Below are 71384 nucleotides of genomic sequence, written 5' to 3' on the forward strand. Positions count from 1 at the left end.
GCAAGGAATGGGTGTGTGAAAACCTTGAAAACACAGTCATTCAGGATGCAATTACAGGTAATGGCTGCATGACTCTCTGATACAGATGTATTTTGATGTTTTACAGGTGGGGAAAAGAGCTAGCCTGACATGTTTAATGATTCCTTTAAATTTTCCTGACATCAGAGCTGGATGTCTACAACATATTTTCCAGTGTCTGGATACTAGTGCCAAACGTATGTTCATGTAGCGCATGAGTCTTAGTTACTCCTCACTGATGATCAATCCATATGTAATATAATCCTTCATTCCTTTTAATGAGCTCTGTTACTGGCGGTCATGTCTGGAAGTTTTTACTGGAGCATTTGTGCATTAAACGGGGTGTGTCAAGCCAAAGGAAAACTCCCAAAATCCAAATATAAACCACATTTTTCTTGGTGAAAACATCCTTTTTCCCCTCAGTCACCATGCTTCCCAGTTTCATAACAACAACCAAAGCTGTGTGACAATTAAACATATGAAGCCATGTCAAGACCTCATTACTTCATTAATGGAGGAGTGTGTGAGCACATGAGATGGGTGTTAGGGAAATGAAGCCAGTCTAAAAACATCTGGAATCCAAACACTGTCTGACTCAAACTAAGTTATGAGAACAGCAAAGGAACATTTTGTTCTTCGATACAAAACCTACTGTGTCATCGTTGAAAATTAGCTGGTTAGACTTCTACATGTTAGTTTTGTGGGCTTTATTTGCACAAAAATGCACTAAATGTAGCTTTAAAATTTAATGTGAGTAAAAAAAGAACCAGAGAGGTGAAAAAGTCCAAACAGCATCTATTTCACTTTACTTTAAAGTAAAGGTTTTCAAACTCTGTTCGGAAGCTGGATTAAGAGGAAGCTATATAAGCAGGCTGTTCACCATAAATATGTAAGTACTGAGGTAATGAGAGGAGTCAGCTGCTCAGATTATGAACAGGGAGCGTGATTATTCAGAGCGTGATTATTCAGAAGTTATGAAAAGATCTCCATGAACGTTTTGGCAAACGTGGGGATTTGCCCAACTTAGAAGTAACTTTTGAGTTGGAAGGATTATTGGTCATGGTAAGATTTGACACAAATTTAAATACAAACTTAGAGAGATGGTTTTGATTTTCCCTAAAATATGCCAAACTCATTTGCATCCAGATATCCTGGTTTCAGGACTAAATTCCTGTATGGTGGGCAGGGAATTTTCAGCATTGATGAAGGGATGCAGTCTCAGATTGTTGTTGTTTTAGTTTCGGTGCATTTAGACTTTGATTGTTCTAAAGGTTTGATGCATTTCCAGTATTTGTGTAGCTCAGACTCAAGGTAGTTAGCAATAGGCCACCTCAACGCAGGATCCCACAGTGATTAATCACTTCAGCAAGAGCAGGGATATTCAATTGAAATTTTAAGGAGGTCCACTGAGAAAATTTCCTCAAACAAGGGCCCACAACATCATAAAGTCCCACACTCTAAGTAAATGCAATATATTTTGAATTATGCTTACAGTTGTACCAATTCCAGTATATAGTCAGAAACTGTCAAACAAAAGAATACAATTCAACAGTATTTCAACAATCTTTATTATTATTTTATTCTAATAATAATATAATACTAAAAAGTTATTTGCTAATTTCAAGCATAATAAGGTTTCCATTCAATAATGAAAAAGAGCTTTTGATAAAGTTGTCTTCAAATAAACTGATTTAAAAATAATGAAAGGTGTAGTTTGAGTCCCCCTTCTCTTTTTTCTTCTTAGCTACATTCTACATGTAAATCATCTCTGCTTTACCACTTCTACTCTCAGTTTCCTGTTCTGAGTCACATGTACTCAGGGAGTTGTGTTTTTCCCGTGCTCTGACTAAATGATTTGATTTGCTGAGCAGCATCATGTGATAATTGACTACCGTAAAGGAAAAAGCTCCTCATTGTAATACACTTACTATAAATGGAAAAAAAAGTTGCCCAGAGTAAAATAACAGTGGATTTTGATGGGCACATGAAGAACGGCATCTGTGTCCGTGGTCCACCCACTGGTAAGGCCTTAGGCTCGTGGTGTAATTGTGCAGACTTAGAGTGTGACATACTATGACTATGCATAGATAATTGCAATACTTCATATAGTTTATATGCTAAGAAAACAGGTAATAAGTTTTATTAAAGTAAATGAATAAATAAATACATTTATTGAGGTATTTAAACTTTCATTAAGAAGGTTAATAAGTGCTAAATTTTCACAAAAAGTAGAATTGCATTTGTGTACTTAATGCAACATGAACTTGTACATGAATTTTCCTCTGACTGTACTCATTGGTTTGTGTGGTTTCCCTCCCCACCCAGCAATGAAACCAGATCAATTATGGCCATCTTTGCAGAGGCATCGCCTTCAAGACAGCAAGTTTTCACCTGCCTCCTCTTGTGTAGAGCAGAGCACCCAGTGGAGTGCCTGTTCCCAGAGCTGTGGGGCGGGTGTCTCCACACGGGTTTCTAACCAGAATCCTGCATGCAAACTGCAAATAGAAACTCGCCTGTGTAAGGTGCGACCTTGCCCCACTTTCCAGCCAGCCCCAAGGAAGCCCATGGTGAGTGCTAACAAAAACCACATCCTGTAAATGTGTACATTTACACGTACTCTCAGGTTTTACCTTTGATTGCAGTTTCACATATTGCTTCTTTCAAAACTGTAACGAGAAAGTTCACTGGGTCACACAAAGTATGTTAAGTTTTCAGAGACATGTCTTCATTTTTAACACAATATCACAAAAGGTAAAAAGACATTTTAAGGCAACTATGAAAACAATGATAAGAACCTGTCTAGTGAAGCGAGATCGATCAACTGCAGATCAGACAACAAACGACGGAGGCTCCAGAAAAGTGCAATCAAACGATGAGTTTATTAACACCGGAGAACAACCATCAGCATATGGCCTGTTTTGCTCTGACAAAAATACACTGGGTTCTGGTTTTATAGCATAGAGGATCACACCCCCACATACACGTCAAATACAGATCAAAAATACATTGTGTACAGTCATTGTTTACAGACAAGGGTACATCTTGTACATCTCTAATAACTATAAACAGACATATAACTTCTCTTTTTGATAACACCTTCCTTTTAAGGTAATAACTTCAAGCTTCAGGGCCTCTAAGGGCTAATAATTGACCCTCGTCCTCAATCACTAAGTAGACAGAATTACAGCAAGTCTCAAATAAGAAGCAGAAGACACTTGGGCCTTCGCTCAGGCCTGCTACTAGATTTATGTGTATTGTAAGCATGCATGCAATTAACCTGCTATGTTCTCATCTTCCCTCAACATGTATCACCTGGACACTCTCACCAGTGAAGCTTAAAACCCTCTTGGATAGAACATCAACTCTAAACAAGCACAGATATGCAATGTGTATAAACTGATCATAACTACACCAGTAAATAGAAAGGTCAATGTGATGACAAACATATTCAATGCAATATGAACCCTGTAAACAATATTACTGATAAAATAATACTGTAGAACATGTTATTAATGCATTTATCATAAGGCAGATTATATGATAGCAATAAAGGAATCTCTAAATCCCAACACTAGTTAGACACCCCAACGAAGCAGTGACAGAACAATTCCACTTTTTGTTTCGTTTCTGCAGTCTGCCTTTTGACACACAACGATACTGAAACAGATTTCATCAATCAGATGGGGGAGGGGTTCCTCTAAACGCAGACTACATTAAAAAAATTAAACATTTCAGCGTTAAAAGTACTAAAAGTGACTTTATAAAGTAGTTCCCACTAGTCACTGAAAAACTGTGGGTCCCACTTTCATGCAGCAGAGTGGAGTCGGCCTTCCTGTAAATCTGCAGTCAATGTTTATACTCGTTAACTAAGTGAACTACAACCTTTCACTGACCTGTTTTTAACCACTGTTTTTACCATCAATTATTTTTAGAGGCTTTGAGGCTCTAGAGATTTTTTAGAGGCTTGGTAGGCCTATGTCACTGATGTGCAGATAAAATATAAAAAGAAAGTCATATTGTCATGAAGGTTACCCAAACATCTTGAATCTTTAGCCTTACTGAATCATTACACTGATTACCTGCTTTTTCCTCTTCTCACTGTTGTTTCAGTGGGGACAGAAAGGAAAGTGCAAGGCCAGCTACACGTCACCGGGACCCATTCGGCTAGTTCACCAGGGCTGCTACAGCACTCATGCTTATCGAGTCCGTTACTGCGGTCAGTGCACTGACTCGCGATGCTGCACACCTTACCAAACCAGCACTGCTGAGGTGACCTTCCGATGTCCCACTGGCAGACTGCTGCAACGAGCTGTAATGATGATCCAGTCATGCGCCTGTCATAATAACTGCCCCTATGCACCTTTTACAAATCCTGCTCTGTGGGGATATAGACCCTGATCAGTGTGTAAGAGCACGGACTCACTAAAAATATAGACTTCAGTGACTGTTTCAAGGGCTGCACAAAAAAAGTATCCCCAGGTGGATTGACGTAAACAACGAATGGACACTGAAAGAGAATATTATCATTTTAGAAAACTGTGACTGATTTTGGATGAATATGCCTGCACTTATTTACAGCTTACAACTTCTGGAAAGCATCATTCTGCCAGTTTGTGACTTCATCCGAGAGTCAAAGGAAAGCAAGTAGAAGTGTACAAGAAAGGCAGAAAAGAAACATAAATGTAGGAGAGATAGGGACTGTAATATACATGTATAACTCACAAAGTAAGTTCTAGAAATACTTTTACAAATAACTTTCAGATGTGCACTGATTTGGTTTCTTTTTTCCTCCCAGAATTGTTCAGTACAGTGATTCCCAATAATGTTTCACCTTGGATATGAAAAGTAATTTTTAAAAATGAAAACATCTTGACTTTTCTCAAATCTTTAGGCTGAAGTTAAACACTACGTAGATATACTATTATTCAGTTTTGGGTAAATGGGTCAAATTAAACTTACAACTTGAAGACAGTTGACCATGATGTCAACTGGTCATAAAGATACTTTAAAAGACTGATTTTTTATTTCTAACTTGTAACTTATGTCTATAAATTCAACTTTCAGTGATGTAGAAATATGTATTTGTTAAAGACATAACCCAAAGAACGATTACAACTTTTGTAATGACAATTTCTAGATATTCTCTGACGTGAGCAATGCAGCTTTTAACTTTTGAAAGTTTTGTATGTGTGTGTGTGTGTGTGACATAATGGGATGACATTGCACTTTCATGTATTAGCCTGATGTAAATAACTGTAAAAAGATGTCTCATGTACAGTGATTTTTTTAAAGTGTGCCCTGTATTTTTACTCCCACTGGATTTTGTGCTTTTTTTTTTGTTTATTTTTTTTTTTTGTATAAATAGTTACATTGTTCAAACTGTAGCTTTTATTTCTGTCACTTCATCTGTCATGACTTTCTGCTGCTGATAAGCTGTTAAAACTTGCTTGTAGCACACCAAAATACACACTGATATCAACAAGAAAATGATTTTGCAGATTTGTGGATAAATTTAACTTTTAATAACTCTTATTATGATACTGGCTTAATGTGTTACATTCCTTTATTGTTCCTTTAAAGATTTTTTTTCAGTCTCACTTAAAAATACATTCTGACATCTTGTATGCTTAGAAATCTACAGTGGTGGATATAAGATGTTGTGGGTTCATGAGCAGCATGAGCTGAACATAAAGATACATTTTGAAATGAAAAAAGTGAATGTGATCTCTATTAAAAGTCCAATTATATATATTAATTTGTGGTCTGTGGAGCAGGAGGTACAGTGTTAGTATCTGAAACTAATATTGTATTTGGTTTTGGCATCACTAAGCAAAACAATCTATGGACATGTTTGGCTCAGTATAACTTATAATAGAAAACATGAACCAAACATGAAAATGAAACACTGAAGATGTTTTATTACACTGCTAGAAATCTAAAATTGAGAAAAGGGTTAAAACTTAAAAAAAAGAAAAAGAATGTTAAACTGGATCATTTTGACGTGCTGCAAAATAACTTAAAAACTGAAAGATTTCAGACTTTATTACATTACAGTTATTACAGTGAATTATTCTTTCTTTGACAGCAAGAGCCTCCGTAATGTAGTGCCAAATCAAACGTGTGGTGACGCCTTGTAAACAAGAACGTGACAAAAGTATAATTTTAAAAAGCATGGTAACTTTCTGGTCCACACTTCCTAACAACTGGTGGCTGTAATGTACCATGGAGTACATGTGGACCCTGCACTGTGGGGCCCAAATAGATCACCCACTGGACCCTTGATACTGGCTTCAAATGTGGGAATGCATGCTATACTGCGGTTACACTGTGGACCTCTCTCTGCTTAGTAGGTCTGCCCACAGTGCTACCACACAGGTCCCAAAGGCGATGGGGGAGCACTGTGCTGCTGGGGGAACCCACTACCATTGGGGTAAGGCTGCAACAGTATTAATATGGGCAGTATGTGTTAGAGTAATATCCATGCGAATGATTTTCTGGTTTGTTAATGTAAGTTTTGAAATCTCTTTTACAAGCTAATTGTGTTGTTGTTTTCTGTTCCATAGCAGGCTCATTGTTGCTAAACAGGCAGGACAGAACCACACTGTAGAACAGGCATAAGATAAATGTTGAAAACCCACAGATTCAGACTGTGGAACCATAGGCTAGAAAACTAGAGCTGAACTTATTTCATTTTTCACTTCTCATATGGCTTTGTCAGGATGAGAGCAAACAAAAGAGTGTTTAAACTTGTGAATACTGTTGCTTCTGCACAGCATGGTTACATTTTCCTGTTTCAGTGAAAGAAGTTACAGCCCACAGATGCAACTCAGGAAGTGTATAAATGTGTGTGTGCTTTGAGCTGTGCAGTGACGGCTCTCACTCATCGAGGAGGAGGAATTGTACCGACTGCTATCAAGGACACAATGAACAACTCTTCTTGCATCAGCTTTGACTTTACAGGAAAATTCCTGCCACCTGTCTACATTTTAGTTTTCATCACTGGCATGGTGGCTAACGGACTGGGATTGAGGTCAGTGCTGCAGAAATGGGAGAAACTGGGGAATGTCTCTGTCTTTGTTTTCAGCCTTGGACTTGCAGACATTTTGTATTTGCTCACACTCCCTTTTCTGATGGTGTACTACTTCAAGGATGATCAATGGATCTTTGGAGAAGCCTTTTGCAAGACAACAAGATTCTTCTTCAACCTGAATTTATACGGCAGCATTGGATTCCTCACCTGTATAAGTGTGTACAGGTACTTGGCTATTGTCCATCCAATGAGGATGATGGGGAGAATAACTGTGACTCATTCTGTGGCTATCTCAGTCATGGTCTGGCTGTTGGTGAGTGCTCAAAGTCTTCCAGACATGTTCTTCCCCAAATCACCCACAAACAATACTAAGAGGTGCTTTGATACAACCTCTGATGAATACGTTGGAGATTACCTGAAATACAGCTTGGGATGGACACTCACTGGTTTTTGCATCCCCCTGTTCATCACCCTCAGCTGCTATGGACATATGATTGCTGTTCTCTGCCGCAATGATAACATTGATGAAGTACTGAAACAAAGAAGCTTAAAGTTGTTATTCATCTTGATTCTTCTGTTCTCTGTTTGTTACATCCCCTATCATATATTAAAAAATCTCAACCTCTTGTCAAGACTAAGCGTAATCAAGGGGACATGTCATAAATGGTCTAATGGAGTCTATATTGGTCATCAGATAAGCCGTGGCCTTGTGTGTCTGAACAGTGCGCTCAATCCTCTAGTTTACCTGCATGTAAGTGAAGATATTTGTTCTCAGCTCAGACAGCTACTCCAACAAGCTCGCCAAGCTATCAGTAGTCTGTACAGCTCTAACCAAACTTCAGTCACGGATACTTGAAATGTGCCGATGAACATGATGAGTACGCATCATCTGAGACTTGTGTAAGAAACACAAAACATGGTACTTTTTACTTTCTGGAAAATGCTTGAAAGACGAGTCATTGCATTTGTGATGTAGTAGCATGGTGCCGTGCATGGGAGGTTTGCAGCTGGAATGTGTGAAAAAAAACAGGATATGATACTGCATGCTTTACTGCTGATAGAAGGTTAATGTTAACAGCATGTCACATGTATGTACACATGCTGAAAGTAAAGGTCAGTTTTGATTATGCTGTATTTATTGTATATCTATACTTTGAGCATTTGAATTCAAGCCTCCTCGTTCTTGTTCTGCTGTCTAACTATAATTAAAGATTTTGTCTTTCAAATTTCCCTTATTTTTGATAGTAAGGGCATAGTGGATGCTTTTTTTTTGTCTTTTTATTTATTTTTCAGTAACATAAACAGCTTTGTCTAGATCTCATTTTTGTTTTTAATGTACTAACCCTAAACAACACATTTCCAGCAATTGAAGATAAATGTTCCAAATATTTGAGGAAAATCAGCTTTACAAATATTTTTAAAGGTGGTAAATCAATTCAAGAATACAATTCAAGATTGCAAGAATACACAGGATGAGTTTTTGTGAAACAGTGAACCGTAATGTAGACGATTATGATATCCTCTGTAAATGCCACAGGATATCTCATGTAGAATTATTCTAACACCTACATTTAATTTCCTCTCTAAGAAGTGAACGGACAGTTTTTCCGCTGTCACCATGCGAGTATATGTTAGGCAGATGTTCGTTTACCACACATAGCCAAGTAAATGCACTCCTAATAAAGGTTTAAAGCCTCTGAGGTTGTTATCAGAAGCACTACTGACATTATACTTTGTCATTAAAGTCGAGATATTCGCAAATGTATTGTAATGTATGGTCATTTGCTTTAAAATAGCAGCATCATGTTTGGAATAAAGAAAATGCTACATTCCAGCAAAGGAACCTCATCAAACATCAGTGGTAAGTAAAAGTGGCAGAATTATGTCTTTCTCAGTCAAAAAGACTCACTATTGATAAAACTATGGCTTTTAGACAAATTTATTAAGGAGATATGGCAACTGAGGCACATAGGAGCATGTAACACCCTGTATAAAAGTGAGTTTAGCATATGAAATGCAGATGCATATTATTATTTATCAGTAAACACTTTGGTTGACAGCAGAGCTACGTTTGTGGTAGTTTTGCACACAATAGTAGCTGCATTTTAAACCATTTATGACCAAAAACATCATTCAACATGAGTCCTAAATATGTCATTGCCTGTGAGTCTTGATGGGTTATTTTGTGATTTCTATTAATGAAATAATGAAATGACATTCTGACTGTTATTGAAAGTTATCAATTTGCTTTTAATTATTATTCGACAGCTTTAGTTTTAATTACTATTGTAGGTTGAGTTTTACTATTCTTTTTATTAATGTTCTTCCTTTTTGAGTTGTGTTAGAATTATTATTCTACTTTGAATTCATTCATATTTTTGTTTTCATGTAGTCTCCATAGTTTTTCTTGTCACTTGGTTTAGCTGTTGTCTCTGTGTTTTTCTACTGTTGCCTGTATTCCCCTGTTGTGTTCATTCCTGTTTTACTTTTGTAGTCATTTATCTCTTGTGTTTGCTGTTTTTGTTGTTGTTTTTCAGTCCATGCAATGGGCATTATTAGCAGATATCAGCCTCATAGATACGGGCCAGTAGGGACCATCTCCACCAGCTAGTTTGTTCTGAAGGTTGTTATCATCCATCCAGATGGAGGATCACTAACAGGATGATGGGAAGACTCCAGAATGAACACTCGCTGGAATCTGGTGGATACGGAAGTGTTTACAGGTAAGACCATTTAACTGGACAGTACTTATAGAGTGACTATAAAAAGAGTCAGCAGTGTCAATAGTGTTAATGTGGTTGTGCAGAGTAATAGAGCAAATGCTAATATAATAGCTTTGGGATGCTTATACAGAAAAGCATCTGGACTTCTTTAATTTGCTTGAAGATGTTTCACCTCTCATCCGAGAAGCTTCTTCAGTTCTAGGGTCAAATGGTGGAGAGTCCCAGAGTCCCAGTCCAGCATTTGACCCTAGAACTGAAGAAGCCTCTCGGATGAGAGGTGAAACATCTTCAAGCAAATTAAAGAAGTCCAGATGTTTTTTTTCCCAAGCTCCTTAGACCTTGATGATGGAGAGCCTTCACAGACAGCTTTGAGATGCATTTGTAGATAAAAGGTATGTCCCAATTCATAGGCTGCATCATTCGGAGGCCGTGTTTGAAGGCCAATTACGTCACAGCCAGGCGACGAAGGCTGTCCCATTTCAAAGATTCCGACAAATGTGGCCGACAAATGCGTCCTTCATTTCCCTGAATTTGAAGGATGGGTCGAGTGTATCCTTCATGGCCCAACCTATCCCAGAATTCATAGCGCGGCCCAGCAAATTCCAGTCTCCAAAAATAGCGGCAGCTACTTAGTTTCAGCATTACTCTTATTACTGTTTCTGGGTCACAAAATACACTTTTAACATATTTTCAGGCGAGAATGTAGCTGTGTAAACTTCAAATATCTTCTCGATTTATTAAGACATCACATATTTGCAAAAGTGCTTGAACGTTTTCTGAGACGTCTGTTACCGATGGGAGTTATTAAAGTTTGCAGAGGTGAGCAGCAACATATAATGCAACCACCTTTAGTAGGGAGAGCTCCACCAGCTCGATAGCTGGTTATAGTTATAGTTTTCACACAGCTGAATAAATGTCAAACAGAAAACTGAATTAACAGAAGTTTGCTACAGAAGTTTACTAAACTTACTAAACTCCACCGAGACAGCTGGTGATGCAAATCTGAAGGCTAAACTGTCCCATTTCACAGCCTCGCACTTCCAGCCTTCTTGGTCTTCGAAGGACCCGGCCCTCCGACCTATGAATTGGGACATACCTATTATTACGTGTTTTACCATCTTTATGGTGGTAGCTTAACATTACAGTGTAAACGTTACCTTATATTGTAGTAAAGGAGTTACTGTTTAAACAATGTTAGGACAGAAATATTAACCTCTGTCATGACTAGTTAAGTTACTAGTTAATAAAGTTACCAGTAAAATGATTAATCACTGCCACAGATTCACAGTAAATTTCCCAATTAGCTTCAATGCATCAATAATAAATATGTGCTAGTTCCTGTGCTTCATTTAAACTGTGTGATACTCATGCTGACCCAGGGTCAGTGTAAAGTACAATCCTAGCTGTCTGAATTAAGTCTGGCTCCTTCAATCCTGCATGAGAAAGCATGAGGATGCAGGTTTATTGAGCCTCTTTCCTGCTGGCACACCTGAGAGTCAGCTAGAAACCTACAGTAATGTTTACATCATGCAAAGACTGCCAGACTCTGTAATACTGTAAATGATCAGTGACTTAAGTTAACTCTAAACTTTAAACAGGACCTCTCTATCTGTGTGTGTTTCCTTATAATCAGGATTTCAGTCAAGTTGCATTGAATGTGGGACTTTTCTCTGCTGAAAACAGGTTGAAGATGTCAAGGAGAGTTTTGAAAATGCAAATTTAGCATCATGGTTGATGGTGGTGTGTAAATCCTCTAGTTACCTTCTACACTATGCTTTTGTGACTAATTTATGTTTGTGGTTGTTTAACACAGATTTCAGAAGAGCAAAGAGAAGTACTGTTGCTTCATCTTTAATCCTTTAATGCAGAACTGGATTGGAAATCAAAAGGTCCTCAAAAGCTTTTTCTCCTCCCTGACATTTTCCAGGACAGTATCTGGCAGTTTCATCATCCACAGACGTTTCAGTTATCAGTGTGGGACTGCTGAGTCACTGATTTCATTCATGGGGGAACTCCAGTAAGTAAGAATTCTAAAAATGGGAACCCAGACAGACAAATGCAGAATTGTGACATAAATGTCAATGTGTTAGCTGACATAGGAGGACAGCTACATATACTGTATATGGGGCGCCGTTTGTAAAGTGAAACATGCTGAAATTAACGGCAACATTTTTCCACATTTAGCTCAAAACCTTACAAAAACATGTTTTTTTTCAAGTCATTTTTTTTACAACATTTAGTAAAATATTTGTAACTTTTTATGTTTAAAACACAATTTTAAAACCCCTTGATAATTTAGATCCCAAATTTCTGAGAGAAATAACTGAATTAAAAAAACATGGCAGACCTCAGGTCAGATTTGATTGATAGAGATATATGCATACTTGATGATATTTATGTATCCCAGATAATTGTTTTTTATCTTGTCATGGCCTCTCCGTGAATCGCTACCTTATCGTGGTGGAGGGGTTTGTGTGTCCCAGGGATCCCAGGGGCTATGTTGTCTGGGGGCTTTTGCCCCCTGGTAGGGTCTCCCATGGCAAATTGGTCCTGGGTGAGGGACCAGACAAAGAGCGATTCAGAAGACCCTTATGAAGAGAATATCGAGGGAACAGTTTACCCTGCCCGGGATAGGGTTACCGGGGCCCCGCCCTGGAGCCAGGCGAGCGTCTGGTGGCCGGGCCTTAGTCCAGGCACAGCCCGAAGAGGAGACATGGGCCCATCCTCCCGGAGGCCCACCACCCGCAGGAGGCGCCATAGGGGTCGGGTGCGTTGTGTGCTGGGCGGCGGCCAGGAGCGGAGGCCCTGGCGGACTGATCCCCAGCTGCCAAGACTGGCAATAGGGACATGGAATGTCACCTCTCTGGTGGGGAAGGAGCCTGAGCCTGAGAAGTACCGACTAGATATAGTCGGGCTCACCTCTACGCATGGCTTGGGCTCTGGAACCAGTCTCCTGGAGAGGGGCTGGACTCTGTCTCAGTCTGGAGTTGCCCCTGGTGAGAGACGGCGGGCTGGGGTGGGTATTCTAATATCCCCTCGGCTTGCTGCCGGTATGTTGGGGTTTTTCCCGGTGGATGAGAGGGTTTGTTCCCTGCGCCTTAGGGTTGGGGAACGGGTCCTGACTGTCATCTGTGCTTATGCGCCGAGTGGCAGTTCAGAGTACCCAGCCTTCTTAGAGTCCCTGGGGGGGGGGGTGCTGGAAGGTGCCCCATCTGGAGACTCTGTTGTCCTGCTGGGAGACTTCAATGCTCACGTGGGTATCAACAGCGAGACCTGGAGTGGCGTGATTGGGAGGAACGGCCTCCCTGATCTGAATCCGAGCGGTGTTTTGTTATTGGACTTCTGTGCAAATCACAGTTTGGCCATAACGAACACCTTGTTCGAACATAAGAGTGCCCATAAGTGCACGTGGCACCAGGATGCTCTAGGCCGCAGGTCGATGATCGATTTTGTAATCGTATCACCAGACCTGCGACCATATGTTCTGAACACTCGGGTAAAGAGAGGGGCTGAGCTGTCAACTGATCACCACCTGGTGGTGAGTTGGATCAGGTGGCGGGGGAGGACGCTGGACAGACCCGGTGCACCTAAACGTGTAGTGAGGGTGTGCTGGGAACGTCTAGCAGAGGCCCCAGTCCATGAGATCTTCAACGCACACCTCCGGCAGAGCTTCAACAGCATTCCGAGGGAGACTGGGGACATTGAGTCCGAATGGACCATGTTCAGCGTCTCCATCGCCGGGCTGCTGCAGTGAGCTGCAGCCGCAAGGTGGTTGGTGCCTGCCGTGGTGGTAACCCCGAACCAAATGGTGGACACCAGAGGTGAAGGGAGCCACCAGGCTGAAGAAGGAGTCCCATCGGGCTTGGTTAGCCTGTGGGACTCGGAGGCAGCCGACAGGTATCGACAGGCCAAGCGGAATGCGGCTCGGGCAGTGGCTGAAGCAAAAACTTCGGGTGTGGGAGGAGTTCGGAGAGGCCATGGAAAAAGGCTTTCGGACTGCCTCAAGAGATTCTGGCAAACCGTCAGGCGTCTCAGGAGGGGAAAGCGGTGCTCTACCTGCACTGTGTATAGTGCTGGCGGAGCGCTGCTGACGTCGACTGAGAAAATTGTCAGGCGGTGGAAGGAATACTGAGACCTCCTTAATCCCACTGACACGCCTTCCGAGGAGGAAGCAGAGTCTGGGGATGAGGGAATGACCCGCCAATTTCTGGGGGCGAGGTCACTGAGGCAGTTAAACAACTCCTTGGTGGCAGAGCCCCTGGTGTTGATGAGGTCCACCCCGAGTTCCTGAAGGCTCTGGACGTTGTAGGGCTGTCCTGGTTGACACGCCTCTACAATGTTGCGTGGAGATTAGGGGCAGTACCCCTGGACTGGCAGACCGGGGTGGTGGTCCCCATCTTTGAGAAGGGAGACCGGAGGGTGTGTTCCAACTACAGGGGATCACACTCCTCAGCCTCCTGGGAAAGTCTATGCCAGGGTGCTGGAAAGGAGAGTTCGTCCGCTAGTCGCACCTCGGATACAGGAGGAACAATGCGGTTTTCGTCCTGGTCGCGGAACACTGGACCAGCTCTTTATCCTCTCAAGGATACTTGAGGGTGCATGGGAGTTTGCCCAACCAGTCTACATGTGTTTTGTGGACTTGGAGAAGGCATTCGACCGTGTCCCTCGGGTGTCCTGTGGGAGGTGTTGCGGAGTATGGGGTGTCTGGCCCATTGCTACGGGCCATTCGATCCCTATACAACCGTTGCAAGAGTTTGGTTCGCATTGCCGGCAATAAGTCGGACTCGTTCCCGGTGGGTCATGGGCTCCGCCAGGGCTGCCCTTTGTCACCGGTTCTGTTCATAATTTTTATGGACAGGATTTCTAGGCGCAGCCAAGTGGCGGAGGGCTTTCGTTTCGGTGGCCTCAGAATCTCATCTCTGCTTTTTGCGGATGATGTGGTTCTGTTGGCTTCATCAGGTGACGGCCTCCAGCTCGCACTGGAACGGTTCGCAGCCGAGTGTGAAGCAGCGGGAATGAGGATCAGCACCTCCAAATCTGAGGCCATGGTTCTCAGCCGGAAAAGGGTGGAGTGCCCACTCCGGGTCGGGGATGAGTTCCTGCCCCAAGTGGAGGAGTTCAAGTATCTCGGGGTCTTGTTCGCGAGTGATGGGAGAAGGGAGCCGGAGATCGACAGACGGATTGGTGCTGCGGCTGCAGTGATGCGGATGCTGCACCGGTCCGTCGTGGTGAAGAGGGAGCTGAGTGTAAAAGCGAAGCTCTCAATTTACCGGTCGATCTACGTCCCTACCTCTCACCTATGGCCACGAGCTGTGGGTAGTGACCGAAAAGAACGAGATCGCGGATACAAGCGGCAGAAATGAGCTTCCTCCGAAGGGTGGCTGGCCTCTCCCTTAGAGATAGGGTGAGAAGCTCGGCCATCCGGGAGGGGCTCAGAGTAGAGCCGCTGCTCCTCCACATCGAAAGGAGCCAGTTGAGGTGGTTCGGCATCTGACAAGGATGCCTCCTGGGCGCCTCCTGGGTGAGGTGTTCGGGCATGTCCCACCGGGAGGAGGCCCAGGGCAGACCCAGGACACGCTGGAGAGATTATATCTCGGCTGGCCTGGGAATGCCTTGGTGTTCCCCCGGATGAGCTGGAGGAGGTGGCTGGGGAGAGGGAGGTCTGGGCTTCTCTGCTTAGGCTGCTGCCCCCACGACCCGGCCTCGGATAAAGCGGATGAAGATGGATGGATCTTGTCATGGGAGGCCGAACCCTTCCTCTGAAGATAACTGCAGCCCAAGATAACTAGTGGGGGTATTTGCATACTCATAACCAGTGGGGTAATAAGAGCAAGCCAAAAACTGGCAGCCTGCACAGCCACAGATGTGCTAGAAGCTAGAAGAGCTAAAAGCTCTACTTATCAAGAAATTCTTGGAGGAACTTGCTAAGCCTAACAGGGGACAGGTGCCCAAATGACATGATATAACCCCACATACACCTGAACCATAATGTGAACCAAGTCATTTAGTTAAAGACAGCATGGGATCAAATGCATCTAACCAGCCACTAGTTCCCACACTGGAGTTCCCTGACACTGAGTGGTTTTTTTTTTTGTTTGTTTGTTGTTTTAAAATTTATTTTTATTCGATCTTTATTTAACCAGGTAAAAATCTCATTGAGATTAAAAATCTCATTTCCAAGAGAGACCTGGCATCATGGCAGCAAAAGTCAAGAATACTGTCACTTCCATTTTGATGGCAAGAAGAAGAATGCTTCAAAGAAGTTGCGTTCATGGTCTCAGTGAACAGTGTGCCGATCATGGTCACACACTGCATGTGGTTTTAAAATTAATGTCTGTCCACCACAACAACCAATAACTGATCACAAACTTTGAAATATGTATTGTTGTTGGGAGATGTTGTTAGTGCATGCTAGTGTTTGTTTTTAGAAATTGTTCAGTTCTGTTTTCTATTTTGATGATCACCTACACCCCACAATACTGTTTTCAAAGTGTTGTTTTCAGTTCCTTTCTTTCAACATCTATGAAGTGCCTGTTCATTTTTTATTCAAATTAGTTTGACATAAATGTTAGTGATTCCTTTATGATCTTTTAATGCTTACACTAAACTGTACAGGTCTACATTAGAGACATTTCTGTTACCTATTTCTGAGACTGGGCTGCTTGACTACAATTTGGAAGTGGATGCAAAATCACATGGAGTAGTTTCTTTTTTAATATGATGGACTGAACACAGGAGGTATCCACTTTTGGCAATGCAAAGATTGTTCTGATCCCATTTCTATCTGTATCTACTGTTTCAAGATTTAACTGTCACGGCGGGGTGCGCCGATAAGTTTAGTTTACAGGACCCAGAAGCAGACACTGAAAGGCGGAGTTGCTGGCTGAACAGAAGACGATCCTTTATTTGGATGTTGGCACATGAGAAAAACATGAAGCTATGAAAACTAAGAAAACTGTGAACACTCAGAAAACTAAAGGACTAAGAAACTCAGTGAAAACACTGAGACAAAACTATGAACACTGAGTAAACTATGACGAAACACTGTGGGAATGCAAACAGACAACCTGACCCCAAAACACAGAAAACAGAGGACTTAAATACACACATGAGGTGATCAGGGGAAGTCGAGACACATGAGGAAACAGCTGACAAGGATGAACATAACGATGCACAGGAAATGTAAACTCAAACACCATGACATGAAAACTGGACTTTCAAAATAAACAGAAAAACATGACAAGACAGGCATGACAGCATCAACCAGAAACATGACACAATAAACAACAATGGGAACATTAACACATGGGAACACCACTGACACACATGAACCTAATAACCAGGCAGGGGAAGGGAACCTAAATACAATGAACAAAGAACATACTGGACTCTTACAACATAACACAGGAAACATGATGAGGCAGACCAAACAACATGGGCTTGACACATGAGACATGAAACACAAATGGCAGGTGAGACCAAAGCCCAGGGAAAGGGGAAATGTGGGGATCAATAACAAAACTAAGGCTGAACCACTTAGGGGTTTTACAGGAGCTAGATGAGCTTAACCCAAACGATAAATGACAAAACATGAAGCCTCAAGTTCTAACTAATAATGCAAGAACAAGAACTTAACATATCCCCATACTAAAAACAGAAATACTCAATATATAATGAACTCAAAATGCTGGGTCACAGACCCAGCCATGACATTAACTGAATTTTGCTCAACTATAATTTTCAGGATATGTATGTATTCCAGTTCACATAGAGCGCAGGAATGAAACAGACTTATCAAATGTTCTTTGATTGGGTACACAATATGAAGTTAATAATTTTCTTACAAATAAAACTATAATGACAAACATGAACAGCTGTGCTTATTTTTGAGACACGAATGTTTGCAAACAACTTTATTTTTCAAATGTGTTAATATTTAGACGGTGTACATTCGTAGGCTGAACTGTAATGGTGAACCTGAGGTGACGGCCAACAGAAAGTAAATAACAGAAAGAAAGGAAAAACAAAACAAAATCTTTACCCTGTGCTGTGTGAAGGCTGTGCACACAATCACCTCATTCACTGTTGTAAACAGTCACTGCTAGCTAACATGACTGACCCTGTCTCTGTGGTTACATCATATCATATATATTTAAGATAAGATCAGATAGCTCTTTATTGTCATTGCACAGTCATACATAGTAGAATAGTACAATCAAATTGGAAAACTGTCCCACGTCGGCACTACATACAACACAACACGACACGACACAGTAACTTAACTTAGTAATAAAATGAAGAATAAATGTATGTATATTGCACACTGTTATTATTGCACATTAGTTTTTATTGCACCTTGCTTTTTATAAATATAAGTATTATTATTGTCATTGTTTTTACCCCCCCAAACAAGTCCAGGGAGGTAGCCAATCAGGTCCGCTGTTTGCATTGATTAGGGCTATTGCCCTGTTGTAAAGCTATCCTTGAGTCTGTTTGTCCAGGACCTCAGCATCCTGAAACTCCTGCCAGATGGCAGCAGCTTAAACACCCAGTGTCCTGGGTGTGTACAGTCCCGTAGGATACTGCCTGCCCTCTTGAGACAGCAAGTGCTGTACAGGTCCTTCGGGGAGGGAAGAAGATGTCCAATGATTTTTTGGGCCATATTAATGACCTTCTGTGTGCCATGGTGCAGGTGGAGAACCATACAGAGATACAGCATGTCAGCACACTTTCAAGGGAGCAGCAGTAGAAGACGATCAGCAGCTCCTTCTTCAGGTCCATTTTTCTGAGGATTCTCAGAAAGTGGAGACGCTGTTGGGCCTTCTTTAAAACCGCAGAGGTGTTTCAGCTCCGTTGGAGGTCTGTGCCTATGTGCACACCCAGGAACTTGAAACTGGAGACCCTTTCCACACACTCCCCATTGATGCTGACAGGCTGCAGCCCAGACTTCCTCTTTCTAAAGTTGACTACCAGTTCTTTTGTCTTGGTGGTATTGAGGTCCAAGTTGCTATCTACACACCAATCTGACAGCTTCTGAACTTCAGTTCTGTACGCCGTCTCATCTCCCCAAGAGATAAGCCCCACCACGGTGGTATCATCTGCAAACTTAATGACTGCGTTGTCTGGGTGGGAACTAACACAGTCATGTGTGTACACAGTGTACAGTTGGGGACTCAGTACACAACCTTGAGGAGAGCCGGTGTTAAGGCTGAGGGCTGAGGAAAGATGAGGCCCCACTCCAACCCCCTGTACACAGTCTGACATACTCTGATCCAGCAGCAGGTGGTAGAAGGAAGCCGGATATCCAGCAGTTTAACTATTAGCCTGTCCGGGACTATTGTATTGAAAGCAGAGCTAAAGTCAACAAAGAGCAGCCTGGCTCTTAGCCATGTAAACAGCTTTCAAAGATATGACCATAGCTCTCTGCAGCTGTAACAGATTCACTGTTTGCTAATCATGTCATATTTTTGATAGTTATGAGGAAAGACAATGTTTTTAAGGTCATGCTAGGTGGTTACTATTGTGGTTGCTGTGGACAAGGGTGGACGGTGCGTCCGATTCCTGTTGTTAGCTGTCTGCCGTAGGAGAGCTGCGTTCCATTTAGAAGTGGTGACAGTGTGCTGTAACTCGAATTCGTCCAATTTGTCCTTTAAGAAAAGGCCTTTTATAGCTGCGTTATCATGACATGCACACACAGGGACATAAAGCACTTTGCCTCACCATGATAATGCAACTTTACTAAAACCTTTAAAGTATCTGATTTAAAATAGAAAAATGAAGCAACCAGAGGTTTAATGATAACGACTCAGGGGTCTGTAGTTCACATTTTACAGTCTCTTTGACTATTTGTACATTCATATAATTCACTGAAGTGGATTTTAGAATGCAATTTGCATTTAGACTGTTACTGTCACAAACTGGAAACCTGAGGGAAGTTTGGATCCAAGAGCAGACTGAATTGCATGTATTTACAAGGTTTATATACAGGAGTAATCAACTTAAACTAGCTTGGATATTAACAGAAACTATGAACAGCTGCCATGGCAAACCAGGGGACTGAGAAATGTTCGGGCACGGGGAACACAAGGAGGAATATGCGGGTCAGATGGATCAAGGCTCCAGGGGGTCCAGAGGGGAGAGATAGCCACAGTTTACATGACGGGCAGGGCGAGGCGAATGGTGAGTCTGAAATCCTGAGTGTGCAGATAGACCGGAGAACTGGGTGGAAATGAGACCAGCGCTGCTGATAAGCACAGCAGGAGATGGATCTGGAGAGAACGAACTGGTGGAGAGTGGCAGGCAGTGGTGGAAAGCTGTTTGTGCTTTCCTTTTCTTTTATAAAAGAAAAGGAAAGCACAAACAGGGAAAAAGCAAAATTAAAAAAAAGATTAACATTATGAGGCCATTTCTTCCAAACTGACAAAAGAAATAATCGTTATACTCTCACAGCAAAGGATCAGGCTCACTATTTATAACATTGTGGGCCATTAATGTATGTTAGATTGTGAGTTGTTTAGTATGCTTCTGTACAGGTCATAGTTATATTTGAGTATAATTAATATGCAAAAAACACTAAAACGTTGAATTTGACAGCATTATTAAGTGGATACTTTTCTTCCAGTTTTCTATCATAATTAGAAAACTTAGACTTTGCAATTAAGTGAAAATCTCATAATGTGCCAGTTCGATTCTTCATAGCTCCTGCTTTGAAGTACTGAACTTTAAAATTTACTTCATGAAAGATAATAATTCACAGTGCAAACTGTCTGAATAATTCTGACTTTATTATCACTGTATTAATCTGAATCTTTCTCAGATGTGCTGTGAATAAATGCAGCAGCAACTTACCGTGGGAAAGCGTAATTAAAATGAAAACACATGTGACACATGTGACACATTCTCAGATTAAGAGGACACACATGGAGGATGCATAGAGACTGTATTAAAGTCACAGTTCTGAATCTTTAGTCAAAAACAGGCATTGGTTACAAACAGGAAGACAAGCAGTCCATTAAATAGTCTACAGGGTCAAACATATTCAAACAGCAGTAAAAGAAAACATAACTGGACACTGAAAAACTTAACAAAGTGATGTGGGCGGGGACAAAGGGAAGCAGCTGAATATATTCACTGAAACATCATCAATTAAAAAAGAGAAAAGCTGGTAAAGGCAGCATGCAAACTGAGCAGAATACAGAAAGATCAGAGATTATAAATAAATCAGGAAATGACTTCAAACTTACTGAGAGCAAGGCCTCTTACAAATCTGTCTCATACAAAAATATGTTGTAAAGATACAATATGGTAAGTGTTCATGGTAATTCAAAAGCTGGCTCTACCTGAACCACTTAAATATTTTATAAAGTCATTAATAATTAGAAAGCATCTCAACATTCTGGTCGTGGATTTTTACAGTCTTGGTCGCACTTGCTGTCATCTTAATAATCATCATGATCAATACATGACATGGCGAGGTGCTGGGGTAGGCGGAGCTTGCTCTGGTGATGTTGCCATGACAGACAGGAGCAGCATCTGGCACGTGTTGGTGAAAAATCCCAGTACACTGGTGTAGTTTCCTTTACAGCTGTTTGACATCTGACACTTTAACAGTAAGGGGAACAGGAAGAAACAGTGTTAGGTCAGGTGACCCACATAGTTTCTAAAATAACTGACAGGAAGTAACCAGGTAATAGTTACTGTAGTTGGGTTACTAAACTTAGCAGCAGCAGAAGTACACAGATGAACAAGGATCAGATGCTGAATGTTACATGAACATGCTAATGTTTTGTGGTCACTGAATGCTGCTCTATTCTTTTGTTGCTTGTCCTTTATTGAAGTTGGCTGGTTGGGCAGTCCAATGGTCCAATGGCTGCCCATCTGAGGAACAGTTTGAAAACACACATGGTATGCTTTGTTTGTATTATGGTCAAAGTTGGATGTTAATTTGTGTCCTTTAATAATGTTCCTGTATTTAAAAGTACTATAATTTAAGACTAAAATGGCTCAGATAGTCTCTCTCTAAGAGTATCTCCTGTGAAAGTGGAAACAAGTTTATCCACTGGTCCGCGTCAGTTTACCTGGATGTTTTCTTTGAAGCTGGCTGATGACACCTCTCTTCCTCACTCCAGTTCCAGTTTGCGGACCAGTTGGCCTCTGAGGTCACAGTGATCATCTGTAACAGGAGACTGAAGTTCAAATCAGTTTCTTCTGTCTTTTTTCTTCATGTTCAGAAAAACACTCCTAAAATAACCAAGCAGATAAATATTATTAAAGATTTACACACTTCATTAGACAACAGTGAAAACATCTCCCTTTAATTCCATTTCTTATGGAAATGTCCCAGTAAATCACAGTAAAATGTAGAGCACATACTATGTACAAATGGTCTTACCTGTAAAGACTTCCGTATCCACTGGATTCCAGCGAGAGTGGATTTTTCCCATGAAGGTACATTACACATTACATGTGGGCCCTGCAATGAGGGGCCCAAATTGATCACCCACTGTGCCCTTGATACTGACTTCAAATGTGGGGCATGCATACTATACTTTGGGTACTGTGGAACCCGCTTTGCTTAAGCCCCTTTTTTATATTGTACCTACTCAGGTCGACTTGCCATGGATTGACACGACTCGACTCAGATCAATTGATTTTCCATTGCAACCCAATACAACCTTATTTGTGTGCTTGTCTTTAAAGCAATGCCTCTGTGCGTCATGCGATGTAATTAATATGTGACACATGTCAACAAAAAAAAGGTGGACATTGAAGTGAATATATACCTGATGCTCGGTCTGTAGCTTTTCGTCACACTTGGGAGAACACTGTGTTGTTTTAAGTAGCTATTTCCTTTGTTGTCGAGTTTCAAAAATGTCAGTTTTGATTTTCGACAATGAGTCGCTCTTATGGCTCTTATGGCTCATCGAATTACACTAGTGACAAGCCAATTGGTAGCATGCAGTCTGACGACTTACATCTTAGTACCTGTTTATCTGGTACCAGGTTCTCTCCTACCTGGTACCAGGTACTATGACCTAATGGAAAACCCATTAGTCGATCCGAGTGGGTACTGATGAAAAACATTAGCAAACAAACATGCTGTCGCTTCTGCACAGCATGGTTACATTTTCCTGTTTTTCAGTGAAAGAAGTGAGTTAGTCATCTCACAGCCCACAGATGCAACTCAGGAAGTGTATAAATGTGTGTGTGCTTTGAGCTGTGCAGTGACGGCTCTCACTCATCGAGGAGGAGGAATTGTACCGACTGCTATCAAGGACACAATGAGCAACTCTTCTTGCATCAGCTTTGACTTTACAGGAAAATTCCTGCCACCTGTCTACATTTTAGTTTTCATCACTGGCATGGTGGCTAACGGACTGGGATTGAGGTCAGTGCTGCAGAAATGGGAGAAACTGGGGAATGTCTCTGTCTTTGTTTTCAACCTTGGACTTGCAGACATTTTGTATTTGCTCACACTCCCTTTTCTGATGGTGTACTACTTCAAGGATGATCAATGGATCTTTGGAGAAGCCTTTTGCAAGACAACAAGATTCTTCTTCAACCTGAATTTATACGGCAGCATTGGATTCCTCACCTGTATAAGTGTGTACAGGTACTTGGCTATTGTCCATCCAATGAGGATGATGGGGAGAATAACTGTGACTCATTCTGTTTCTATCTCAGTCATGGTCTGGCTGTTGGTGAGTGTTCAAAGTCTTCCAGACATGTTCTTCCCCAAATCACCCACAAACAATACTAAGAGGTGCTTTGATACAACCTCTAACGAGTATGTTAAAGATTACCTGAAATACAGCTTGGGACGGACACTCACTGGTTTTTGCATCCCCCTGTTCATCACCTTCAGCTGCTATGGACATATGATTGCTGTTCTCTGCCGCAATGATAACATTGATGAAGTACTGAAACAAAGAAGCTTAAAGTTGTTATTCATCTTGATTCTTCTGTTCTCTGTTTGTTACATCCCCTATCATATATTAAAAAATCTCAACCTCTTGTCAAGACTAAGCGTAATCAAGGGGACATGTCATAAATGGTCTAATGGAGTCTATATTGGTCATCAGATAGGCCGCGGCCTTGTGTGTCTGAACAGTGCGCTCAATCCTCTAGTTTACCTGCATGTAAGTGAAGATATTTGTTCTCAGCTCAGACAGCTACTCCAACAAGCTCGCCAAGCTATCAGTAGTCTGTACAGCTCTAACCAAACTTCAGTCATGGATACTTGAAATGTGCCGATGAACATGATGAGTACGCATCATCTGAGACTCATCTGAGACTTGTGTAAGAAACACAAAACATGGTACTTTTTACTTAAAAGCTAAAATAATACTTAAAAAATACTTAAAAGACGAGTCATTGCATTTGTGATGTAGTAGCATGGTGCCGTGCATGGGAGGTTTGCAGCTGGAATGTGTGAAAAAAAAAACAGGATATGATACTGCATGCTTTACTGCTGATAGAAGGTTAATGTTAACAGCATGTCACATGTATGTACACATGCTGAAAGTAAAGGTCAGTTTTGATAATGCTGTATTTATTGTATATCTATACTTCAAGCATTTGAATTCAAGCCTCCTCGTTCTTGTTCTGCTGTCTAACTATAATTAAAGACTTTTCTTTCAGATTTCCCTTATTTTTGATAGTAAGGGCATAGTGGATGTTTTTTTAAAGTCTGTCTTTTAAAAGTAAAATAAACTGCTTTGTCTAGACCTCATTTATGTTTTTAATGTACTTCCCTTAAAGCCCAACACATTTTCAGCAATTGAAGATAAATGTTCCAAATATTTGAGGAAAATCAGCTTTGCAAATATTTTTAAAGGTGGTAAATCAATTCAAGAATACAATTCAAGATTGCAAGAATACACAGGATGAGTTTTTGTGAAACAGTGAACCGTAATGTAGACGATTATGATATTCTCTGTAAATGCCACAGGATATCTCATGTAGAATTATTCTAACACCTACATTTAATTTCCTCTCTAAGAAGTAAAGGCGCAGTTTTTCCACTCTCACCATACGTTTAAATGTTACACAGATGTTCATTTACCACAGATAGCAAAGTAAATGCACTCCTAATAAAGGTTTAAAGCCTCTGAGGTTTTATCAGAAGCAATACTACTTTAAAGTTGAGATATTCACAAATGTATTATAATTAGCAGGTAATTTGCTTTAAATTAGCAGCATCATGTTTGGAATAAAGAAAATGTTACATTCCAGCAAAGGAACCTCATCAACCATCAGTGGTAAGAAAAATTGGTAGGATTTTGTTTTTCTCAGTCAAAAAGACTCACTATTGATAAAACTACGGCTTTTAGTCAAAATTTTATGGAGATCTGTCATCTGAGGCAAATAAGGGCACAGAAAGAATAATCAGTAAATAAATGAATCAATTTATATGGGTTCTTTTTATTTAGAAGTGTTTATTTATCATTCACACCTCGTTAATAATAACATGTAGGAGAGATTTAAATCTGGTTTTCGCTCATGTCACAGTACAGAAACTTCTTTACTTAAAGTGACTAATGATCTTCTAATCGGAGCTGACTCTGGTCTTCTCAACATTCTCATCCTTTTGGATTTGAGCTCAGCCTTCAACACTATCTTTCACTCTGTCCTTCTAGGCAGACTGTCGTCTCTTGGCATCTCTGACACACCCCTAGCTTGGTTCCAATCATATCTCCTTGACTGCTCCCAGTTTATTCAACTTAAATCATTTAGCTCTAGTCTATTCCCAGTCACTTGTGGTGTACCCCAAGGTTCAGTGTTAGGCTCCCTCTTGGTACCATTTTCCGCAAATTTGATCTTCACTTTCACTGTTTTGCTGATGACATCCAGTTATATCTCTCCTCCAGGCCTGATTCCTCCCTCCCACCTTCTTCCCTTATAGAAGGCCTATCTGAATTAAAATCCTGGCTCAACTCTAATTTTCTAAAGCTTAATGAGGAAAAAAACTGAAATCCTTCCTATTGGCACTAAATCCAACCTTTTGAAGGCAAATCATTTCTCTCTCACTATTGATAACTCCACAGTTTTCCCTTCACCTCAGGTTAAGAGCCTTGGTGTCATCCTTGGGTCCAGAGTCAGCTGAGGGCTGTAATTTAACCTCTGGTGAGGCCCTAGAGCAGGGGTCGGCAACCCGCAGCTCCGGAGCCGCATGTGGCTCTTTAGTCCTTATTTTGCAGCTCCGGGTGGTTTGGGAAAATAGAAGAAGTATTTCGCTGAAGTGCATTTTATTTGTGTTTAGTTCTTTTTTTTTTAACTTGTAGTTCTAAATTGGAAGATTATTGTGATTTTGAAATATAAAAATAAAATTATATCTTATTATTTTTTTCATCGCTCAAAATAAGCGTCACACTCGCGGAAGCCGGTGTACCCGCAGAAACGCCGTGCATTTATCGAGACTTTCAACCCCAGATAGGCCAATTATGGATCTTCGGATCCACATTATGTCGGCAGCTGTTCTCCACCGTGAACTATGTTACAAACAAACACTGCTCATGCCTCACAGATGACAGCTTACAGTCCTGCGTAAAGATGAAAGCCCCGATTTGCAGACGCTGTGCGCAGAGGTTCGGGACCAGAAGTCCCATTGTAAACATATCACGGCAGACCCGACGATGTTTCCATGAACATGCTTTTCAGCATCTCTTTATTGACCACTTTTCACACACGGTTGCTGTACGCATAAAGCCGGCTGTAGCTTTTCAGCTCACAGCCCGACAACACAACAGCAGAGAGAGCACAGGCTTTAAGGCGGCGAGGCGCGATTGCGGGTGCCGCTCAGGTCCGCTCCGACTCCCATGCAGCGGCACTGCAGACCACGCCCCGCCACACACATTAACAAGGTAAAATAGATATTTAGGCAGAATTTTGCAAATATCTATTTTTTTTTTTAGCGGCATAGTGCTTTTTTCCCAATTACTTTTTAAAAGTCAGGTCAAGGCTCCAAAAGCCCAAAGGTGATATAAGGGTGGCGGCTCACAACAGTTTTTGTTTGCTACATGGATCATTTTAGTTCAGCTGGGTGTCTTTCCTTTTGTTATATTTCTTTAAGAGTTCAAAATGTGTTAATTACATAAATAAAATGTAATTTTCTCTGTAGCACTTCATGGATTTTATAAGCAACACACCTTAGTTGCTCTGTGGATTCTTTTAAAAAGCAGTTAAAAACCTTTCTGTTCAAACAAGCCTTTTGTTGATCTACGTATTTTATATTCTTTACACTATTTACATTTGATCTTTTACATTGTGTATAATGTCTATTGATTGTATTGTTTATTTTAATATTTGTGTACAGCGCTTTTTGACTGCCTGTCTGTGAAAAGCGCTTAATAAATAAACTTTATTTACTTACTTTAGATGTTCGCACAAAGCACAAAGGTAAAAAACAATATATACAGTGTTATCTTCATTTTAGATTTCAAAAAGTATTTGCGGTGCCCAGTGTTTTCTTTTGCATGGAAACCGGGTCCAAGTGGCTCTTTGGGTGTTAAAGTTTGCAGACCCCTGCCCTAGAGCAAGTAACAGTCTCTAAACTAGCCAGCTGTTGAGGAACGATTACATTTTTAACGTGTTTGTCTCTCTGCAAAAAATACATACTAGAAAAAGAGTCCAAAATGGGAGGCACAGACACAGCCTCCTGTACAGAGGGAGTCGGTGAAGACGGAGATTGCATAGATGACGGGGCTAGCGGGGATACCGGAGGCTGAGCTGAATGCTGCTGGGCAGCTAAACGAGCTTGCGGCTGGGCAGCTAAATGAGGTAAAGACTGCTGAGCAGGAGAATGAACAGGCAACAAACAGTTCTCCTTGTTATCTGCTGCACAAAACAAAGCCCCTGAATAAACTGTCCCACAGTCCAAAACAGAAAAAGGGTCCTTCTCACTCACCACAGCCAGCAGTTCTGAAGTCCCAATATCCGGCTGTGGGGTGACGTGCCGGTGGCGCGATCGTCCCTTCCTCCCTGCGGACGGCTCCGACGGGCTGGGCAAAACCACATCCGGCGAGCCGGGCAAAACCTCCAGCAGGGGAAGCTGATGCGACTGTTCCGGGATGGCCGTAGTCCACTGCTGCTGGATAAAGTCTGTGGACTCGCGAGCATGCACCACCTCCCGGGCTTTATGCAGGTTGCAAATTAAGACCGAAACTCCCTTGAGCTGGTAGAGGTAGGGATTTCCTTCCAGGATCGCCTCGATGGCTTTTAACCCCACCACTTTCGCCCTAGTGTTGGTGGTGTGGGTTACCCAGTCCATCAGGCGTTGGATGCGTGCGAGGTCGCTCTCCCCAGACAAAGCTGCTGGATCCATCTTGTGGTCGCGTCGTACTGTCACGGCTGGGGCGGCAGTCGTGTAGTTGAATGAATGAGGATCCAAGATGCAGACACTGGCTGGGGTGCGAGTGAGTGTTTATTTACAGAAGTGACACAGTGACAAAAACAGGAAGAGCAGAGCGGGGAGTTAACAAACCTAAACTGGAAAATACTAATACAAAAGGAGGACATGGAGCGAGGAGCAGAGAGACACGGAGAAACACGGAATAACCTTAAATACACGGCAGATACACAGAGAAACACAGACGACGCGACGAGGAGCACAGGCAGACACGCAGTATAAATACACACACCAGGTAATTAGGAAATGGCAGACAGGCGGGGACACAGCTGGAACTAATGGACAAAACGAGACACAAACCTACAAAGTAAAACAGGAAAGTCACAGATTGTTTTACACAACCAACTGGGGACACAAACAGAACACAGAGGAGAGACACAGGTAGGGATGATAGAAACACACAACTCAAACCCTAAGAACAAATACAAAATCAGAATAAACTAGAGATATGATAATAATAAACTTAAAGCGCTGGGTCACCGACCCAGGACCATGACAAAACCCAACATAAGCAAAGAGTCCATATGCAAAAACCACCACCACCACCGCAACAACAAAATCCCCCACAAGACATAAATGACTACAAAAATAACAGGAAATAACACAACAGGGGAATATAGGCAACAGTAGAAAAACACAGAGACAACAGCTAAACCAAGTGACAAGAAAAACTATGGAGACTACATGAAAACAAAAACATGAATGAATTCAAAGTAGAATAATAATTCTAACACAACTCAAAATGGAAGAACATTAATAAAAAGAATAGCAAATAATAATTAAAAGCAAACTGAAAACTTTCAATAACAATCAGAAATCACAAAATAACCCATCAAGACTCACAGGCAATGACATATTTACTTATGTTAAATGATTTTTTTAGGTCATAAATGGTTTAATAGAATAGAATAGAATAGAATAGAATAGAATAGAATAGAATAGAATAGAATAGAATAGAATAGAACAGTTCTGCAGCACTATATACATATGAACAGTATTAACAGAGAGAAAAAAAATATATAAAATATAAAATGTACAAATATACAAGCCGGTTTTAAAAAAGTAATATGTATTAAATAGTGTTGTGTATATACAGTTGGGTTATTGCACATAGAATTTGGTATTGCACAGTGGTGGTTCATAGAGGAAATGGGAAGAAAAAAACTGGTGGTGTTACCGGTGCATGTGTGAGTTCAGGGTGGTTATGGCTTTGGGGAAGAAACTGTTTTTGAGTCTGTGGGTTTTTGTGCTGATGCACCTGTAGCGCTTCCCCAAGGGAAGCAGGCTGAACATGTTGAAGCCAGGGTGGGAGCTGTCCTTGATGATGTTTGCTGCTCTGCTGAGGCAGCGGGAGGAATAAATGTCCATCAGGGAGGGGAGAGGGCAGCCGATGATCTTTTGTGCTGTCTTGACCACACTCTGAAACCTTGCTCTATCCACCTTAGTGCAGCTGCCGTACCATACTGTGATGCAGTAGGTTAGCAGGCTCTCAATGGACGAGCGGTAGAAGGTCAGCCGCAGGGTTCAGCTTGTACTTCCTGAGGACCCTCAGGAAGTGCAGCCGCTGTTGGGCCGTCTTGACGACCGCTGAGATGTTGTCTGTCCAGGAGATGTCAGCAGAGATGAGGACACCAAGGAACCGGACGGTGTGGACCCTCTCCACACACTCCCCGTTGATGTAAAGGGGGGCTAAGTCAGTGCTGTGTCTCCTGAAGTCGACAATGAGCTCTTTGGTTTTCTTAGTGTTCAGTGTCAGGTTATTTTCTGAACACCAGGCTGCCAACTTCAGGACTTCCCCTCTGTAGGCTACCTCGTCTCCCTTTGAGATGAGTCCGACTACCGTGGTGTCATCAGCAAACTTGATGATGAGATTGTTGTTGTGGGTCGAACTGCAGTCATGGGTGTAGAGAGAATACAGGAGGTGGCTCAGCACACAGCCCTGTGGGGAGCCGGTGCTCAGTGTGCGAGTGGAGGAGAGATGAGGGCCGAGTCTTACAGTCTGGGGCCGGTTTGTGAGAAAGTCCTTTATCCAGGCACATGTGAGAGGAGGGAGGCCAAGAGTGACCAGTTTGGTGATGAGGATGTCCGGGATGATTGTATTAAAGGCTGAGCTGTAGTCCACGAAGAGCCTTTGGACGTAGCTCTGCCGCTGCTCTAGGTGACTCAGCACAGCGTGGAGGGCTGTGGCGATGGCGTCTTCTGTGGATCTGTTTGCGCGGTATGCAAACTGGTGGGGATCGAATTCTGGGGGGAGGTAATCCTTGATGTGCTGAAGGACTAGTCTTTCAAAGCATTTCATGATTAGCGTGAGGGCCACAGGGCGGTAATCATTCAGGCTGGTGATGGGAGACTTCTTCGGCACTGGGATGATTGTGGCTGATTTTAGACAGGATGGGATGGCTGCCTGATCCAGTGAGAGGTTGAAGAGTCTGGTGAAGATGAGGGTGAGCTGGTGGGCACATGCTCTTAGTACCTTGCCAGGTACTCCGTCTGGACCGGCCGCCTTCCTGGGGTTCACTGCTAGGAGCACACGTCTGACATCGTGCTGCGTTACAGTGAGTGAAGCCGTGCAGGAACCAGGATGAGGATGAGGATGGGAGCAGGGCTGAGGCAGATGAATGCTGCTGTTGTGGTGTTTCAAAGCGGGTGAAGAAGCTGTTTATTTCCTCTGCCAGCTGCACACTCAGGTTTTCTGTTTTCACAGTGCTGCCTCTGTGGTTTATGATGTCTTGCATTCCCTGCCACACCTCCCGTGTGTTGTTGCTGGACAGGTGTGACTCAATGTTTCTTTTGTGGTCTGACTTAGCTTTTTTAATCCCCCTTTTCAGGTCAGCTCGAGCAGCCCTGTACAGAGCTCTGTCACCTGACCTGAAGGCGGCATCGCGGGCTTTGAGGAGTGAGCGGACCTCGCTGGTCATCCAGGGTTTTTGGTTTGAGAAAACCCAAATGCTTTTGTCCACAGTCACATTTGCAGTACAGAACTTAATGTAATCCAGTACTGATCCTGTGAAAGTTTCTAGGTCCTGGTGTTCAAGTATGTCCCAGTCTGTCTGTGTGAAGCACAAAATGCAGCTACTATCGTGTACAAAACAACCACGAACGGAGGTTATTAGATGCCCATCTGTTTAGATCACAAAGCTCTGCTGTCAACCAAAGTGTTTACTGACAAATAACAATATGCATCTGCATTTCATATGCTAAACTCACTTTCACACAGGGTGTTACATGCAATAAAAATAACCTTGTAATCCAAGTTACGTGAACATTCAATGTCTAGGACTTGAAAATGCGATCTTTTCTGAAAGTGTTAGTTTAAAAAATGGCTATATTTTGAATGACACAAACAATAATAATACAATAACAAACTTGCTTTTGTGTGGTGCATTTCAAGTGATAGAAAGGTAAACAGTATTTGTGCGCTAGCAAGCAAACAGACACAGTTTCACAAGCATGTATACACAAGGTGTTGCTCAATTACTAGGAATCTCTTTCCAGCTTCTCGGTGCTGGGTTGCAAGCAGGGACATGACTGATCACTCTCTGAACTTCTTTCACTTGCCTCATTTGTAATTCTGCCACAGAGGAGTGAGGTTGTACAGACACGCAATGCCTAATAATTGTACTCCTGTTGAATATGACTTTGAACACAAAATTCTACCTTCCATTTACACCGTGGTATTCATTATTGGTCTGGGAGCTAATGGATGGGGGATGAAGTCGATCTTGCAGAAACAGAAGAAAGTTGGAAACAATGTGTTTCTTTTAAACATTGGACTTGCCAATTTTTTGTTCCTTCCAACACTACCATTTTTGTCAGCGTACTATTTTATGAACAGTAATTGGATCTTTGGAGATGCCTTCTGCAAGATCACAAGATTCTGCTTCAACTTGAATTTATACGGCAGCATTGGATTCCTCACCTGTATAAGTGTGGACAGGTATCTGGCTATTGTCCATCCACTGAAAGCGATGGGAATGATCACTGTCCGTAACTCTGTAGCTATTTCAGTCGTGGTTTGGTTGTTGGTGAGTGTTCAAAGTCTTCCAGACATGCTCTACCTCAAAACATCTGCAAGCAACACCACCAATACAAGTGAAACTGCAAAATGCTACCATACCACCTCTACAAAGTATGTCGAGGATTACTTAATATACAGTCTTGGACAGACACTCACTGGGTTTTGCATCCCGTTCTTTATCTTACTCGGCTGCTATGGACATGTGATTTTGGTTCTCTGCCAAAGTAATACCATTGACAAGGAAGTAAAACAAAGAAGCTTAAAGTTGTTATTCATTTTGATTCTTCTCTTCTCAGTTTGTTACATCCCATATCATATTTTTAGGAACCTCAACCTTTATGCAAGAGGATTATTAAAAAAGGAGAAATGCCCTTCATGGAATAATGGAGTCTTCAGTGCTCATCAGATAAGTCGTGGTCTTGTGTGTCTGAATAGTATTTTGAACCCCCTGGTTTACCTCCATATCATGGATATTTCTACTCATTTCAATCAGCTTCTCCGGCGATCTTGTCATATGTTTAATCGTCTGACTGTATCAAGATATGGCAGTGTGCAGGTGACACAGTCTACACAAGACTAGTTCATTGTTGACTTTGATCTCATCATTTACTGCTGTGTGTAAGGGCTACACTGTTCATTTACTGTCCTTATTTTTTCTATTTATTACTTTCTTTTTTATACTTATATTCTATTAGGGCTACATATATATTTTTATTTCTGTGTTTGCCAGGATCATGTTGCACTATGTGGAAAATGTTTTAAATAAACTATGGATTCAGAGGAAACAGCTCCATGTGTCTGTGTTATGACAGGTCTGTGAAAGGAAGCTAATGTCAACAGAGAATGACTAAAGCTGTGACTGAGCAAAGATCAGCAGCCAGTTGCTAATGACATTAGATTTTTGATGTAAATATACTCTTATCCACATTATTCAAATCCATCACAACAGCAGCACTTGTACACTGTAAGATCAGGGCAGAGCACTGGCAGATTATTATCATGATTTAGTTTTTAGTGCAATCATTAACAAGTTGTGGTTAATAGTTAAAACACCCACAAGCAGCCCTGGGTCATTGGTGTATGAGTGTGTGTATACAGATGAAAAGACCTTAAGAGCATAAACTGCTTTGTGGATGGGTTAATGTTAATGTTTTGCAAAAAGACCGCATGAGTCCACACAGTGGGTTCTAGTGAAAGAAAATAACATAAACCATATGAAACACATTTTTTCTTTAAAACAGATACAAAACAAAATATTTTGACAGTATATTTAATTTATTCTCTAACAAAACTTTGCTTTTCTGTTCTGATATTGCATGCACATGTTGCACAGCAGCAATGCAAATGCAGTTCTAATAAATGTTTAAAGATGTCAACTGAAAAATTGCTCAGAACTCTTTGTAATAAATCACTTTGATATTTTTCCTGACTAATCAACTTAATCACCATATGTGTATATATATATATATATATATATATATATATATATATATATATATATATATATATATATATATATATATATATATATATATATATATATATATATATATATATATATATGTATGAATTACAGTGTTGGTCAACTTACTTGAAAAAGTAATCAGTTACTAATTACTGATTACTTCCCCCAAAAAGATAATCCCGTTACTTTTCTGATTACTTATTTTTTAAAAGTAATTAATTACTTAGTTACTTTTTAAAAACACAATTTACACCCTGAATAGGTGATAAAGCGATAGATCTTTCAGCCCAGTTCTACTTTTCTGCATAATCCATCATACAAAATGTAATCAAATGGAAAAATCTCTTTTTAAAACTTGTTTTATTAGTTTTAATCTTTTAACTTTATGCATCAAGCAAAAATTAAATTATATGCAACATTCTCTGACTGGAAGAAATTTGTTTAACATTTAAACCTATTTTCTGCACATTCCAGCACATAAAATAAAATATGTTTTTGTGTTTACACTCACTCTTTCAAATAGATGCAAGTAAAACACAGCAGAAAATAAATAAAGTCAAAGACTAGCGGTCCTGTTGCTCTATTTTCACCTGTAAAGCAGGACTGGGGTAGGCAGAGGTTTACCCTGGTGCAGGTGTGCTGCAGCGGTCAGTTGAAGACTCCGCGAGTTTCTCTGTGAATTTCCCATTACAGTCGTAGCGCACTCGGTACTTGCTTGGAAGTTTAGGGGGGGGGGTTCGCTGTAAAAAGAAGTTTTCTTCCCACGCACAACGGACACTAATGTTTTTGTCACTTTTTATGGGATCAAACTCAAAATAAGGTCAGTACTTCCACGCTTTAAACGCTGCATGCTCATACTCTCTCCCGCACTCCATATATTATCCATTGTTGATCTGCAGACAGCTGTTGTCACAAACGTCGCACTCGCTTACGTCACTGTCATAAGACATTCTCGCAAAAAACTCACGGTTTTAGTAACGCAGTAACGCAGCGTTCCTACGGGAAAGTAACGGTAATCTAATTACCGTTTTTGCCATGGTAATCCCTTACATTACTCGTTACTTGAAAAAAGTAATCGGATGAATTATTTTATAATGTTATGACTATATAATATACTCAAAAAATATAAAGGTGTAAGTCTGTTCAAACACATTTTTAGAAATATGTTGTCCTCACAGAGGAGACACAATAAATGTGGTGTTATAGATTATGATGACTGTAGATTAAATACAATATAGAATATTTCAATAAGCACAGATCATTCGAAAGAATGAACATGATTTTGACTCCAATGGCGCATCCCGGCAGAATGGAACCCCAGTTTTGAAAGGGATTAGAGCAGGGCCCCCAGGAGCCTAGACACTGGTGGTGGAGATGAAGGTGGCATGAATGGAGCTTGAGAGATGAGAGGTAGAGATTGGGAGGAGGTGGTTTGCACAAAGGCGTCTGTGAAAGAGAAAGAGATTTGCAGGTAGATCTAAAGTATGTGCCATGAATGCTGATTGGCTTGGAGAAGGCAGGGAGAAGATGATTGGACTAGACCAGTGATAACACAAACAGCTTGACAGCGTGGGAAAGTCTGATAAGCTTAGAATTAGGGGGCAGCACCTGGGAGCGGACAGATGTGTGGCCATAGATCTTTCTTATTGAACTTGGGCATAAGCTTCATTTAAAAACCTTAAGCATTACTGATCTACTATCATCTATTACTAATTCAGAATAAGCAACATTGACTCATATGAAACTAATAGTTAAATGGTTAAAAACAGTTCATCATTTTTTATTATGCTAAATATTTTGACAAATATAAAAGTGATAATTTAGAGTTTTTCAGGCATGAAAGAGTACAGCAAAAAACACAAGGTTGTCAGGATGAAGAAGAAAAGCGAGGCCAGTGAAAAAAAAATGAAACCTAATAATTTTTTATCTGGTCACTACTTCATAACAGCTAAAGTCACTGAAGTAGTCAGTTTTCACCTTTTCTATTGCACACTCCCTCCAACCTCTCCACCACCTGTTTACTGTGGTTTCCCACACATGCCAGCTGATACACCTACAATCAGGCTACCTCCTCCCCCCTCTTCTTTACCATATAATTTAATCTTGTTCTGTGGAAGAGACCTAAGCTTCCCGTGAACATCTAGTAATACTTGTTCTTCTTGTTGACATTGACTATCCTGCAAATGCATTTGCAACACCTGGTGAATTTTAGGAATCCATGCCTGCCCAGTCTTGCATGCCACCACCAGACAGGCCTGAAATATTATATTTCTGTATTTCTTTGTTTTGGTTTGAGTGTCTTTGTGTACCTTTAGGACTTGTGTGAAAATGTCAGATGTTCATTTTCTGATTTATTGAAAAATATATAAACCCCCCCCAAACAAAACGCTGCATGCTTTCACATTCCAAACAAGGCCCCAAGGCAAGATTAAAATTGCATTGCAGGTGTTGCATTTACTTTAGATGTCAGTTTTATGCTTCAGTGTGCAGGGTTTCAAGCTTGAACATGACGTCTAAATTGTAGAAAAAAATAGGGCGTGTTTTCTTTCACTTTTATGACATATAACTTCCCATGAAGGGGGGAGGTTGTGCAGACTTTTGTTTTAGAAGCACAATGAATATTAGTTCCTGTACTTCAGTCAACTTTGGCTTCCATGAACACAAAATTCTACCTGCCATTTATGCCTTTGTTATCATTGTTGGTCTGGGAGGAAATGGATTGGGACTAAAGTCTCTGCTGCAGAAAAAGAAGAAACTTCGACACATTAATCTGTTCCTTCTGAACCTTGGAGTCGCTAATTTTTTGTTCCTGCTAACACTCCCATTTTTGTCAGCGTACTACTTTATGGACAGTAATTGGATCTTTGGAGAAGCCTTCTGCAAGATCACAAGATTCTGCTTCAACCTGAATTTATACGGCAGCATTGGATTCCTCACCTGTATAAGTGTGTACAGGTACCTGGCTATTGTCCATCCAATGAAAGTGATGGGACGGATAACTGTGACTCACTCTGTGGCTATCTCAGTTTTGGTTTGGCTGTTGGTGAGTGCTCAAAGTCTTCCAGACATCTTCTTCTCCAAAAACTCACCAAATGAAACTGAAAAATGCTACCATACCACCTCTGACGAATATGTGGAGGATTATCTGAAATACAGTGTGGGTTGGACATTGACTGGGTTTGTTATACCACTCCTTATTTTACTTGGCTGCTATGGACACGTGACTCTTGTTCTCTGTCATGCAAATACCATTAAGGAGGTGGTGAAAAAACGAGTGTTAAAGTTGTTATTCATCTTGAGCCTTCTCTTCTCGGTTTGTTACATCCCCTATCATATTTTCAAGAACCTCAGCCTTTATTCAAGAGTTTTGTCAAAACAGGGGAAATGTCCAGATTGGAATGAGGGAGTCTTTGGGGCTCACCAGATAAGTCGTGGAATTGTGTGTTTGAACAGTGTTTTGACTCCCCTGGTTTACCTCCATGTAAAGGATTTCCCTACTCGATTCCAACAGCTGCTCCAGCGAACTCGTCAGATCTTTAATTGGCCAAAATCAAGGAGTGGCAGAATCCCTGTGACACAGTCTGATAAAGTTTAACAAGTTTGCCATATGTTAAAAATCCTAAAATGTTTTAAATAACCATTGCATTTAAATAAGCCAGCCCTACACGCATGCATCTTTGTTGTAAATGTAATCGCACTGTATATAATTTCACTGGTTTTGACTAAGTCAACATTAGCAGCCACTTAATAACAATATTTTATTTCTGATGCAAATATCTTGTGATCCTTGAAATGAACTACTGTGGCATGATTACAGCACCCCCTGCCAAATGCAATAAATAAATAAAATTGGGATACATAAGTAAAGATCCTTTAATTTCCATGTAAAGCATCACGGTAAAATGATGTTACATAGACACCAGTGGCTAGAAGTGGTACATTTTCAAAATAATCTATCAGCCAGTACCTATGACAAACTATCACAACGACAACATTCTTTATAATGTCACGTCATAAAAACAGTTAAGGATCTTCACTTCTCATCTCAAGCTGTGTTTGAAGTATAAAGCTGCACCCACACCCCTTGGCTTATTATGAGAGGCCACCAAGACCCTCATAACACTAGAGTTAAACAGTAATGTCATTGTCCTACCTTTGTGGCAAAATATGCTGATATGATAATAACTTGTACTTTATGTAGTGTCTAAATTATAATAGATATATGTTTATTGTATTTTGCATAGCATTTTTTTTCTTTTCTTTCCTAAACAAAAAAAATGCTGTAAACAAAGAATGCTTTCAAACATGGAAGTGTTAATCATTTATTTTCATCAATCAACAAAATGCAGTGAATGAACAATAGAGAACTCTAAAACAAATCAATATTTGGTCTGACCACCCTTTGCCTTCAAAACAGCATATACCTCTAGGTACACTTGCAGACAGTCTTTGAAGGAACTCGACTGGTAGGTTGTTCCAATCATCTTGGAGAACTAACCACAGATCTTCTGTGGATGTAGGCTTCCTCACATCCTTCTGTCTCTTCATGTAATCCCAGACACACTCGATGATGTTGAGATCAGGGCTCTGTGGGGGCCATACCATCATTCCCAGTACATCTCTGACTTGCTCACTGTCTACAGCTCAGTCAGACCTCTCAAGGATCAGATTCAGATGTTTTACATGTTCCCACAAATAGATCTCAGTCTTCTAAGAGTGCTTTCAGTCATTGTGGTTTTGTTCTTTGGAACCAGCTGCCCGCTGACATAAGATTTGTGTGTTTATTCAAAAACAAACTTAAACCCTTTTTATTCACACAGGCCTATCTATACATTATTGGTGATGTGTTTTGATGTTGTTTTATTTTTGTTTTGTTTTTCTGTTTTCATTGCTGTAAGGAAGTGTAAAGTCACACATGTTTGTCTTTATTTTCTGTGTTAAGCACACTGAGTTTTATTTATTTAACATATCATAAAATGCTGTTACTTTGTTACTTAAACAACAAAAGACAAAAAAAAAGTTATCCACAATGATGGATTTTATATTTTTATGTAGTGTTTTTAAAAAGATAAAATAATTAACAGTCTTTGTAAACAAGCAAGAAATTAGATGCATGGGATGTGTTGAAGAAAAAAAAAATGACTTCAGGTCTTTTTTCCTTTTGTTTGGTGTGGTGGTGTGTTTATCAAAATATACCAATATAAGGTGGGTTTACAGACACAGAGAATGGGTATGAGTAGGTAAACCAGACCAGATCCATCTCCACAAATGTGATTTCTATCAGAAGGTTAGGGTAACAGAGAGTAGTGGAAGGGCTGCTAATTACATACAAAGAACAAAAAGGTAAAAGTTAAAAGGGTTTTGTCACTGATCGTGGGGTACATGGGCATAATTTCCAGAGGGCTTAGGGGGGTTATGACCCCCATAAACTATGAATTATCTTGCATAAATAGGCTGTTGATTTTCTTTACTCATTTCAGTTACTACCAGAAAAATAGTTGCATGTTTAATCATCTGGGAATTTACCCAGATTTATTTATTTATTTAGACAGAGATCTGACTCTCCCAGTGTTCAGCACAAAGATACACCCATGATGGAGTAACAGGCTACAATAACGGGAATAAAGACAAGGTTTACAGAAAGCAAATGGCCACAGGAACAGGAGGCCACATTCCTAAAGTTCAGACCTATCAAACAAAATCAGACAGTTACGGGATGACGCAAAGATGTTTATCTCAGATCTGAAACCTGAAACTCTTCACGCAACAACACATACATTTGTTGTTCCTTCACTTCTTTCCCTTTTTATTCTGCTACAAAGGAGAGAGGTTGTGTGGACAACATGTCAGGAATAGCAACGCTTAAAACGTCCTTCTTTCATTCAGACTATGAACATATAACTCTGCCTGCTGTTTACATCTTTGTTTTTATCATTGGTCTGGGAGCTAATGGATGGGCGGTGAGGTCCTTGCTGCAGAAATGGAAAATTCTTGGACACATTAATGTGTTTCTTCTGAACCTTGAAATTGCCAATTTTTTGTTCCTGCCAACTCTCCCATTTTTGTCAGCTTACTATTTTATGAGGAATAAATGGATCTTTGGAGATGCCTTCTGCAAAGTCACGAGGTTCTGCTTCAACTTGAATTTATACGGCAGCATTGGATTTCTTACCTGTATAAGTGTGTACAGGTACCTGGCTATTGTCCATCCAATGAGGGTGATGGGACGAATAACCGTCACTCTCTCTGTAGCTATCTCAGTCGTGGTTTGGCTGTTGGTGAGCGTTCAAAGTCTTCCAGATATGTTCTACCCAAAAACCTCCGCAAACAACACTGATACAAATGGAACTGAAAAATGTCACCATACCACCTCTACAAAGTATGTCGAGAATTACCTGAAATACAGTGTGGGTTGGACATTGACTGGGTTTGTTATGCCACTCCTTATCTTACTTGGCTGCTATGGACATGTGACTCTTGTTCTCTGCCGCAAAAATACCATTAATAAGGTGGTGAAACAAAGAAGCTTAAGGTTGTTGTTCATTTTGATTTTGCTCTTCTCGGTTTGTTACATCCCCTATCATATTTTTAAGAACCTCAGCCTTTATTCACGAGTTTTGATAAAACACAGGATGCGTCCAAAATGGGATAAGGGAGTCTTTTGTGCTCATCAGATCAGTCGTGGTCTTGTGTGTCTGAATAGTGTTTTGAACCCCCTGGTTTACCTCCATGTCATGGATATTCCTGCTCAGCTCCAACAGCTGCTTCAGCGGTTTCGTCAGACATTTACTCGTTTGTTTGTGTCAAACTATGTCAGCGTGCCCGTGGCACAAACTGCAAACACAGCAATATCTTAACAGTAAATAATGACTTTGCATGCAAAAGTAACAGACTATGTTAAAGACTGCTTTATGTACTACAATGTGCTTCATTCCCTTAATTATCACTCGCTTTTTCTGGATAACAGTTTTGGCACAAGTGGTTAGACAAATGTGTATATATACGTTTATCTATGTTTTTGTTTCCTATTCTATTGCCTTGTATTCTGTGAATGACTAAAAGCTGGTGGAATGCATTTACTCTTTTGGTTTAAAACTCATTCTCCTTATCTTGTATGCAAGATGTCAATGTTATTCCTTGTTATTGCTCTGTATTAGCTTCACTAGCTATTAGTGTTTAGCTAATGATGTTATAGATCTGAAATAAATGTAATTCAAGCCTTGAAGCTTGCATTATTCAAACCCCTTACAACAACAACTTTCACTTTAATGATAGATCAGGACAGAACACTGGCAGATTAGTATAATTTATTTCTTATTTAGTGCTATTACCGTATTTTTCGCAGTATAAGGCCCACTTAAAAACCTTTAATTTTTTTTTTAAATCAACAGTGCACCTGTATGAATTCTGGTTGTGCTTACTGCCCTCGATCCAATTTTATGTGGTACACGGCGCTCTGTTTTCAAGAACCTCAGCCTTTATTGAAGAGTTTTGTCAAAATGGAGGACGAGTCCAGATTGGGATGAGGGAATATTTGGTGCTCATCAGATAAGTTGTGGTCTTGTGTGTCTGATTGTGTTTTTGACTCCCCTGGTTTACCTCCATGTAAAGGATTTCCCTGCTCAGCTCAGGCAGCTGGTCCGGCAGTTTTGTCCGATGTTTAGTTGTCTGAGTTTAAAGACTGCATTATGTATTTCATTTTATATCATTCTTTTAACTATTATTGTCTTTTTTTGAATAACACTTTTGACAAAAAGGTCTACATACATACTTTTATACACACACTTCACACTCAAGCTATTGCTGACACAGAGTCCAGATGTATATGCAATGTATTTTGTAGTGGCAACCTCTGCTTTGTTTTCCTTTTTGTTATTGGTCAGTTTAAAATCTTGGACACTTCAGAATTGTTGTGAAAAATATTGGCAGCATACATCGTCAGATTTAAAACGATCTTCACTGACCTTATTTGCCATAGCTGGTATAAAGGGCTGTTGCTTCATTTGTCCTTTTGTTCATGTTGTAATAACATCCAAACTTCCAGTTTGTACTACGTAATCATAGTTCTTGTTAACCTTTAAGTTCCTGTCAAAGATTTAACTTGTTTTTGTTCTGTCATGTGCCAGCTTGTAGCTCTGTGTTCTGTGGAAAACCTTTGGAATTTCTGTCTGCCATATTAGCCACTGTGAAATTTAGGTGGATTCCTCTGATGCACATTACATGGCCATCATGAATAAACTTTTCAAGATTTACCAGTTATTATCTACTGCATCTAAACTTTGTGATAATAATTAGCATAGCTCATTACTGGGGACTGCTAAAGAGGTATCATGTTATCCTATAAAATAGCCCAGTTCTAAAAAAAATTATTATGATAAAGATCATTTGAATTTTTTTTTTAAATGTACCTGTGCTTAAAGCTAAATCTGTCTATAGGGTGTATTGAAAACACTATAAAATATGCTGCTTGTAAATAAGTTGAATTCATATTGGTAATCTTATCTTTAGATCTAAAGGACACCTCAAACTTTAGTCTTATTCATGGCTATTATTAGTTGTCTTCTAACAACCAGAAGTCTGTATGATGTTTTTTTTTTTTATATAGTGCCTAACAAGCCTTGTGCAGTCAAGCTTAACAGTTACTACACGACTGAAACACAAACTTAATGTCCTTTAATAAAAATGATGCACATATACACAGGTCCCTCTGAGGCTACGTCCACACGTACCCGGGTATTTTTGAAAACGCAGATTTTTCTATGCGTTTGCACCTTTCGTCCACACGTAAACGGCGTTTTTGGTCACTGAAAACGGAGATTTCTAAAAACGCCTGCCAGGGTGGATATTTTCGAAAACTCCATTTTTGCATTTACGTGTGGACGAGGAAAACGGAGAAAACGCAGCGTCAAAGGTGTGCGCCTTTTTTGACGTCACACTGTGCGCCACGTTATTGTTTCGGTGAAATGAATTTCTACAATACTGTTACTGTTAATTGTACTCTCTGCAGTGTTTAAATGCTTACATATACACACACAGTTACTGTCCCTCCACACATACGACTCGATTCTGCTTCTATGCCCCATCTTTGTTTACTATTTCCTACCGAGGCTTCTAGACTTCTGATTGGCCAACATTTCTACACGGCTAGGAATATATCGCCACCTGTTGCTTTGGCATGTTCCTAGCAGCGTTTTCCTTCATTTCTGCGTTTACGTGTGGACGGGATTATTTTTTTAAACGAAAACGGAAAATCTCCGTTTTCAAAAATACCCGTGTACGTGTGCACTAATACGTTTTCGTTTGAAAACGCATCGTTTTCTCTCCGTTTTGGCCTCCCGTCCACACTGAGACTGTGTCTTCCCCAAGGAAAAACGCAGCGTTTTGGAAACGCTCTCGAAAACGAATACATTTCAAAACGGAGCTGTCCCGTCGCAGTGTGGACGCTCGAAAATGCAGACTTTCTAAAACAATGACGCATTTTAGTCATGTGATGCAGTCATGTGACAAATAAATAAAGATAGCGGAGTGCATTATACAGCAGTTGTTTTGATTGCTCTCAATTTTGACAGTCCTAAAAAAGATTAATATCATTTTGTACAAGCTCCAGATTGCTTTTCTTCAAATTCTTTAATTCCCACTCTCAAGCGTTTTCGGTTGTTTCAATGTGGACGCACAACTCTGTGAAAACGACTGAAAATGCTAGTGTGGACGCGGAGCGTTTTCAGACGAAAACGGCATTTTCAAATCTATTCGGGCTAGTGTGGACGTAGCCTGAATGGCTGCTGAGATTCTCTCTGCAGAAATGGAAAAATCTTGGACACATCAATGCGTTTCTCCTGAATCTTGGACTTGCCAATTTTGTTTTCTTGCCAACATTTCCATTTTTGGCAGGGTACTACTTTATGAGTAATAAATGGATCTTTGGAGATGCCTTCTACCCAAGATTTTCCTTCAGCTTGAATTTAAATGGCACCATTGGGTTACATCACCTATCATATTAATTAATTAATACTGGAAGTAAATAAATGCATAATTTATTAAATGTATGCCTATCAGGTAAGTTTTATGAGAAATGCAAGTGGACTCGGAGAGCAGAACACACGGAGACACAGATTTGCGATGAAGGAAATTTATTAACAGTGGAGGGCGAATTTCAGGAAACAGTACAGTCTCTACAGTCACAAGCGAAATAAATCCACAGGCTCTAGTAGGCCGGCGGGCAGGTTTACAGGCACTCCAGAAAGGAGAATACTCCGACACTAGAGCTCTGTCAGGTAGCTCCTTATGAACGCTTCTGAGGAAACTGTCTGATGAATGACAGGTGTGCCAGGTTCGGTGAATCGCTGTCCCGCCTACCCTATGCCAAAAAAGAGACACAGACAAAACACCACACAATTTTAATATTTTCAAAAGATAATAACAAGCTGTTCTTGTGAACAAGCAAGGAAATGGCTGCATGAGATTTCGCACACATATGTATCTCAGATCTCAAACTTGTTTCAGCACGCAGGGTCACAACCAGGAAGAACATGTACATCTGGTCTTATTCTTTCCACTTCTTTCACTTTTAATTCCGTCACAGAGGAGAGCAGTCTGGACAAAATGTTAGGAGACAGAATGAATACGACTGAATGGTTTCGTTCAGTCTATGAACATGTAACTCTGCCTACTATTTATACCTTTGTGTTCATCATTGGTCTGGGAGCTAATGTATGGGGACTGAAGTCTCTGCTTCAGAAATGGAAAAGTCTTGGATACATTAATGTGTTCCTTCTGAACCTTGGAATTGCCAATTTTTTGTTTCTGCCAACACTTCCATTTTTAACAGCCTACTACTTTATGGGGAATAAATGGATCTTTGGAGATGCCTTCTGCAAGATCACAAGATTCTGCTTCAACTTGAATTTATACGGAAGCATTGGATTCCTCACCTGTATAAGTGTGCACAGGTACCTGGCTATTGTCCATGCAGTGAAAGTGATGGGAAGGATGACTGTCCGTAACTCTGTGGCTATCTCAGTTGTGGTTTGGCTGTTGGTGAGTGCTCAAAGTCTTCCAGACATGCTCTTTCCCAAAAACTCAACAAATGGAACTGAAAAATGTCACCATACCACCACTACAAAGTATGTCGAGAATTACCTGAAATACAGTGTGGGCTGGACTCTCACTGGGTTTGTTATGCCCAGTGTTGGGTAAGTTACTTTAAATTAGTAACTTAGTTACATTACTAGTTACTTCTCTAAAAAAGTAACTCAGTTACTTCAAGTTACTCGTTACTTTCAAAGTAACTAGTTACTAGGGAAAGTAACTTTGGTTTTACTCAGAATTCTCTTGTTAATGTGTTGCTTCTGTAACTGGATACCCAGCCAGACTGCCAGTCTTCTAGCTTGCTTACTTGCCACAAGTGCACTGTGCCACCTACCAATAGAAAGGAAAAAATAATGTGCACATTTCCACGAGAGAAATCCCACGCCTGGACCGTCGTTGACCGCCGCCATGATTCTAGCCTGCTTTTTACATCCAACACAAAAAATGCAGTCGTGGTGCTTTTGATTGTACTCAGAACTTGGAAATTCTGCCTTCTGAATAGGAAGATGTAGGTAACACCAGACTGCAGATGAGCTGCATACAGAGCTGGACTGGGACAAAAAAAATCGTCCCGGGCATTTTGACTAGAGACCGCCCACCATTATAGGAAAATCATAAAGCCTTTGAATGAAAATAAACACTGTTGTGACAGTGATGTACACTGTTCTGACGGTATATATGTATCTATCAATTGTTTGTTGTAAGACTCAGATAATTATTTTTTTAAAAGTGAGACATTTTAAATGAGAATAATAAAGAAAAGTATTTCCTTGTCCCCCCCTTTCCCTGTCAATGCCCTACCTGGCCCCCTGGCAAAACTTTGCTAGACCCGCCCCTGCACAGTTACCAGCTGTCAGCTACGTAGAAAAGGATGCTGGTGTTATTTGTCTCTCAGAAACAGCTCATAACTTCCTTTCAACTCATTCATGTCACCTAAAAGGTAAACCTGTTTCTACATCACCTGTTCAGCTCTGATGATTCAGTAAGGACATCTCCTGGTTTCACCTTCATGTGTCCCTCTCACCAGATAACCAAACCGATATCATGACCAGCAGCTTTACAGCTGTGGCTCCAGCAAACATCAGCTGATAGTAGAAATTAATATTAAATAAATTCTAACAACAGTTGATCAAGCTTAAACGTGCTGCTGTTGTTTAACGCGACATCCGCTGGTTTTCTCTTTCTGGCGCAAAGTGGGCGATAAATAAACAAGAGAGAAAAGCCGATCAGCTGATCATTGATCAGTTTCCTGATTGAAGTAGAAACGGGAGAGGAGAGAATGAGAGAAGAAGAGGCAGCTTTTTCATTGTAGCTGAAGTCCGGGACAAACTGTGTTCCTTTTCACCTCAGTACAAAACGCGTAATATTTTCTCTGAATACCAGACGATTCTGTTTTTTACGGGACGGTTGGCAACTCTAATAATTAACATATGAACAAAATAAAGTTCAACATCAGTAACATAGCACCCACACAGCTGCATAGAAACTCCGTCATGCTAGCTAGCACGCAGTACGAAAATGTCAGCATACCGAAAATAAACTCCACCTAAACTTGGTTTATATCTGACTCAGATAGACTGCAGGTCATAACTTCTTACCTGAAGTTCAGTTCACCTGACACGCGGACCGGCGGCCGCTTCGGGTCTCTCCTCTTGCCTCCCTTTTTCTTCATCCACCTGCTGGCTTCCACCACTTGCTAATGTTATTGAATCTGTGGAAGCTCCGCGATATCCACCACACGAAGTAACGAGTAACGAGCCTATCTAAATCCCAGTAACGAGTAACGCGTTCCTGGTTTTGGCATAATAACTAGTTACCGTGCTCGTTACCACAATAATAACGTAGTTACTGTAACGCGTTACTTTATAACGCGTTAGTCCCAACACTGGTTATGCCACTCCTTATCTTTCTTGGCTGCTATGGACATGTGACTCTTGTTCTCTGCCACAAAAATACCATTAATAAGGTGGTGAAACAAAGAAGCTTAAAGTTGATGTTCATTTTGATTTTGCTCTTCTCGGTTTGTTACATCCCCTATCATATTTTTAAGAACCTCAGCCTTTATTCACGAGCATTTTTTTTTAAACATGGGAAGTATCCAACATGGGATGAGGGAGTCTTTAGTGCTCATCAGATCAGTCGTGGTCTTGTGTGTCTGAATAGTGTTTTGAACCCCCTGGTTTACCTCCATGTCATGGATATTTCTGCTCAGCTCCAACAGCTGCTTCAGTGGTTTCGTCAGACATTTACTCGTTTGTTTGTGTCAGAATACGGCAGCGTGCCCGTGGAACAAACTGTAAGCACAACAGTGTCTTAACAGTAATTGCGGACTTTGACTTTGTCTTTTAGAGTTGAGTGTAAAGACTGCTTTATCCAGGGGCGATTTTAGCCCAAAGATTTCTTACATTTCCAACAATATTTGCTGCTTGTGTGAGACACTACTAAAAATGTAAAGAGCATACAGTACTTGGTTGAGACGTAACATTTTAACAACAAAAGTATAGACCCCCTCCCTCCCAAAATGGTTTGTTCCAGCTCGCCTCTCCCCTACTCTGGCTCTAGCACCCTTGCTGCCAGAGCGATGGTGGCGGAGACGCAGCGGAGCGGAGGTGTAAGTGTCTGGCTTAAAACAGGACATATTAGCTGCATTTAACCTTCAGTTATTTTGGTTTGGTTATTTGCCTTTTGGTTGAAAGTACACTGAGAGAGGACTTTTTTTATTAGTGATCTTAATAATATTTTTTTTTCATATTAATGTAATTTTTTTATCTAATTGAATACAATCTATTTGTGTATGATTGTCAGTCCAAAGAGGGAGAGAGGAGGAAAGAGGGGAACGTGAGGAGAAAGTACAAGGTCAGGAAGAACCAGGTAAGAAAACAGACAGGGAACAGTGACAGGCACAACAGAAACTATTAAACTGCTTGAGCGAGTTGACAACCAAAAAGTGATAGACAGATTTGCCAACTTCAAGGTAAGGCGACATAGGTTAAAATAAAAGAAAAAAATCTGCAGAGCCATAGTAGTATCTGCAGTAAAGATCTTTTCATACATTGTATACATTGTACCATAGGCAAAGTTGCCTCCATTATTATTATTTTTTTATTAATATTTTGTACATTTGTACATTTCAAGGACTCTATTTTTGGAGTGTATTTTTTATATATCTGTATTGTATTATACATACTCATTAAAAGTGAACCTCTGTCCAAAAAATGCACTCAGTTTACTTCTCATTTACTATGAGCATCATTTTCCCCCAGTAATTAAGGTTAGGATATGTATTTTTTTTTAATTCCAATCCATTCTTCATTTGCAGCATTTAAATAACCTTTATCTGATTTGATGGTTTTGTTACAGACTTTTAAAAAAGTGTTTTGCTTTTCTTTCACAAATGTAGGGATTAAATTGTGTTAAAATGTACAAAACAATGATGTCATGTTTTGTGACAAGGACCCAGGCACAGAGAGACTTGATGAATTTAAGAATCTTATGATTTAATAAAGAAATTTACAGACTTGCACAGAGATGATAAAATTATGATGACTAATAACGGAGATGTAGTTAACAGACGATGAGGACAGGGAGGAACAGGGGTTTAAATGCACCAAGGAGACACTCAGAGGGAACTCAGAACAACTGGAGACATTTAAGGATGCAAGGACTGACAGAGACAGGGAAGAAGTCTCATCGTGACAAGTAAAGTTTATCTTGCCTGGCTGGGCAGCTCTCTGGGTGCTCAACACCCCCAAAGCTCTGATCGTAGAATCTCCCCTGGCTTTATGTATTATACTGTCTATATACTATCTTATTCTGGATAACAGTTTTAGCTCAAATGGATTTACAAATGTATATAAAAAGCTTTGTCTCTGTGTTTGTTGTTCTTCTGTTGCCTTGCATCGCTGAATACCTGAAATCCAGTAAAATGCATTTTTCTCTTTTGGTTTAAAACACATTGTCCCCTTTTTTGCAAGCAGGATTGTAATCGCTTGTAATCATGATATAATATTGTTGTATTTCTGAAATAAATGTAACTTAATCCTTGAAAATTGTATTATTTAAATCCTTTACAGCAACATTTTTTGTAACATTGAAAATATAAACAACCACGGAGACATGACTATACATGTGTAGTGGATTGGAGGCAAGACAACAGAAACCTAAAGACTAGATAACAAAGCTAAGGTGATCTTTACAAATGTTAAACAGAGGAATAACTATAGTAACTAACACAAGGAACAGGTTCTTAACCTTAGAATATTTAATAAACCAAACCAAAAGTCCAAACAGAAATGCTGGGTCACAGACCCAGGACCATGACACTATTAATTTAAGCGTAGATCAGGAAAGAGCACTGGCAGATTAGTATCATTTATTTTATGTTTAATGTGATTTTAATCACTGACACAGTTTTCAGGTTACTTTTCTGTAGATTTATTTAGGTTATGTGTACAGCAAAAAAAATTTCCCAGAAAAAACATCTGCTGGACTATTAAGTAGGGATGGGTACCGTTGTCCGGTGCCAAACGGTAGTAACCAGACCGAAAAGCAGCGCACATTTCGGTGCTTTTTTTTCCCTGAGCCAATTCTAGCCAATCATTTTACGTTTCCGAGGATAGTAGGCGGGGCCAGGTACGTACGTTCTTTTAGAGCAGAGCTACAGATTAAAAATGCCCAAGGCGAAGCGGTCAAAAGTCTGGCTGTACTTCACAGCAAAAGATGCAAACTCAGCAGCCTGCAACAAATGCTTTAAGCTGATACTGTGATACTGTCAAAGGAGGTAACACCTCGAATCTGATGAAACACCTGGCCACGCATAGCGTTTTTTTTTTAAAGCCGAGAAATGCGCCGTGTTTGATAGCTTGCTGCGAGACCTCACACCGAGCACATCTACTGCGGGTGTGGTGCCTGTTATCGGACCTGGAGTTAGCAACATCCCCCCAAAACCCGAAGAGGAGAGTCCTGGCCCCTAGCCCTGCCAGCGTAGCAGAAATGATGACGGATGATGATGGCAGCAGCAGCCGTTCTTCTCTGCGTGAGTAGCTTCATGTTGTTCGTGTGTAATTAACGTTGAGTAGGCTAACCACATTATTACATTAATGCATGTAAGGTGAACTAGCAAACACCGTCGTAGTTACATGCGGCTGTCTTCTTGTTTGATGGCAGATACTCCCTTCACCCTGGCCAAAAAGGCTAAAATGACCAAAGAAAAAGTGGAAAACAGTTAAACATGAGAGGTTTTTGGACAAAGTTTGTGTGTTTTCCATTGTTTAAGCGCTGCTTCCAGCCAAGAGTGAGACCATATATGCCCTATAGCTGCAGAAAAGGCTAACATTGTTATCTTTTTACCAAAAAAAACAGCTAAACATGAGGTTTTTGGACCAATTTTGTGTTCTCCATTCTTTAAGCACCGGTTTGAGCACCGTTTAAGCACCGGCACCGTTTCAAAAGTACTGGTTTGGCACCGGTATCGGATAAAACCTAAACGATACCCATCCCTACTATTAAGCTTGTATAGCAGTAGAACAGTTTTGGTGGAATTTAATCGAAATTAACTTTTATTTCATGCCTACTTGAAGCCAGCTTGGCAGTGAACATGTGATTCACATTTGATATAAGATACACAGTATTTGGCTTTCAGTTTGCTTGGGAATTCTAATAATGTATAGTGTTTGATATATATTGCTCTATGCAAGCGCACGCACACACACAAACACACACACACCCTAGATTCATTATTTTATTTATTAAGTCATAACATTTTTTGCACTTTTTAAAAATCCACTGTATTGTGTTTTGTTGTGCCGACGTGGGACAGTTTCCAATTTAGTTGTTCTATTGTACTAAGTATGACTGTGCAATGACAGTAAAGAGTTATCTTATCTAACAAAGTAATTGATGAATTTCCAAATATAATATTTTTTATGTATTTCTCTCCATCTTTCTGAATTTGAAAATATGAAGATGTTTAATTTAATATTTATAAAAAATATATTTAAAGACTTCAATTTAATTTAAAGACTTTTATTTAAAGACAAAATTTTACTTTCACATTCTTTTCTTGTTAATCCCATACTGTACAACTAGTCTGTCAAACAAGTCTGTTCATACTGTCACGGCTCATTCCATTCGCTGTGTGGAGAAAAATAAAGGAGGATCCAACTGCAGGCACTCGTGGAGGTGCAAAGGAGGTTTATTGTAAAATAAAACACAAGTTGAAAACAGCAAACGGAACTAAAGATAATCTGAACTGGGAAAACTAAACTACTAAACACGAACATGAATGAGGGTGAGCAGAGGCATATAGAGGTGGATAGCAGGGAGAACACACGGATGAAACACGCTAGATTCACAGTTGAAACAAGGGAGGTTAACAGAGGGACCAGCGACTACAACATAAGAAGACACGACTTAAATACACACAGAAGAACACAGGGAGATAACACAGAGGTGGGGAACACAGCTGGAAGTAATAGATGAGACAAGGGAGGCAAAACTGAATACACTCACATGAGACACAGACCTTCACAATAAAACAGGAAACAAGAAACCACTACACAAAGACGCAGACTAGACACAGAACTGAACATACACTAAACATGAGACACAAACCCTAAGAACTAATCCCTAAACACGAATAAACAGAAACATAGAATTCTAATAATAACTGTTGTGGAAGTTTTCCATTAAATAAAGCCTGCAGACAAGCGGTGAGCAGTAGCTAACATTCTTTAATCAAACACAAAGAACAGAAAAACCAAGCTTGTGGAGAGCCTGCATGATCGCGGGGCAGACGGACAGCAGAGTCTCCCGAGCCTAACATGGCTCTCAATTAAATACCTTCTTCAGGAACAAAAGGCAGTACACAGCTGTTTCATACCTTAAGGTTCACACTCTCTTGCTACCTACCAGAGTCCTCGAAGAGACAAAAGATTCTTCCTGTGAAGTTGTCTGCTTCCCCCAACTTCCTTACTAGACCCCCACCATTTGTCTTACTGTATGGGTGTGAAACATGTTAAAAACCAGTAGCACCAAGGCATCATACAATAAAATAATGTGATTAATACATAAATAAAAGAAATTCCTATACATAATCAACAAAGCACAAGAGCATCAGAAAATAATCCATAATGCAAAAAATAAACCAAAACATAAGAACTCAAAATACTGGGTCAAAATGACCCAGAACCGTGACACATTCTAATATATGTTCCAAGTATTTCATTCCTTGACAACTCCAATCTTGGAAGTTAAGCTTATTAATGTTCTGTAGTATGTCGTGGTTGTTCCAGATAAGTGTACGTTTGCATGAGATTAATGAAGTCATTTTTAGAAACATCCACCATGCTTTCAGAGAACTTATGCTTTCACATTTAAACTCAAACCAGAGGGAGACTTTAACCTTTTGTTTCAATCACAAAAATGCTGACAGGTTGGGTCGGCAGTTTTATGATATATATATGCTTTTAGAGAACTTTTGCTTTCACTTTTAAACTCCAACCAGAGGCAGACTTTAACATTTTGTTTCAATCATAAAACTGCCGACAGGTCGGGCGGGCAGTTTTATGATTTTTTATGATGAAATCAAATCAAATCACTTTTATTGTCATGTCACATTTGCAGGTACACTGGTACAGTACATGCGAGTGAAATTCTTGTGTGCGAGCTTCACAAGCAACAGAGTTGTGCAAAAATACAATAACATAAAACAAGCAAAATATAAGAATGGCTAAATCTGAAAGTAATAAATATATGTACAATATAAGAGTATATGCATTACTGGATGTGTATACTAAATATGTTTTTCTACGTGTGTGTGTGTGTGTGTGTATGTGTATGTATACATATTTTACAAATTAAATAGAGTAAACAAAATATATAAAATATACAGAGGTTGGCACTTGGATATTGTGCAAAACAGTGGCATTAATGTACAGTGTGGAGTGCATAATGTTGAAGTTCAAGTAGTGAAGGTGAGGTGTCTATGAAGTGTTCAGCAGTCTGATGGCCTGGTGGAAAAAGCTGATGATATATATATTAGGGGTGCAACAATACATGTATCTGTATTGAACCGTTCCATACAGTGTTTTTGGTTCGGCACACATATGTATTGTGCAATACAGAATTTTTAATTTATTTTATCAACTTTTCCTCTGACGATGCTGTCTGTGTTGAGAGCTCAGTGGATCTGCGTTTGACTACTCTGCCTAGGCTGCATTGTCGAGCTCAGATCCACTGAGTGCCCATATGCATTCACTCAAGCTAGCGAGACAGAAGTTAAGCTAGTTGCAACATGGCAACTGCCTCAACGCTACCCAAAATTGAACCTCCTCTACCATTATTGAGATCTGGCATTTGGAACTATTTTGTTTTTCATGTGAAGTATGACCCTGATGGTAAGCGCTTCTTGGACAAAAGTACAACAGTAAGTCGGATGTGCCAGGCAATGCTCAAATACATCGGTGGAAACACAACGAATATGACTGCACATTTACGCCGACGTCACCCTAGTGCAAAGACAAGTGGAAGCAGACAAAAACAACAACAAGCACGCATGCTACAAACTTTACCCGAGTCATTTAGACAGCCGTTAGCACACGATTCTTAGAGGGCAGAAGAAACAGGGCAATTGCTACTTTTATTGCTGTCGGCATGCGACCATTTTCTGTTGTAGAAAACACCGGGTTTCAGGAAAGGTTGAGAGTACTTGAGCCCCGTTACAACTAAGTGCTAGCACTCCAGAAGATGAGTGTGAGGGGAGGTCCATCAGAGAGTGGTTCATTTTAAGGGGCCTGATATGTTTAATATGCTGCTGAGAATATACCCCAGAAGAAGGGTATAGTATATTATTTTGGAAAGAGCCATTTCTCTGTAATAAACTGTCTTTTCCACAAATGAGTGATTTCTCAAGTTAAGAGAAAAATGTATAATTTTAATCAATTACAAATTAAAATAGGCATGAACATTTTTTTTGTATCGAAAAAATATCTAACCGTGACACCGAAGTATTGAACCGAACCGAAGCGTTAATTTTGTGTATCGTTGCACCCCTAATATATATACATCATATATCATTTGCTAAAATTAGATTTACATGTATTAATACTGACTGCTAGCCTTTTAGACAAAGACAAGGACAAAGACAAGGACATTCACTATCGGCCTACTGTCAACCTCATGTTTACAGTAGAGTATTTACTTTTAGAAATCACTTATGTCTTAAATTACACACCAGGCTGTGTATGAAATTGTTGGTGTAGTGCATTTCAAGAATCACAGAATCACAGAACGCTAATTCAGTCTGATTCCATAACAGCTAAAACACAGTCACTCTCCGCTAACACCTGAACCACAATGTTTCCGGTTTATTTTTTTATTTTATATATTTTTTTTAATTTATTTAATTTTAAACTTTTATTCTTCTCTCTCTCTCTTTCAGTCTTCTCTTTCATCCCTCCAGCTCACCCTTCTCCTTGTTTGATTTTTTCCCCCTTCTTTCTTTCACTGCATGGATCACCCGTTTCCCTATGCAACGACAAACAACATTTCTACATGCTCACACAGCACGATCACGCACACACATATGTGATTAAGGGGAGCACATTCACTACAGCCTCACAGTGCACACAGACATATAGGTCACACAAGCTCATACACTCCTGGTCATATTAGTTAATATGCTCACACATATTCAGACTTATGGAGCCTCTCGCCAACACATTTTTCTTCTTTTTATTTACAAACAAGTGATGTGTTTCCATTCTCTTCACCCGTCTAAGCGGAACACCCAGCGTACATCATTATATCATTACACACACACACAAATATGGGCACACTAAGGTTTGTCACATATAATGTAAATGGAGCTGGCACAGGGGAAAGAAGTCAGAGATATTTAACCAGCTCAAAAAACTACAGGCAGACATTGTTTTATTACAAGAGACTCACAGAACTGTCACAGGTTTAAACCAACTTAAAACACCTGAGTTTCCTAATGTGTTCACAGCCTGTTACAATTCTAGACAAAGGGGAGTAGCAATTTTAATACATTCCATTCCAAACAAGGCCCCAAAGCAAGATTAAGATTGCATGCATATCTATATGAGGTGTTGCATTTACTTTAGATGTCAGTCTTATGCTTCAATGTGCAGGGTTTCAAGGTTGAAAATGACGTATAAATTGTAAAAAAACAAAAGAGGGCGTGTTTTCTTTCACTTTTATGACATATAACTTTCCATGAAGGGGGGAGGTTGTGCAGACTTTTGCTTTAGAAGCACAATGACTAACAGTTCCTGTACTTCAGTCAACTTAAAACTCCATGAACACAAAATTCTACCTGCCATTTATGCCTTTGTTGTCATTGTTGGTCTGGGAGGAAATGGATTGGGATTAAAGTCGATGCTGCAGAAAAAGAAGAAACTTCGACACATTAATCTGTTCCTTCTGAACCTTGGAGTTGCTAATTTTTTGTTCCTGCTAACACTCCCATTTTTGTCAGCGTACTACTTTATGGACAGTGAATGGATCTTTGGAGAAGCCTTCTGCAAGATCACAAGATTCTCCTTCAACCTGAATTTATACGGCAGCATTGGATTCCTCACCTGTGTAAGTGTGTACAGGTACCTGGCTATTGTCCATCCAATGAAAGCGATGGGACGAATAACTGTGACTCACTCTGTGGCTATCTCTGTTGTGGTTTGGCTGTTGGTGAGTGCTCAAAGTCTTCCAGACATCTTCTTCTCCAAAAACTCACCAAATAAAACTGAAAAATGCTACCATACCACCTCTGACGAATATGTGGAGGATTATCTGAAATACAGTGTGGGTTGGACATTGACTGGGTTTGTTATGCCACTCCTTATTTTACTTGGCTGCTATGGACATGTGACTCTTGTTCTCTGTCATGCAAATACCATTAAGGAGGTGGTGAAAAAACGAGTGTTAAAGTTATTATTCATCTTGAGCCTTCTCTTCTCGGTTTGTTACATCCCCTATCATATTTTCAAGAACCTCAGCCTTTATTCAAGAGTTTTGTCAAAACAGGGGACATGTCCAGATTGGAATGAGGGAGTCTTTGGGGCTCACCAGATAAGTCGTGGAATTGTGTGTTTGAACAGTGTTTTGACTCCCCTGGTTTATCTCCATCTAAAGGATTTCCCTACTCGATTTCAACAGCTGCTCCGGCGAACTCGTCAGATCTTTAATTGGCCAAAATCAAGGAGTGGCAGAATCCCTGTGACACAGTCTGATAAAGTTTAACAAGTTTTCCATATGTTAAAAATCACCAGCTCTACATGCATCTTTGTTGTAATTGTAATCGCACTGTATAAAATTTCACTGGTTTTGACTAAGTCAGTGTGGCACCCCTGAGTATTTTGAGCATCAAGAACAAGTCTCAGATGTGTTCCTTATGTGTTCGTGCAAGAGGTTGTCAAAGTGCAGAGTGGTTCAGCTTGGTGACCAGACAGGCACCCAATTCCCAGAATTCAGGACATGCTAGATTCCTTTCATGGCAGCTCCTGGTCTGTTCTTGATCAGGGGAAAGCATACCATCAGGGGTTCCTGGACCCTGAAAGTCGTCCCCTGACAGCCTTCATCACACCTTGGGGCATATACCAGTGTAACCGCATACCCTTTGGCCTCAGTTCAGCCCCCGCAGAGTTTCAGCGGAGCATGGAGGACTGTTTAAGGGGCCTGCAGGATGTAATCTGTCAGCCATATTTGGACGACAACCTAGTCCACTCTCCTTCATTTGATACCAATCTTGAACACATCAGAGCCGTCCTACAGAGATACCAAAAACATGGTATCGAACTCAGCCCACAGAAATGTGACATTTTCAAAAGAAAGGTACGTTTCCTTGGTTGGATGGTGTCTGAAGAGGGATATACCATGGACCCAGGGGAAATAGTTTCTGTACAAGCTCTCAGAAATAAACCACCATCCACAGTGGGGGAACTGAGTCGGGTCCTAGGATTCTTATAGTATATATGGATAAGGTCTTCAATCACTTTGCTCTGAACTTTGCTTTCCCAGCATGAATACACCATGACATGGGCAGGGAATTTGAGAATCAGATGTTTTCCCAGCTGCAAAAAGTCTGTGGTCTATGAGGCTCTCACACTACCCCATATCATCCACAAGGAAATGGGCAAGTGGAGCGTTTCAACAAAACTTTATTGTCCGTGTTGAGAACTGACCTTGAAAAGGCAGACTGGAAGGAGTCACTGGCAAAAGCAGTGAATGCCTACAACTGGACTCAGAATGAGTCTACAGGATTTTCCCCGTACTATTTCTTGTTTGGCCATACTCCGAGACTTCCTATAGACATCTTGTTCAACTGTCCTTCACAAAAACAGCTACATGTTAAGCTACATGGAGTATGTGTCAAAATGGCAACCCCGAATGAAGGAGGCCTATGAGATTGCATCTATGGCAGCCCAAAAAGTAAAGCTTCAAGAGGTAAATAGTATTACAACCGTAGGATCTATGGAGCTCAACATCACCCAGGGAACAGAGTCCTGCTCCGCAACCTCAAAGAGCGAGGAGGCCCAGGCAAGCTTCGGTCATGATGGGAGGACACAGTGGATGTGATGGTGAGTCAAAAAAGCCACACAGTACACGGGAACCTGTTGCTTCCATGTGACAGCCTACCTGTAGAAAAAACACACAGATAGGAGCAAAACAAAAGACGTAAAAGCCTAAGACAAAAGGGGGGAGAAGCTCAACAACGTCTACTACAGCAAGACAAGGACATAGAGAGTGAAGATGAGGGTGAGCTTGTGTGAAGGTTTCCACAGCAAAACAGTACCACCAGCATTATCCCTCAAACCCTGAAATCTGAGGTGGGTGAACAACAACTGGGAGAGCCTCAAACAGCTGACTTAGACCCTTTCTTACAGGACAACAGAAACGTAAACGAACCTGAGTTGCACACAGCAGAGCAACATTACAACCAACAGGAGTCACAAGATGAGCAAATATCAGATGAACAACAAGATGAGCAAGGAAACAGTGACTCGAATAGTGAACAAGGGTTGTCACCTGTCCTCAAACACCCCAAGAGAGAGCGACGCCAGCCCAAACTGCTGACATGTGACGTGTTAGGACAACCCACAGTCAGACAAGCTGATATGGACAGTATTAAAATGGGAGCTATTTGCACCCAGGGACTGTGGAGACCTTGGTGGCCTGAAGATATATACCAGGAAGGTGTGAGAGACAGTAATAAGAAACTGATCCAGAATAAAGACATTAACCCTCTGGGGTTGACGGATGCGCCGGCGCGTCAAAATCACATGACCAATTTAGGACGAAACAGCTACAAGATGCAGCGACTCAGAGTCTCCATTTCAACTTGGGTCGAAAGTGCGGACTACAAACTATATACCAGTCTTTAAATTGTGTTGATAGGCCACGTTAAACCAGAGTTATGATAAAAAATACACGCAATGTTTTTTTCTGAACAAAACAGTGATGTTTAGAGCGGGAAGAAACTGTAAAAACGGTGTTTTCTAAGGACAGCGCTAGCAAACACTCTCCGCTAGTGAGTGAAAAAAGAAAAAAAAACACCCCTTCCCTATTGGTGTTAAAGTGTACCATTGCAACCAATCAAAAAATGATATGACAACATGTGGCACTTGGTTGTTTAGGAAGAAGGGGAGGTTTTAGGAGTGACACCGCAAGAGAAAGCGGGCGAGCGAAAGAAAGACTGAGTTTTCACATGTGAGACATTAGTGACGTTTAGTGTGTTTGGAGGCTGTAGTTAGTGTGTTGTGTAGTCAGTGTTTTGTTTTGTGTGTCAGTTATACTAGTGAATGTCACATTTGCTCCAAAAAAGCCACCAAAGGCAGATTCCAGTGTAAACGTTGTCGCCACATGGGAAACAGGACTGATACACCTCCTGTTGTCAGACCAGGTTTAGGCCTGTGGTGTTCTCCTCTGTCTTATAGTGGACACAAACTATTTTTTGGAGTGGCATAAATAATTTGTGTGCCTTCTTATTTGATGCAGCATGCCCGATTGTTCTGTAAATAGTTTTAAATGCTTATATAAAAAACTCCTGAGACCTTGGCTGCATTTTCAGGTAAATAGTACCATATAACTTTGTTGTTTGCAAAACTTGTGCATAATTTTCAGAAATGTACAATTTCTATTTGCATTTCAAGTTATGAAAATGATTCGTTAAGCATGTTTGTGGTTTTTACAGTAAAAATTATAACTTTTTTCTACTCTGATTTTAAATTTTTTGTCTGAATTTAGATTGATTGTGCTAATATAGTATGTCAAAATGAAAAAATAACTCAAATTTCAGATATTTGAGGTTGTGCTGAAAATAATGATACCAAGGACAGCAAGATAAACAGTTTTTAAAAGTAAAATGTAGAGGTAAAATCAAAAGTAGTCAAAAACGGCCAATTATACCCTGGACCCCAGAGGGTTAACATGAACATTGTGACAAGCAGAATAGAGCAAACACACCACCAAAAGACAATGGACAGAATGGTGTGTGCTAACTTGTCACATGCTGAACATATTATGATGATGACCATCTGTAAAAGTGCCTTAATATGTAAACAAATTTAAGTGTGGTAACAGACTAGTGTATTGTTTGCCGAATATTGAGTCTGGTTACAGTCGAAAATTCATAGTAATATGATGAACTTGTTTACTAACCGTGAGGGAGAAAAATTACTTGGCACAACATGATTCATGATTAGCTCCTACTACGAGTTTTAATTTGCTGAATGTAACATAGTGCGGGAAATGTTTCATTGAACAGATGTCAGAAGTATGTGTAACCATAATTGTTACTCAGGGATAGGTATACTAGTAGTACAAAAGAAATGTACTGATAACAGCAAACATGTGAAAAAAGTTTGGGAAAGATAGAATCTTTTTTTTCCTCACATCATTTTTTTGTTTTTGTTTTTGTTGTTACAATAGTTTGCATCATAGCACCGAGCCAAAAGCTCATTTGCTCCCACCTGATGTGATATTAGGGCGATATTTAGTTTCGCCAGTAGGTGGCAGTGGCGGCTCAGACAAACGAGTGACTGGCAAAATAATCCCTGACAAAAGTGACGCAGGCCAGTTATCGTAATGGAAGCCGCCAGTAACTCAGAACTGTTTTGCTGTGTTTCAGCACAATAAACCTCCATGTGCACCTGGATGAACCTTGTCTTCCTTCAGTGTGAAACATCAGCATTAGCAGCCACTTAATAACAATATTTTATTTCTGATGCAAATATCTTGTGATCCTTGAAATGAACTACTGTGGCATGATTACAGCACCCCCTGCCAAATGCAATAAATAAATAAAATTGGGATACATAAGTAAAGATCCTTTAATTTCCATGTAAAGCATCATGGTAAAATGATGTTACATAGACACCAGTGGCTAGAAGTGGTACATTTTCAAAATAATCTATCAGCCAGTACCTATGACAAACTATCACAACGACAACATTCTTTTTAATGTCACGTCATAAAAACAGTTAAGGATCTTCACTTCTCATCTCAAGTTGTGTTTGAAGTATAAAGCTGCACCCACACCCCTTGGCTTATTATGAGAGGCCACCAAGACCCTCATAACACTAGAGTTAAACAGTAATGTCATTGTCCTACCTTTGTGGCAAAATATGCTGATATGATAATAACTTGTACTTTATGTAGTGTCTAAATTATAATAGAAATATGTTTATTGTATTTTGCTTTATTTTGTATAGCATTTTTTTCTTTTCTTTCCTAAACAAACTTCTGTATATTATTTACATTATTGAAATTTAAACAAAAAATGAACACAATACCAACAGTTGCCTCAAGGTGTTTTATATTGTAAGGTAAAGATCCTACAATAGTACAGAAAAAAATAAATAACTTTAAGAAGAAAGAATTTGCCACCCAAAAGGGGAGAAGGCCAATATCATACGCAAATACATGTAGTATAGTAGAGGCTTCTTGGCCCAGTTGGTCTTGTGTTGAAGTGTTCATGTTGATTTAAGATTTGTAGATAGTTAGTTTGTTTTTTTAAACACAGATGAGACAAAGACAGATAGGACATGAAAGAGAACCAACCAAATCAGACAAGGAACTAGGAAATAGAAACGTGCATAACTAAAGTAGGGCGCAGTGGAGAATAATACCAAGCTAGAAGACTAAACAACGCACGACACATAATAAAACCAGACATACAGTACTGTGCAAAAGTGCAAAATGCTGTAAACAAAGAATGCTTTCAAGCATGGAAGTGTTAATCATTTATTTTCATCAATCAACAAAATGCAGTGAATGAACAAAAGAGAACTCTAAAACAAATCAATATTTGGTCTGACCACCCTTTGCCTTCAAAACAGCATATACTTCTAGGTACACTTGCACACAGTTTTTGAAGGAACTCGACTGGTAGGTTGTTCCAATCATCTTGGAGAACTAACCACAGATCTTCTGTGGATGTAGGCTTCCTCACATCCTTCTGTCTCTTCATGTAATCCCAGACACACTCGATGATGTTGAGATCAGGGCTCTGTGGGGGCCATACCATCATTCCCAGTACATCTCTGACTTGCTCACTGTCTACAGCTCAGTCAGACCTCTCAAGGATCAGATTCAGATGTTTTACATGTTCCCACAAATAGATCTCAGTCTGCTAAGAGTGCTTTCAGTCATTGTGGTCTTGTTCTTTGGAACAAGCTGCCTGCTGACTTGAGAAAACAAACTTAAACCCTTTTTATTCACACAGGCCTATCTATACATTATTGGTGATATGTTCTGCTGTTGTTTTGTTTTTGTTTGTTTTTTGTCTTGTTTTACTGTTTTCATTGCCTTTAGGAAGTGTAAAGCCACACATGTTTGTCTTCATTTTGTGTGTTTTATTTTACATATCATAAAGTACTGTTACTGCATTACTTAAACAACAAAAGATAAAAAAGGTATCCACACTGATATTTTCGTGCTTTTAAAAAGATAAAATAATCAACAGTCTTTGTGAACAAGCAAGGAATTAGATGCTTGAGATATGTTGAAGAAAAAAAATGTCAGGGCTCTGTGTGCGGGCAGGCAGAGATGGAGGACCCAAACATAGGACTCTTGGAAACTGAATGGCAAACTCAAAGAATCTCAGTTTTATTGCTGGCATGAAACAAAACATAAACCAAACTGAGAACGCTATAACAAGAACACACAGGCAATTCTGAGTGTACGACGCGACAGAGAGCAAAGGAAAACACAGGCTTATATACACAGAGTAATAATCAGGGAATGGGAAACCGGAGGGCGACACAGCCGGGAGAAATGAGGGCTAACGAGACAGGGGGAAGTAAAACTGAATACACTGACATAGGACTGAGACTATCAAAATAAAACAGGAAACAATTCACAAAGATGCAGACTTGACGCTGAACTAAACCTACACTAAACACGAGGGCAAGACACAAAACCTAAGAACAAAACCCTAAACCAGAATAAACTGAAACATCCATCCATCCATTCGCTTCCGCTTATCCTTACCAGGGTCGCGGGGGGCGCTGGAGCCTATCCCAGCTGTCATAGGGCGAGAGGCGGGGTACACCCTGGACAGGTCGCCAGTCTGTCGCAGGGCCAACACACAGGGACAGACAACCATTCACGCTCACATTCACACCTAGTGACAATTTGGATTATCCAATTAACCTATCCCCTCAAACTGCATGTCTTTGGACGGTGGGAGGAAGCCGGAGTACCCGGAGGGAACCCACGCAAACACGGGGAGAACATGCAAACTCCACACAGAAAGACCCCGGCCTGATGGTGGAATTGAACTCAGGACCTTCTTGCTGTGCGGCAACAGTGCTAACCACCGTGCCACCGTGCTGCCTAAACTGAAACATGGAATATAATATTCAAAACAGGATAACAAAAGAATCAGAACATAAATCATAATACAGAAGAATACCAAAACATAAGAAACTGAAAATGCTGGGTCAAAATGACTAGAGGTCCTTTTTCCTTTTGTTTGGTGTGGTGGTGTGTTTATCAAAATATATCACGGGGTACAGGAGTGTAATTTCCAGAGGCGTTAGGGGGGTTATGACCCCCCCACCCCCCCCAAAAAAACTTATTAATTATCTTGCATAAATAGGCTGTTGATTTTCTTTAATCATTTCAGTTATTACCAGAAAAATAGTTGCATGTTTAATCACCTGGGAATTTACCCCCCCCACCCCCCCCCCCCATTATGGAGTAACAGGCTACAATAAAAGGAATAAAGATAAGGTTTATTGAAAGCAAATGGCCACAGGAACAGGAGGCCACATTCCAAAGGTTCAGCCCTATCAAACAAACTCAGACAGTTACGGGATGATGTAAAAAGGTTTATCTCAGCTCTGAAACCGGAAACTCAACATTTAGGACTTCAAGCAACAACAGGTGCATTTGGTGTTCTCTCACTTCTTTCACTTTTAATTCTGCTACAAAGGAGAGAGGTTGTGTAGACAACATGTCAGGAATACCAACAAATAAAACGTCCTTCTTTCGTTCATACTATGAACATATAACTCTGCCTGTTGTTTACACCTTTGTTTTTATCATTGGTCTGGGAGCTAACGGATGGGCGGTGAGGTCCTTGATGCAGAAATGGAAAATTCTTGGACACATTAATGTGTTTCTTCTGAACCTTGGAATTGCCAATTTTTTGTTCCTGCCAAGTCTCCCATTTTTGTCAGCATACTATTTTATGAGGAATAAATGGATCTTTGGAGATGCCTTCTGCAAGGTCACGAGATTCTGCTTCAACTTGAATTTATACGGCAGCATTGGATTTCTCACCTGTATAAGTGTGTACAGGTACCTGGCTATTGTCCATCCAATGAGGGTGATGGGAAGAATAACCGTCACTCTCTCTGTAGCTATCTCAGTTGTGGTTTGGCTGTTGGTGAGTGTTCAAAGTCTGCCAGATATGTTCTACCTAAAAACCTCCGCAAACAACACTGATACAAATAGAACTGAAAAATGTCACCATACCACCACTACAAAGTATGTCGAGAATTACCTGAAATACAGTGTTGGTTGGACATTGACTGGGTTTGTTATGCCACTCCTTATCTTACTTGGCTGCTATGGACATGTGACTCTTGTTCTCTGCCGCAAAAATACCATTAATAAGGTGGTGAAACAAAGAAGCTTAAGGTTGTTGTTCATTTTGATTTTGCTCTTCTCGGTTTGTTACATCCCCTATCATATTTTTAAGAACCTCAGCCTTTATTCAAGAGTTTTGATAAAACACAGGATGCGTCCAAAATGGGATAAGGGAGTCTTTTGTGCTCATCAGATCAGTCGTGGTCTTGTGTGTCTGAATAGTGTTTTGAACCCCCTGGTTTACCTCCATGTCATGGATATTCCTGCTCAGCTCCAACAGCTGCTTCAGCGGTTTCGTCAGACATTTACTCGTTTGTTTGTGTCAAACTATGTCAGTGTGCCTGTGGCACAAACTGCAAACACAGCAATATCTTAACAGTAAATAATGACTTTGCATGCAAAAGTAACTAAGTTAGAGACTGCTTTATGTACTACAATGTGCTTCATTCTCTTAAATATCACTCGCTTTTTCTGGATAACAGTTTTGGCACAAGTGGTTACACAAATATGTATATATACGTTTATCTATGTTTTTGTTTCCTATTCTATTGCCTTGTATTCTGTGAATGACTAAAAGCTGGTGGAATGCATTTACTCTTTTGGTTTAAAACTCATTCTCCTTATCTTGTATGCAAGATGTCAATGTTATTCCTTGTTATTGCTCTGTATTAGCTTCACTAGCTATTAGTGTTTAGCTAATGATGTTATAGATCTGAAATAAATGTAATTTAAATCCTTGAAACTTGCATTATTCAAACCCCTTACAACAACAACTTTCACTTTAAGGATAGATCAGGACAGAACACTGGCAGATTAGTATAATTTATTTCATATTTAGTGCTATTATCGTATTCTTCGCACTTTTCAAGAAACTCAGCCTTTATTCAAGAGTTTTGTCAAAACGGCTGACGAGTCCAGATTGGGATGAGGGAGTTTTTGGTGCTCATCAGATAAGTTGTGGTCTTGTGTGTCTGAATAGTGTTTTACCTCCCCTGGTTTACCTCCTTGTAAAGGATTTCCCTGCTCAGCTCAGGCAGCTGGTCCGGAAGTCTTGTCAGATGTTTAGTTGTCTGACTCTGTCAAGCAGTAGCATCATGCCTTTGGCACAAATTACACAAATTACGCTTTCTCAATCACAGCTGAGTTTAAAGACTGCATTATGTATTTCATTTTATATCATTCTTTTAACTATTATTCTCTTTTTTTGAATAACACTTTTGACAAAAAGTAAAAAGTATACACACACTTCACACTCAAGCTATTGCTGACACAGAGTCCAGATGTATATGCAATGTATTTTGTAGTGGCAACCTCTGCTTTGTTTTCTTTTTTGTTATTGGTCAGTTTAAAATCTTAGACACTTCAGAATTGTTGTGAAAAATATTGGCAGCATACATCCTCAGATTTAAAACGACCTTCATTGACCTTATTTGCCATAGCCGGTATAAAGGGCTGTTGCCTCATTTGTCCTTTTGTTCATCGCCAGATTGTTTCATCATCTTCTGCTGTAATAACATCCAAACTTCCAGTTTGTACTACATAATCATATTTCTTGTTAACCTTTAAGTTCCTGTCAAAGATTTAACTTGTTTTTGTTCTGTCATGTGTAGCTCTGTGTTCTGTAGAAAACCTTTGGATATAGCCACTGTGAAATTTAGGTGGATTCCTCTGATGCACATTTCATGCCCATCATGAATAAACTTTTCAATATTTAACAGTTATTATCTACTGGGTCTAAGCTTTGTCATTAATAATTAGCATAGCTCATTACTGGGGACTGCTAAAGAGGTGTCATATTATCCTATAAAATAGCTGTTGAAGTGATTTTGATAGAAGTTGTCATTGTTGTGCTTAAAACTGTAAACCTTGTCCTGAACTGCATGTTCAGATATTTTTCTGTCCATCCCCTACATCTAGGATGGTGGGGGAAGCTACTAGCTAGTTTTTAACTGCAGGCACATTTTATGTAAGATTCTGGTTTGCTTATGTGGTAAGGAATGTTTACTTCCTCCTTTTATGGGCTCACCTATGCTTGGATAGTATCGAGAATAGAAATATTTTACTGCTATTATTTGTTGCTATTTTATAATCGTCATTACCATTTCATGTGATGTTGCATTCAGATGCATTCAGATGTTCAAATATATTGGTATTATATTAGTTTTTATTACAGGTTCAGTTATAATTTATATTACAGGGGTTATCATAATCAAATATTAACAGGTTTATTACAGGTTGTTCTAAAATTTAAAGGTTTTCGAATGTTTTATATTCTTACATATAGTCTTCCGTGGGTGAGAAAACTGAGTTGCAGGCTGACAGGAAACGGTGTGCTTTTGCAAAAGTGAAACCAAAACCAGAGTCTGGGTTTGTATAATGAGTTTATACATTTTACATAGAAGTTAAGATCATCACAACACAGGATGGCCTTAGCCTGGTTGCCTACGTGAGGTCAACTAAGGTGCAGAGAGCAGATGCACACTCTGTGCACGCAGAGACATACACACACACACTGTTAGGGGTGTAGGTGAAAGTTGACTGATGAAGCAGTAGATGCACGATGCGAGAGCTGAGCTGGCTTACGGAAACCACCGGGAGAAGATGGAAGCCAGTGTACTTTTAATTGTGCCTTAAGTTGTCAAATAGAACATTTGTGGTTTTGAAGCTGATGTATGTGATGACGCAATGAGGGGCGTCACTAAATATACTCTGATGCATATAAAACTGTATTTTGATGTTAGGAGGATGAGATTGTGGGGCTGTCTGCTTACAGAGTCCGCTCATTCTCCCACGCGTGTCATTTCATTAAAATCATCGTCTTTACCCTTTGGACCAGTGTGGTTACTTGCATTCCTCCTGTGTTTCCTTCCCTATATTTTTGAACCTTAACATTTGGGGGCTTCGTCCGAGGGGGGAAGTGAGACAGGACGGAGAAAGGTCCGAGGCGTCAGGCGCTCAGGCATTGGTCAGTGGTCAAAGTGAGTGACAAGCCGGCATATAACAAAAAGGTAGGCACCACCTGTTGATCTTATGAACCAAAGTGTGTCAAATTGGGCTGTGTAAATTGAAAGTCTACTCACTGAAACTACTGGTAGATGTCTGTTTTGATTTTGGTGAAAATCTCATGAGAACTAAAGTATAAGTTGAAGTAAAGATGATGAAACGTTGAAAATAAGTAAAGAGTAAAGAGAATAAGAGAAAATAAGTAAAGAATAAAGGAATGAAAAGAGAATTAAAGCAGTTGGAGCTGCTAAGTGAACTCTTAGAATGATAGGGAATTTGGTCATTGTGTGGGTTCAAGTCCCATTGGTTATGCAATCCTTAAGAACTTTCTCGGAGGTGACGCTCCCTGCTGGATAGAGAAATTTATCCTTCACCTAGCGATGACTAGGGATAGTTTCGGGCAACATTCGAGGAGGACTCGGGAATCTCCAAAACTGTTGAGGGTTGTCCTTAATCTTAATCCTGTTTTGGGTGTAGATTGTTGTTTCAAATTATTCTAAAATTACTTGAGGACGAGGAGTCTGGGACCCTTAAGAAGCGCATTTTCTCCTTGGTAACGCTTGCGCTAAGACAGGACGCTGATCTTAGACCTACTAGGACAGTAGGGATAGTACCGTCGACAGCGGGAGAGAACTTGGGAACCTCTGAAATTGCTAGGAGTTAGAGTCTCCTATTTGCGCTTTTTTGGCTACGATAAATTTGGTTAGGGCATTAGCAATCGGGCCACCGTCAGGGACGGAATACTGGCTAAAATTGGTCGCAAAAAAGTCAGGGACTTTTATCGGTTGGACCGTTATGGATAAATTTGTCGAAATTTGTAGGAGCGACAAGGCCTAAAAAATCTGTGCAGTTGTAATTAATAAGACGTCTGTAATATAAAATATGAGATCTATGAGTAAGATCAGTCTCTGTGTCAGTCATGCACAGCCGGAAGTGCACTGATTGTGTGTGTAAATGCAAATGAGCAGCGGAGACGCGCAGAGAGGGTGGTTTCAGTTTTCGAGAGGACTGAGCTTTTTGCTAAATGCCTGTATATAAGAGGTTGGTTTTGCTTATTATGAGAGTGTAAATACAGTGTGAATATATTAGTGTGGATGTATAGTAAATGACTGAATTTTGATAGATGTATAGTTCGTGAGCCATAAATGTTGGTGTGGTTTATTTTCCAGTTATATGTGTGTGTGGGGAGAAGCTGCGAGACGATGAGAGGTTTCAGTTTTCTTTTTCTTTTTTCTTTTGACTTGCTCTTTCTGATCATGGAAGGCATGTCCAAAATACTCGTATGAAAGCGTATCTTGTGTGATTTTAATTGTGTGAAGGCTGTCAGTATGTGATTTGAGTGACTCTGCATGATTTGTCTGAGTGAGTGGAAAATGGAAGTTTGAGAGAGAGAAGGCAGGGTGTGTGAGACGAGTCATGGCGTCTGAAAGAGGTTAGAACCTTTAAAAGTGTGTATGAAAGAAAGGGGTATGAAATATATTTCTTTTGTGATGAAAAGTAGGATGTTTTAAAGTTTGACAGGTTGAGTTTATTTTTTCTGATTGAAAACACATAAGTATATACACTTGGGAAGCCCAGTTAAGAGATTATTGGGTGACTGATGCTATAAAACTGACCTAAAGAATGGTCCTGTGCGTGGAGAAGTGTTAGTTGTCCTGATGTTTGGAAGAGCTCTATTTAAAAGTGTGTGTGAGAGGAAGGTGTGTGTGACTGATGATGTCAGGGGAGCACCCAGAGAAATAGACAGAGTTAAATTCTAAGAAGATGAAGCGGATGCATGTTTTAAGAAAAAGTAATAAAGTAATAAAATTATATTAATTACAGGGTTTAGAAAAGAGACAGACCGAGAGAAATAAATACATGAACTAACAATCACATTAATGAATTGAAAATTCACGTACACAAACTGTTACATGTGAAATTATTGTTGGAAAGTTTAATAAAGAAAGCAGTTTACACTCCTTTAATTTCCAGAACCAGTGTGTCCCCTAGATCTGATAACACTCTTGCCCAGTTGGCTCCTGTAGTAGGCGGGCATGGAAGGCTGGACAGCCCATGACGGGTAAGATCCCACCTCGAAACCCTGGGACAACCTAAGGCAAGGCGCAGTCACGATTGCTCGAACCTAAGTCCCGGAGTGACCTTGGAGTCACTGGAGGAGACGGATTTAACAGGTAAGGCCACTGGGCACAGACAGAAGGGAAATGTCATTCACAATGACCAGTGATGAGCCAAAGAGAAAACACACCCTGTCAAAAGGAGTTTGGAACACTGGAAAAGAAACATTTACAAGATCACAAAGATCATAAAGAAACATTTATAAGAATCACACATACAAACAGAAAATGCACTAACCTTACAGAGATAAGCTCATGAAGAGTAATGAACAGATAATGATTTAAAACCTGGCTAAGAACACAAACATACGTAATTAAATCAGCCTGCTAATTTCATGAGGGTTAAAATGGTGTGAATGTTGAAGAAAATACACTTAAAACACACTTGGATAAAATAAGTTATGGAAAAAAAACAAAAACAAAAGAGGAGTAATTACTTAGGAGTGCTCTTGCACTGATTTATTAAAGTAAGTGATTAGTATAGAAAGAAAATGAAAATAATTCAATAATGTGATAAGGTTTAAACATGTATTCCTCTTGTTAAGTTGGCTGTTGAGCTGTGGGTTTATGCAAATTAGCTGGAGTGAGTGAGTGACAAAGACACTTCCTGTGTGCGTGTGTGTCGGAGGCTTTCTGTTCAGTTCAAGAGAGATCGGGGCTGTTGAAGAGTATTGGGAGAAATATATAATGGTAAAGTATCAGGATAGTTGATTACGGTGGTCAGGTCTGTTCAGAGGGGCAGATTTGGACAGGAAATTTATAATTTAAGGATGATACGTTGTTGAAATTGGTTTTTATCTTGTGCTGAATGAAAACGGTCTTTGATCTTTTGACGAGGTTTTCGGTGTGTTGAATGGGTGAAATTTAAGATTGTTTCAGATTTTTGAGGCTGTTGTTTCTATTTCAAGAGAGGGAGTTTTGATAAACATGGACATGTCTAAAGGGGCCCATAGTTTTTGTAGTAGTGCACTCAGGAAAAAACCTGTCAGGTGATTTTGTTTTGTACTTTGATGAGCTAATAATTAGCTCTCTTTTTCATTTTTGTTCTAAGCAGGCCTGGAAGAGAGTGAACGGACGGCGCTGACAAATTACCAAGTACGAAAATCAGGTGGGCTTTACAGAATTATAATTGATTACAATCAGAGACTGATTGGCGGCAAGTCTCTGTCTAAAAATGGATTGTATCGATTCAATCCAGTCAAAAGTATAGAGAACTATTTTCCCAAAAACGAAAACGGAATAAAACAAATGATTGAGCTCATTTTGCTGATGTGGAGCATCTGATGACGTGCGCGGAAGGCTGCAGATCAGCAAAAAAAAATATCATGTGTGAATGCATGGGAGTGAATGTGAGTGGTTGGACCAAGGGGGGAAATAAATAAAAGGTTGACAAACAGGAGAAGTGGGAGACTTAAATCTGGGGATGCTGATGTTCCTTTGAGTGAATTTCTGCTTTGTTGATTTGGGTTAGACCATATTAATACATTATAAAATGCTAAAAGGGAAACATTGATGTAACTTAAGTTACCATTAACTGAGGTAACACATGATTAATAACTGTTCTGTTTAAGTTTATTTTGTGTCATGACACAGATTGGATCATATAGGGGGAGAGTTGAGTAAAGGTTTTGTTTTCAGGAAATTCCAAGGATCCAGACTTTGCATGGAGCAACGATTTTGAGGAGATTTGACATGATGATTAAATTGATTTTGTTCCTTAAACACAGGTTTTCAGGGCTGGAGCAAAACACCGGAGAGGACAATTGCTGAGCTGTTCTGAGAAATGAAATGACTAACCTTTTTTCCTTTTGATTTGTTAAGCTTGGGTGGAGCATGTTGAGTTTTTTGCCACATGAGATGTGTCAAAAAAGAGAGGGATTTAAGATTTAATTTGTTTAATTTGAAAGGGGTTTTACTAGGATTTTATAATGATTGGGGTTGTTTGATAATCTAGATATAGTAAAACTGAGGACTTGTTAAAAGAAAGGATTAAAATGAACTGAATTCTGTTTAGAAGATAAATTGCTGGGGTTAATAAGAAGTTGTACACCAAACTTAAAGGGGAAACTGTGGGAATAAAGGATATGCTTTGGGGGAAAATAGTGAAGATTTTATGAGTAGAAAATGTGGGATTTCTTTTTGAACAGATAGTAAATAGATTTATTTTTAGGGTAGAGGAGAGCTTTTTATGAGGATGTTAAAAGTCTCGCTGACTCAAATGAATAATATTGGAGATTATATATGTAGAAATGATTTTTCATACACATTGCATTTTTGTGCATTTTTGTGGCTCAGAGAGTCGTCTCTTGAGGGTCATAAACTTTTGGTTAACGTTATGATTAGCCAATCTACTGTGAGAATGACCTGAGTTATTGAAGGATTGCACACGCTTACAGACATATA

General features: G+C 40.1%; 9 protein-coding genes across 9 annotated transcripts in view; all 9 read left to right on the forward strand.

The window, feature by feature from the left end:
- ccn5 (cellular communication network factor 5) overlaps positions 1 to 5704 on the forward strand; it is a 16060-nt gene extending 10356 nt beyond the window's left edge. The window contains exons 4-6 of the mRNA XM_031725723.2: positions 1 to 57; positions 2344 to 2585; positions 4129 to 5704. The exon at positions 1 to 57 is cut by the window's left edge and continues 192 nt beyond it. Of these exons, the coding sequence (XP_031581583.1) occupies positions 1 to 57; positions 2344 to 2585; positions 4129 to 4416 (587 nt within the window). The 3' untranslated portion in view covers positions 4417 to 5704. The remainder of the gene's footprint in view (positions 58 to 2343; positions 2586 to 4128) is intronic.
- Positions 5705 to 6866: 1162 nt separating this feature from the next.
- On the forward strand, positions 6867 to 8380 carry LOC116309185 (P2Y purinoceptor 1-like). The gene has a single exon (XM_031725731.2). It carries the CDS (start codon positions 6942 to 6944, stop codon positions 7902 to 7904), a length of 963 nt encoding a protein of 320 aa, XP_031581591.2. The 5' UTR covers positions 6867 to 6941; the 3' UTR covers positions 7905 to 8380.
- Positions 8381 to 23008: 14628 nt separating this feature from the next.
- On the forward strand, positions 23009 to 24488 carry LOC116309189 (P2Y purinoceptor 1-like). The gene has a single exon (XM_031725734.2). The coding sequence runs from the start codon at positions 23052 to 23054 to the stop codon at positions 24012 to 24014; it is 963 nt and encodes a 320-aa protein (XP_031581594.2). The 5' UTR covers positions 23009 to 23051; the 3' UTR covers positions 24015 to 24488.
- A 7259-nt stretch (positions 24489 to 31747) lies between these two features.
- LOC116309668 (P2Y purinoceptor 1-like) lies at positions 31748 to 33576 on the forward strand. The gene has a single exon (XM_031726332.2). It carries the CDS (start codon positions 31783 to 31785, stop codon positions 32773 to 32775), a length of 993 nt encoding a protein of 330 aa, XP_031582192.1. The 5' UTR covers positions 31748 to 31782; the 3' UTR covers positions 32776 to 33576.
- A 2648-nt stretch (positions 33577 to 36224) lies between these two features.
- Positions 36225 to 38799, forward strand: LOC116309667 (P2Y purinoceptor 1-like). The gene has a single exon (XM_031726331.2). It carries the CDS (start codon positions 36233 to 36235, stop codon positions 37253 to 37255), a length of 1023 nt encoding a protein of 340 aa, XP_031582191.2. The 5' UTR covers positions 36225 to 36232; the 3' UTR covers positions 37256 to 38799.
- Positions 38800 to 38935: 136 nt separating this feature from the next.
- On the forward strand, positions 38936 to 41919 carry LOC120435064 (P2Y purinoceptor 1-like). Its single transcript, XM_039603896.1, has one exon. The coding sequence runs from the start codon at positions 39504 to 39506 to the stop codon at positions 40515 to 40517; it is 1014 nt and encodes a 337-aa protein (XP_039459830.1). The 5' UTR covers positions 38936 to 39503; the 3' UTR covers positions 40518 to 41919.
- A 2252-nt stretch (positions 41920 to 44171) lies between these two features.
- LOC116309655 (P2Y purinoceptor 1-like) lies at positions 44172 to 48000 on the forward strand. Its single transcript, XM_039603855.1, has 2 exons — positions 44172 to 44852; positions 47554 to 48000. Exons 1-2 carry the CDS (start codon positions 44263 to 44265, stop codon positions 47588 to 47590), a joined length of 627 nt encoding a protein of 208 aa, XP_039459789.1. The 5' UTR covers positions 44172 to 44262; the 3' UTR covers positions 47591 to 48000.
- Positions 48001 to 55026: 7026 nt separating this feature from the next.
- Positions 55027 to 58360, forward strand: LOC116309653 (P2Y purinoceptor 1-like). The gene has a single exon (XM_031726318.2). It carries the CDS (start codon positions 55027 to 55029, stop codon positions 56005 to 56007), a length of 981 nt encoding a protein of 326 aa, XP_031582178.1. The 3' UTR covers positions 56008 to 58360.
- A 4677-nt stretch (positions 58361 to 63037) lies between these two features.
- LOC116309652 (P2Y purinoceptor 1-like) lies at positions 63038 to 65619 on the forward strand. Its single transcript, XM_031726317.2, has one exon. It carries the CDS (start codon positions 63224 to 63226, stop codon positions 64235 to 64237), a length of 1014 nt encoding a protein of 337 aa, XP_031582177.2. The 5' UTR covers positions 63038 to 63223; the 3' UTR covers positions 64238 to 65619.
- Positions 65620 to 71384: the final 5765 nt, after the last annotated feature.

Source organism: Oreochromis aureus, linkage group 20, assembly GCF_013358895.1.
Source record: "Oreochromis aureus strain Israel breed Guangdong linkage group 20, ZZ_aureus, whole genome shotgun sequence".
Taxonomy (NCBI): Eukaryota; Metazoa; Chordata; class Actinopteri; order Cichliformes; family Cichlidae; genus Oreochromis; species Oreochromis aureus.

What these genes read in the sequence shown, in the direction of transcription:
- LOC120435064 (XM_039603896.1), top strand. Translation starts at nt 39,504, where the DNA reads ATGTCAGGAATAGCAACGCTTAAAACGTCCTTCTTTCATTCAGACTAT.
- LOC116309653 (XM_031726318.2), top strand. Translation starts at nt 55,027, where the DNA reads ATGACTAACAGTTCCTGTACTTCAGTCAACTTAAAACTCCATGAACAC.
- LOC116309655 (XM_039603855.1), top strand. Translation starts at nt 44,263, where the DNA reads ATGTTAGGAGACAGAATGAATACGACTGAATGGTTTCGTTCAGTCTAT. An exon ending in TTTGTTATGCCCAGTGTTGG is followed by an intron (nt 44,853 to 47,553) that starts GTAAGTTACTTT and finishes TATGATTGTCAG; the next exon opens with TCCAAAGAGGGAGAGAGGAG.
- LOC116309189 (XM_031725734.2), top strand. Translation starts at nt 23,052, where the DNA reads ATGAGCAACTCTTCTTGCATCAGCTTTGACTTTACAGGAAAATTCCTG.
- LOC116309652 (XM_031726317.2), top strand. Translation starts at nt 63,224, where the DNA reads ATGTCAGGAATACCAACAAATAAAACGTCCTTCTTTCGTTCATACTAT.
- LOC116309668 (XM_031726332.2), top strand. Translation starts at nt 31,783, where the DNA reads ATGCCTAATAATTGTACTCCTGTTGAATATGACTTTGAACACAAAATT.
- LOC116309185 (XM_031725731.2), top strand. Translation starts at nt 6,942, where the DNA reads ATGAACAACTCTTCTTGCATCAGCTTTGACTTTACAGGAAAATTCCTG.
- LOC116309667 (XM_031726331.2), top strand. Translation starts at nt 36,233, where the DNA reads ATGAAGGGGGGAGGTTGTGCAGACTTTTGTTTTAGAAGCACAATGAAT.